The 60,948-nt window shown below is 37.0% G+C and overlaps 1 protein-coding gene and 1 pseudogene across 2 annotated transcripts; one reads left to right on the forward strand and one right to left on the reverse strand.

The window, feature by feature from the left end:
• Positions 1-31,767: 31,767 nt before the first annotated feature.
• On the reverse strand, positions 31,768-37,811 carry LOC124827207 (aspartic proteinase-like protein 1; annotated as a pseudogene). The gene is made up of 10 exons (XR_015783217.1): positions 37,151-37,811; positions 36,195-36,333; positions 35,436-35,677; positions 35,081-35,308; positions 34,859-34,997; positions 34,711-34,781; positions 34,530-34,629; positions 32,664-32,730; positions 32,304-32,375; positions 31,768-32,142 (listed from the first exon to the last, which is right to left on the reverse strand). The product of XR_015783217.1 is annotated as an aspartic proteinase-like protein 1 (transcript).
• A 13,453-nt stretch (positions 37,812-51,264) lies between these two features.
• On the forward strand, positions 51,265-59,847 carry LOC148205232 (uncharacterized). Its single transcript, XM_088103959.1, has 2 exons — positions 51,265-51,493; positions 57,947-59,847. The coding sequence occupies exons 1-2, from the start codon at positions 51,265-51,267 to the stop codon at positions 59,845-59,847; spliced, it is 2,130 nt and encodes a 709-aa protein (XP_087960085.1).
• The last annotated feature ends 1,101 nt before the right edge of the window (positions 59,848-60,948 follow it).

Here is a 60,948-nt window from a genome sequence, read left to right on the forward strand (position 1 = left end):
CTCTTCATCAAAGCGCGCCAGAAGGGTTCCTCCATCTAAAAGAAATGCAAGTCCTTCAGGATAGATCAGTGACAACACTAGAAGAGAAAGATTTATGGGTTGGAAAAGAGTTAAAGAAGTCGTTCCACACAAATCACTTGAGTTATCTCTATTCAGAAGAGAAGGATTTATATTTCCAAAAAAATTTGCTCATCAAGGTCTATCCACTTTTGTTCAGATGAAAGGTGACTACTATCCGGATTTAGTTGGAGTATTCTATAACAATATCAAGGTTGATAACGGTGACATTCATTCACGTGTAAAAGGTACGAACATCGTTATCAATAATGATACATGGCTACAAATTGCTAGACTAAACGATGAAGGATGCATGTCATAGTTACCCAATTCTCTGCATAACAGATGGACTACAAAAAGACAAATATATAAGAATTGAATGAGATATCCTGGAAGATACAAGAAATAAAAAGGATTTCTACATAGAGGATTGGATAAAGAAGAAAAGATAATTGCATACATCCTTGATTGGGTATTTTTACCTGCAAGATTTCACTATGACAAGTTAACATCAAAAGATCTGTATTTGTTGAACGCAATGCTATTCAGAATACCAACAAACTGGGTAGTTGCATTCAAGAAAGATATTATTGACACAGGTGTAAATGACTGGTGTAATCTGCCCTATGATGTGTTTATCAGTAAAATTTTGTCACTCAGCCAAATTGTTCTTATTGGTGAAACTAAGGCCACATGTAACAGAACCAATGAAATTGGAAAGGTAACACTAACATGCATGGGTTTGAAGAAAACTGCCTTGGGATGGGTATTTAGTGATGTACAAACTCCAACCAAAGACAAAGATGAAGTATTTGATTTTGAAAATGACTCGATCTCTTTCTCTCTGAAGTCTGAGTTTGAGAAATTTGTAATAAACAAATTTGAGAAAAATTCAAAGAGAGCTAGCAAGATGAGAAATCTATCATGCGAATGAACGAGAAGATGGATGAAATTATCAAAAATTACGCTGAAAGCTCTACATCAACAAAGGAATCAACAGATGAAGATGATGAGTCCAGTGAAGCGGGTTCTATGGAAATATCTGAATCAGAATAGGACTATAGGATCATATATTTTGAGTCCAACGTTGTTATGTTTCTACTTTTTTGTGATTTTATGTTTTATTTTGTAATGTTTAGCATTATGTGCCATTGTCTTTTATTTCTATCTGATTGTACTCAATGATTGATTATCAATGAAATCAGATTTTATACTAATTTAATTTGTGAATGGTTGATTACATCTGTGATTGAGTGAAACTGAGTAACAAAGTCAATTACACTTTGTATGTATGCAATTGAATATGTTTTACTGTCACATTTACATCATTGCATACTTATACATTATCTGTGATAATTCCTATAATACATTGATTCTAAAATGCTTGATCTGGAAAACCTAGAAAGGTTATGCAGGAAATATGTTTGCTGACTGAGATTAAATGGAAGATCAACATTTTGAACAACAAGAAGTCGATTATGATTATGATCAAATCGATTGGTTTTTGACATTGGGTTTGAAGATTCCAAACTGGGAATATCTGTCATCTTTAAAACCTTGATAAATATTTGTTTAATGTTTATACATCTTATATCTCTATGTTTATCCGTTGTGAATATGTTTATGACATATTACGTGTTTAAACTGTATTGGTGATTCAAATTGTATCATTTATGCTCTGAAATTACTACTGTGGTATATTTGTTCTGATACAATGCTTGAATATGATTTTATATGCTATGAGATATACTCCGATTGTACTGCATTATGCATCTGTGATTTGAGATTGAAACATGCATAATGACAGGGGGAACATTACATATTGCTGATAATTTACATGTGAATATCATTGATAGGGGGAACATCATATTATTTCTATTATCTTATCTCATGCATCTCTATATGTGTGATTATCAATGTCTCAATTACTCTGAATATCTTTCTTGATAATGCCGAAAGTGGAAGAATTTGATGTAATTGAATATTGAGATAATCTCTATGATTTGTGCAACATGGTTATTTATTAATCATGGTTGTGCATCATAAATAAAGGGGAAGATTGTTGAGATTGTTGATAGGGGAACACTGGTTTAGCTGAACCCACAATCTCAGTGATATCTGTGTTTCTGATGATGACAACACATAATTAATAACACATGAGTATTCTGTGTTACATGTTTTGTGCTTACATGTTATATGTTTTTACTTATTGTGATAAATCTGTATATTCATATTTGTGAATATGATTGTGTTGTTCATTGCATATCATTGTGTTTAATATGTGATTTTATATGTGTATGCATGACATAAGTTTTTGGAAATGGAAAACCATAAGAACTTTGGTTGAACTTTAATGTGTAGCAAAACAACAATTTTAAGTCGATTACATTATGAGATGAATCGATTAAAACTTGTGTGTTTGCACAAACTTTTATCAAGTGTGTTGTGAGTTATTTTGAAGAGAAAAGCTTTCAAAATTGTGCTAAGTGATTTTTCTTAATCGACTACATGCAATTTGTATTCGACTAAGTTGGTGGTTATTTTGAAAACTGGTTGAATGCTTGACATAACTATTTTAACAGTCATATTTTTAAATATATTGACCAAGCATTTATTGTGAGTCGAATGTATTAAATGTGCATTCAATTAATGAGCTTGACTAATGTTAGTTTGTTATAACTACAAGATGTATTCGACTACATTAGTAGCTAAATCGATTAAAATGCGTATGATGTGTGTATTACTATAAATTGATGCTGATTTGAATTCTGTAAGAACTTTTGTGCATTTGACACTTTCATATATTTTACAGAACGTTGTTTGATCTTACAGAGAAAGCAAAAGCTCCAAGAACCAACATTGATCGTGGTGATCAAAGACTTGAGGTTTCTTGAGAAGAAAGGCTTATTGATTTGAACATCTGATCAATATACACAACTGAGTGTATTCTCCGCGATCAGGATTTGCAATCTTTGAAGATTGGCTTGGATTCCCTACGGTGTTTGTAGGAAGAAGAACGATGTTCTTGACTTTGAGGGTGCCTCAAAGGGATAGACAACAGAAGAGGGTTAGAGAGGTGTTTTACACTTTTGACGTCAGGTCTCTATAAAAACCTTGTTGTAAAAATCTTGATCTTTATAGTGCATTTGGTTACCGTGGTTGGAAGGACACTATGTAGGCAGGTTGGCATAACTAGTATAAAAATCAGGGTTTGAATTCTCTGATCCCTACACTCTTTTATTAAGTCGATTAAGCTATCAGTATATTTGATTAAGTTTACTGCTGCATTGCATGTCTTTTAACTTGCGATTCAAGAAAAGTGTAAAAGCGTCTTATTTTGTGAAATAGATTTTGAAAGCTTATATTTTTGCACTACATCAATTCACCTCCCCCCCCTCTTGGTGTGAGAAACTAAGCCATTCTATTTTAACAATTCTGAGGCTAATTTGAATTAATGCAATTGTTTCTTTTGATTATTGAATTGAGTTACTCGCTTTCTGTGTCTTTCATCTCTCAATCATACTAAAACACTAGTCCAGAAAAGGCCTTTAATGTCACCCTTTAGACATCCGACCCGTGAATATCCAATGTAAAAAATGACCGGTGGCATTTTCTGTAAATAAAACAACTATTTAGACGTTTGTTATGGGAGACTCCGACTTCTAAAGCAGTTTAGATGTCTGTTATCCGGGAACCGACTTCTAAATACTAAGCCCATAAATTTAAAAAGTCACTTTTTGACTCCATTTAAACGTCTGATCCCACCACTCCGACTTCTAAAATCATTTAGACATCTGTTATGGGGGAACTGACTTCTAAATACTCAGCCTAGAAATTTAAAAAGTCACTTTTGGACTCCATTTAGATGACTGATCCCGCCACTCCGACTTTTAAAGCCATTTAGACGTCTGTTATGGCGGGAACCGACTTCTAATTACTCAGCCCAAAAATTTAAAAAGTCACTTTTACACTCCATTTAGACGACTAATCCCGCCACTCCGACTTCTAAAGCCATTTAGACGTCAGTTATGGCGGGAACCAACTTCTAATTACTCAACCCAGAAATTTAAAAAGTCACTTTTTGACTCCATTTAAACGTCTGATCCCACCACTCCGACTTCTAAAGTCATTTAGACGTTTGTTATGGGAGAACCAACTTCTAAATACTTAGCCCAGAAATTTAAAAAGTCACTTTTTAACTCCATTTAGACGTCTCATCCCGCCACTCCGACTTCTAAAGCCATTTAGACGTCTGTTAGAGGGGAACTGACTTCTAAATGTCTACATTAAAACACCAGGAACGCGAAGCAACCGTTACGCGCAACTCGCTGTTCATTATCTTCCTCGCGTTTTCTCTCCATGGGCTACGTTTTTCAGGTTTGTTTTCTCAATTTTGTACCGTTTTCAATTAATTTTACTTTAATTACCTTACTCTTTGATGAATTATCTTTCATTTGAACCGATTAAAATGCATTTTCGTTGGGTTTTGGTGCAGTTTTGCTCGTGTCCTTGGACGACGTTCTTGGGTGGCGATTTCTTGCGTTTTGCACTCCTCCAATTCCCTCCACTACGTTTTTAAAACCATCCAATAAAAAAATGTACAATCCATTTTGTTCAACTAAAATATAAAGTTGTAAACTCGAATCACCATGAGCCAGGAGGAATCCGAGAGGCCTCAAGCAGAGAAATATCCAATCAAATACGGCGATGTTTTAGATGTCTGATCTGTTCAGGTCTGACGTCTATATATATACGTTTGATCTGTACAGGTCAGACGTCTATATAGACGTCTGACTAGGGTCCGACGTCCCCCGAATAGACGTCAGGTCGGGATCAGACCTAAAAAGCCGAAAATAACAAACGTCTAAAGCCTTTTCTGCACTAGTCAAAGTAATGATTTTTGCATCATATGGTGTTTGAATCTACATGCATATTGATCATATGAGTTCAAGGGTTTCTAGGTTTGGTTGAGAATCTACTTTGATTAAATTTAGGAACTTTCATATGATTAAATGAGTTTTTGCTACTAATTGAGAATGTACTTTGATTGGTAGTAATAATTTCAACTATAATTCATTGAGAATTTACTTTGATTAATTAGTTTTTAATTTGGTTAGGAGATTTAAGAATAGACATGATTAAATACAATAGAATTTGATTGAGAATGCACTTTGGTTGAATTCATTGTGAGTAATCTAGAAAGGTCTTGCATTTGATTGAGAATCTACTTTGGTTAACTGCATGATCGCCCTCAAATTAGTTAAGAATGTACTTTAATTAATTTGAAACTTGAACAATAATCAATTGAACAATGATCTATGGATAACCGATGATGAATCTATCTTGGAAAAGTAGTGGAACTAACCTATTCCATCATAATTGTTTCTAAGTTTCCTCTTTGTTCTTCAAACATTAATTCCATTAGCATAGTTTCTCACTTTTATTCTTGAGCATTGCATTGCATTCATAAGATTCAAATATTGAAAAGCAATTTTGTATTCGTTGGGAGACAACTCAGGGTTACTTTAACCTTATCTACTTTATTTACTACTGACTTGGCAATACTGAATTGAAAAGTAGTATTAATTTGATAGCTTCAACAACATCGTATCATCCCTCTATCATTATGCAGTAACTCTAGTTTCTCTAGATTTAAAAAGGAATTTGAGCTATATGCAACATATGATATATGTTTCATGCCAAACATGTATATAAAATGCAAATATAAGCATATAAAACCAGATTTTATAACTTAATTGATTACACTATTAATGTAACAGATTTAGAAAATTGTAGTTCGAATTCTTTAATAGATTATGAAAATGTTTAATTTGTTAAATTTTGTATATATGATCATAATTACATTGTTTGACCATTTAACCTGTCAAGACATTCATTCATTCTCAAATTTAAGTCAATCACTCCATTCAAACATAGAACTTAATTCAACCATCCAGATTGCATTCAAAAAGTCAGATATAGGATATTGTTCTTAAAACCAGAATATATCAAACTAGATATTCATTCAAACAGTTTGGTTAAACAAACGAGAAACAAATTGTTCAGAGACAAAGCCTTATGGGTTGACTACAACTTGCCAAAACAGATTAAAACTTTAAATAAATTCTTAATCATATCTCTAAGAAAAATTTTGTGATCACTTTCTTCCACTTCACTCTCTTCTTTGTTATCATCTCCTTCACCATCTTCTTTCATGGCTTCTTCTTCATCCTCATCATTCTCCTCTTTCTCATCATTGTCATTCAAACTCTAAATCCCCAATTTCTCTTGAATAACAACAATGTCCTTGTCTATCTTGTTAAAATGAGATTGGTAAAGAATTGACATAGAATGCATTTACCTAACCATGAATTTCACAAATTCTATTTTCGGTCTAAAAGGGAAAGCAACAGATAACGCATGTTGATGGATCGACAAGTGTACCGAATCGCACAACTAATATAAAATGGTAAGACCAAGTATCGTTTCCCAAGAGACTCAAGGCACTAAATAGTTATGTGATTACTCAACTAATTAAGACTTTAAAGAACATATTTTTGGGGTTTTTGAATGCAAATGCAATAAAATAAACATGAATGCAATTTGATCAATTGAGGCTAAACACAAGAATGAATGGATGAAGTTGATAATATGAGATGAATATGTTGTTGGGATTTAGATTTCACCTAATTTACTCTCATGTATATAAGAATTCTAATTCTTTCATTAATGTCAACATCACTCGCTAAATTACTTAAAACCCGATCCCTAGGCGAAGAAAGCCTATCCTTAATTACTAAGTCATAATCCCTTGCATCCCTAATAATTAATTCTGCATTAAGATTAAGAGCTTAAGACGACCAAAACTCATACTCTCATCCCTGAGAAATACTGCTTTTGGGAGAATTCCCTATATCGTGATTTGTAAGATATCTCTCGATAACAATCCTAGCAAGAGAAGAGGAGATTTGTCACTTCCCCAAAACGTACAACCCTAGGAGTACGAAATCTCCTAATACTTAGACAAATCATAAGATTTATGCCATACATGAAGAAGAATATTCCTAACAATTAATGAAAGAAGCATGTATCAATACTAAGAATAAATTCAAATACATAAGAGTTTAAAAGGTTACATCATCCCCCAATCAACAAATAAAATTACAATGGAATGAAAGAATGAAAGAGATAGAAAAACCCTAGAAAGAGAATAGGAGAGCTGTCACCATCCCCTAATCTACCCCCAAGGAGTGAAAAGTGTGTTTCTGTGTTCAAACCATCAAAAGATACAAAACCTAGGACGTGGAAGTCCTTAAATAGAACATAAAAATAACAGAAAATAGGTCCAAGCCCACGAAACTGGCGCTCCAGTGCCCTAAATGAGGCGCCCGGGCGTCGAACGATACTTTCTGGCGCTCAAGCGCCCCTGGAAGGGCGCCTGGGTGCGAAACGACACTAAATTATGCACTCTAGTTGACTTTTTGGCATTCTGGTTGACTTTTCTACATTCCAACTATTTGGTACTTTAACTCTTCTTTCAAATCATTCCAATATCCTAAAAAATCCAGGGAATTTTGTAATAAAATTATTAAGTATAACCTCCACTCTCTTATTCACAAAACTAAAGCAAAAACATGAATTCAAGCAAGTTTCTAAGTAGAAAAGGGTGCATTTAGTGTCAAAATTACATCATAGATAACGGTATTTTCAACTGTTATCGAAGCACCAGTAGAATGAGTCTCTTCTTCATTCAGATTTTCATTCTCTAAGACCCAGCCATTTTCTACATGCCTTAAACCCATGTGATGTAAGGCAAACCAAACTTTTTTGTCTAGATGAGTCAGTGGCCTCTTCAGCAAGATCAACATTATAAAATTGAATGACTTTCGAGATGAACACAACATAAAGCAGACAAGTAGTATCCATCGTGGTCACTTTTACCATGTTAGCTATAATGGCAACAACCTAGTTTGTTTGTATGTTCTCTTTCAATGCATGGATGATGCAGATGTCTTCAATAGTTAGTTGAGCATGATTGCTCCCCCTCGAAAGCAGAATCCAAGCAATAACGAATGCACACAGGTGATCATCCTTTTGCATTCCACCTGTTCTGTACAGTGAGTAGTCACACAGTTGATTAAAGTGTCTTAGACACTCTTAATAGACAAAGAATTTATGTAGAACTTCAATTCCGAGATGGGTCTTTCCATCCCCTGGGTGAAATCCAGCACTAGAGGACTAAACCTCTTCTGTTAATTTTATTTCAACCCCTTAAACCTTGGAACAGAGTGTTCCTTCACTAATCTTCATATTTGAATAGAATACCCTTACTAGGTAAGGTACCTTTCTCCCGTGAGTTCAACGAATGTCTTCAGCCCTTGATTATCCAATTAGTCATAGAAGCTAAAACCTTCTCTTCTGATGACTTAGGTTCAAGCCCCTCAATTAGTCAAGGAACCATTTACTTGAAGAATAAAGAAGGCTTCACAATGAACTTGAAAACAAGCCAACACCTCTTTGCACACTCCAAATGGAAACTAGAAGAGGGTCCAACAAGAGTCATCCCAACCCATGAAGAAGGAGAAGCTTTGAAGAAGCAACTGGGTGGTGCTGAGCGCCCACCCCCTACTGCTAAGCGGGAGCAAATCTGCCACATTTTTTTAAAAGCACATTTTTAAAGTGCTTCTTCTAGATAGCCTTCACACTTTCCACACACTACTACATGGCTGGAGATCCACACTTATAGGAATATGATTTGCACCGTACAAAGCAAGGTGGATCCATTATAAATTCACCGTTGGTCATCTTGTAAAAGCACTTTTGAAGAATATTGAGTTTTACTCCGCTGATGCATTTCCAGCACCCTAAACTCTGCCCAAAAGTCAATCCAATGAGCTTCCCTTCTCCATCTAGCTTCCTTCCAGAGGAAGGCCGCCTGAGCTAGTTTCCACCCACACAAAACAACTCTTCAAGCATCACCTGCACCACTGATTTCATCCTTGCACCTTTGCTACCAAACCCCAAGCAATCTCTTCCGCTACATCTGGTTCAAATGACTACCTGGAGCAACTCATCATCTTCCGAAGAAACTTACATTCATGTACTTATGAGGAATAATCTTCCTTATTCTTCAATGATCAACAATGTTTATCTGTGCTTGTAATCACTAATCCATCCTTCCAAAGTAGGAGCATGAGATTTGTGTGCCATTCTTTTTGTACGTTTTGGTTGGGAAGATGAAGCCATGTGAGTAGATTAGTCAAAGGGCTTGATAGAGAGGTTGGGCAAGAGGTGAAGATTGAAGGACGGTCTCAGAAGATAGTGGATGAGAAATTTAGCATATTACGATTCCATTCTAATAGATTTTGTCTAGAGGAAAGTCCATTTGAAAACTTGAAAAGCCCAAACATAACCTGATCTAATTGATTATCCTCTTTATTTAACAGATTAAGTTCATTTCATATCACAGTTTCAGCATACAAAGAAAACAATGAAAAATTCTAATTGATTACATTAGTTTCATAACAAATTAAATCATTGCAGAACCCAGATTCAGGTAAACAGAGAAAGCATTGAGAAAAAGCTAATCGATTATATTATTTATATAATCGGTTAAAACATGCAAATATGGATTTCCACACAATGCTTTCATTTCAATCAATCAACATACATTACACACATTCAAATGATTGCACAGAATGTGATTGATGAACGTTTTGTCAAAAATTAAGGTTTGTTACCACACTTGATGATCTCAAGGAGTATATGATTCACTTTTGAGCTTTCCTTGAGCAACTATGTCTCCACTTTATTTCAATTTCCTACCAAACAATTGAAAGGTTTGGTTGCAGGTACCCAAATGAATTTGGGGCATTTATTGTTAGTTGCCTGTTGAATTTCCTTTGGGATCCATTTAAGGTTCCCTTTAGGAACACCAACCTTCTTATAGTAGCAAGCTTTAGATAAATGTCTAACATTGTTGCAATAGAAACAGGATATAGAAGAAGGTTTCCAAGATCAGAAAACTTCTTAACATTGGATTTATTACTCTTGCTAGTATACCCTATTCCTTGCTTACTGATCACTCTTCTTTGGGAACCTAACACAACTTCAAGGTTTAATCTACCTAGAGTGAATTTTGCTAAAGTACTCATCAAGTATTCAATTCTTTATAGGTGATCAGGACAATTTAAGCATTCTTCAACCTTTATTTTACTCTCACCTTTAGCCTTCCTAGATGATTGTATAACAGTTTCTAGTTTTGTTTTCAAGCATTCATTTTCATTTACAAGGTTTTCATTTCTCTTCTCTAGATCTCTCTTTTCAATCTTCAATCTATTTACTTGATACTGCATTTTTATAGCCTCACCGTGTAGCTCTTGAAAAGCATCAAGCAACTAATAATACCTATCCTCTATAGAGTCATCACCAAAATTGTTGGCACTACAATCTGAACAGACTAAACCAACCATCAAGCACAGATTGGGCTCCTCTTCCAAGCTTTCATCAGAGTCACTTGAAGAGCAGTTTGAGTCACTATCTTCCCGGGCTATATAGGCCTACATTTGCTTGTGCTTTCCGTTGTCTTGAATAGTCCTGTCATCTAGCTTAGGTTTGGAATGGCCTACTTTACCACATTCATAACATGTTGGAGCAGCAACAACTTTTCCTTTCTTCTTGTTTACTCTAGAGTTTCCTGCAAAATCAGAATTGAATTTATTTCTAGATTTCATGAACTTTGAAAACCTTTTTACCATTAACTACATTGCATCCAACTCTTGATTTTCTGATTCTGAACCAGCCTCTTCAAAGTGTTTCCTTGAAGTTGTTTTACTTGAAGTCTTTAGGGAAATTGTGTGTTTTTGTTCACTTTCTTCCTCTTTTTTTAATATGTCAAGTTGAAGCTCATGTCCCCTCAATTTTCCAAACATTGTAGCCATATTCATAGTTGTCAAGTCTCTTGATTCTGAAATGGCAGTGACCTTTAGTTTCCAACTTCTTTAAACTCTTCAAGATCTTGATATTGATTTCTTCTTTGTCAAAAGTCTTTCCCAAGGTAAGAAGGTGGTTAACAATATGCGTGAACCTTTTCTGTACATCATAGATAGTTTTACCAGCCTTCATTCTAAACTTTTCATAATCTTGGATGAGAGAATTCTTTTTTTCACTCTTAATGTCATTTGTTCCTTCATGGGTGACCTCTAGAACATCCCACATTTCTTTTGTTGTTGGCACATAAAGATCCTGTAGAATTCATCAATAATGAGTGTTGAGGAGATGATGTTCTCATTTATAGTCCACTCAAAAAATTCCTTGACCTTTGTATTACCATTCTCTATTTTTGTTGGTCCAAAGGGACCATTGATAATAGCATCCCATACACCTTTGTCCACTGATTTCAAGAAAATCTCCATCCTAATTTTCCAAAAAGGGTAATTCTCACCCGCAAATAGTGGTGGTCTATTTATGGATACCCCTTCTCCAAATGTCTAAGATATATTGGTTATTAGGAACATTTTAATCTATTAAACAAAAAAGGTAATCGATTAAAATTCGAATAATTTTTGAATTCCCAACTCTAGTGCCAGTTGTTAGAAAAGAGATGTCTTATTTCTCAAATCAAGAGGAGGGGTGAATTGGATTTTTCCTTAAAAAATTGATTTTTTCAAAAGATTTTGTAAATCTTTGGTTTTCTTGAAATCATTAAAACAAGAATGATGAATCAACAATAAAAGAGAAAAGGATAGAGAAAGATAAAACAAGAAATTTATTCTGGTTTGGCCAAGCCTACATCCAATCTTCCTTCAACAACCTGAGTTGAAGGGATTCCACTATAATGATAGAGTTACAAGAATACAGAGATATCGCCTCTCAATTTACTTCTCACCCCACTCAAACTCACTATAGCAAACAAGAGGTGAACATCCTCACACTCTTACCAAACAAAGAACAATACATCTCTCTCAACACCTTGAGAACAATCCCAACTCTTAATGAAAACACACACGAACCTCTCCCCTAGCACACCTACAAAGGAACGCAATCCTCAGATTGTAGATGATAAAATTGATCTTGTAAGTACACTCGAAGGGTGCAGATCTAATAAGAACAATTTAGCCCAGTTTCTTGATAAAATCTTGATGTGTAAAACCCAATGAAACAGTTAGTTATGAAATTGATTGCAATTTAATTCGTTTGAAATAATGCGCAAGATTATATAATAGATTACAAACAAGTGATACGGAGAAATCTAACAGATTATATACTTTGCTTAACCGATTATTTCTTCCAGAAATGAAATGTTCAATCTATTTTAGAGCATGATTCATCAACAAATAATGAAACACATATATGAAGCACATCAAGCACAAACACAATAAAGATAAAGCAATTGTTATTCCATTTGTTGTGCAAGAAACAATAAAACCATTTTCTTGTTCATCATCAAAAACATAAATATGTAGGATAGGTACAACTCCCCCTATCAACAAAATAAATCTCTAATACATTACATTATTAAAACTTTAATACATTTTGCTTCTTTGAACTATTTAAGTCTCTGATATGATCTTATACATTTGCTTTTATTGGATTCATATGTCTAAATGTTTGCTTTGATAATGTGATGACTTACATTCATATATCTAAATGATTATGACTTATGGAAGTCATATATCATCATAACATACTTATTTAATAATGGATTTATCAATTTATATTGTGTCATAATATATTGCATATATTGCTCTAATAAACTTACAATGTCAAACATTATTCAGGACATCTAATTCAAGGGAGGTATACCCTTATTATTATGCTAAACAATCTAAACTATTTGCTCTGATATATAATCTATTGACACTTACACTTGATTTGATATTCAATCATCATCTTTCTTATCTTGGATTAATGAATTTGCTCTGATACACATTTGCAACATTCACTCCAATACACATATGCATTGGATAAATGGTTTATGACTTATGGAAGTCGTATATCATTCCTATCATTATTGCTTTGATATTATCGCTTGATCGACTAGATCAAATTACTACTCCTAAAATTGCTCTGATCTATATCAAATTTGATCCTGTTAAAGGATTTTAAATTATTGCTTTGATTAATATCATGCTTGATTTGCTTAAACGCTAGGATATATTTCTTAAGCTATGAAATATCTCATTAAACACTCTGAATCTTGTCAAGACTCCAGCAAGTGTACCGAATCGTATCAAGTAATATAAAATGGTAAGACCAAGTATCATATCCCAAAGGACTCACGACACTAAACAGTTATGTGATTACTCAACTAATTAAGACTTAAGAAAAACAATTTTTGGGGTTTTGAATGCAAATGCAATAAAAATAAACATGAATGCAATTTGATCAATTGAGGCTAAACACTATAATGGATGAATGAAGTTGATAATTGTTAAGACTCCGGCAAGTGTACCGAATCGTATCAAGTAATATAAAATGGTAAGACCAAGTATCGTATCCAAAGGACGCACGACACTAAATAGTTATGTGATTAATCAACTAATTAAGACTTAAGAAGAACAATTTTTGGGGGGTTTCAATGCAAATGCAATAAAAATAAACATGAGTGCAATTTGATCAATTGAGGCTAAACACAAGAATGAATGGATGATGTTGATAATATGAGATGAGTATGTTGTTGGGGTTAGATTTCACCAAGTTTACTCTTATGTATATACGAATTCTACTTCTTCATTAATAACAATGTCACTCTCTAAAATACTTAAAACCTGATTCCTCGGCGAAGAAAGCATATCCTTAACTATTAGTTCATATAATTCCTAGTATTTCTAATAATTCATTCTGAAGAACAGAAGCTTAAGACAACCAAAACACATACCCCCATTCCTGAGCAATACTGCTTTTGGGAATAATTCTCCATATCATGAATTGTAATCTACCTTCAAGTACTCATGCAAATCAAACATCATGCTAAAGAATGAGTTAAACGAAGCAAGCATTACGCAAAGAAGAATTATCCTAGCAATTAATGAAAGAAGTATATAATATCAAGAATCAATTCAATACATGAGAGTTTACAAAGGTTACATCATCCCCCAACAACAAATAGAGTTTAGTAACAAATAGAGTTTAGTTCACCATTGACATGGTGAAACTAGATGAACAATGAAAGAATGAAAGAGATAGAAAAACCTTAGAAGGAGAAGAGGGAAGCTGTCACATCCCCAAATTTACCCTCAAGGAAGAGGACAGCTGCCACATCCCCAAAATCTACCCCCAAGGGGTAAAATGTGTGTTTTTGTGCTCAAGCCATCAAAAGATACACTCCCTAAGACGTCCAAGTCCTTAAATAGAACATAAAAATAACAAAAAACAGGTCCAAGACCACGAAACTAGCACTCAACGACCCTGAAAGGGCGCCCGGGCGCATGACGACACTCAATCTGGCGCTCAGCGACCTTGGAAGGGCACCCACGCCCGAAACAACAATAAATTCTGCACTCTCGTTGACTTTTTTAAACTTTGGTTGACTTTTATACATTCTGGTTGACTTGTATACACTCTGGTTGACTTTTCAAATCATTCCAATAGCCTACAAAATCAAGGGAATTTAGTGATAAAATCATCAAGTATAAATAATATGAGATTAATATGTTGTTGGGGTTTAAATTTCACCAAGTTTACTCTCATGTATATACGAATTCTACTTCTTCATTAATGTCAATGTCACTCTCTAAAATACTTAAAACCCGATTCCTTGACGAAGAAAGTTTATCCTTAACTATTAGTTCATACGATTTCTAACATTCCTAATAATTAATTCTAAAGAACTCATACCCCCATTCCTGAGCAATACTGCTTCTGGGAATAATTCTCCAGATCATTAGTTCTAAGATACCTTTCGGTACTCATGCAAATCACACATCATGCTAAAGAATGAGTTAAACGAAGCAAGCATTACGAGAAGAAGAATTACCCTAATAATTAATGAATGAAGCATATATAATTAAGAATCAATTCAAAATACATGAGAGTTCAAGAGGTTACATCTTTCCCCGTGATAGGTGATGGCTTGAGCTGAATCAGGAGACAACGTGAAATCTGGACTTGATCGAGCTGAAGAACCGGGAAGCAGCGGAAGAAACGGATTGACTCGAGAACCCTTGGTTTTGGAGTCGAAGAGGAACAGTGATGAACAAACCATTCAAGGATTGTTCGGTTGAAAATATAAGGTTTGATGCGGAAGCGGGTTTGAGCGATGGAGAAGTGATTTTAGTCAATGAGAAAGGATCTAATCGGTGGAGAATGGTCGTGAGGCAGAGACGCATATGTGGTTCGGTGGAACTGGCAGACGTGAGGAGTTTGAGATTCTGAGGTGAAGAATCTCATGAGAAAAATGACTCGGAGGCTTCGTTCAGGAGGAAATTGTGAGAGCGAGATATGAGGTTTGGGGTTCACATGTGAGGAAAGGCGAGAATGAAATGTGGCTGCTAAGGTTGATGACGCGAAGAGAAGAGATGTGTCTGCAAGGAGAGCTGACGCGTGCCAAGCGCATCCGCTCGATGGAGGAAAGGTGATTATACAGATGAGCGAGAAACTGATGATGGGAAATGAGAAAACGGATGGTGTGAATGGAAGGTGGCTAGAGGAGATCCTTTTGGATTCTCTAGCCTTGACTTTCAAGGGAATTAAATTCTAGAGTTCTCTCTACAGAAAGTTTAATTCATTATTCTCAAAAGTGTCTTACAAGAGGTGGTGACATGTCTATATATAGGACTAAAAGTCCCTCCTTTCTAGCACATGCCTAACACCTTTTACACATGCTTTAATAAAAGTAAAAGAAATACTACACTAAACTAATTGGGCTTGGGCCCCGTCTATCATCACCTCCCTCTTGAAAAGGATTTGTCCTCAAATCTGATGGTGCTTCTGAAGACTTATTTTCGTTGGCTTCACAAAGGTTCCTCCTGGGTCAAATATCCATCTGCAATAAGCATCAAACATATCTCTAATTAGTTTTCTTTGACCAAGTAAGATATATAAAAGAATATGTGTAGAAGAAGGTTTCCTAATTTTGAAATTTTTAATTTTAATATAACAAAGAAACCTTTCTTCATTTGAAATTTTATTTGTATCTTGAGTTATTGGTAACCACAAAGGTAACCATAACCCAAGTTGTGACTTTGCATGTGTTGAAAGTGATAACATTTTTAATGATTGAGTGGCAAATTCTTTAAAAGAAAAGTGAAATTTTGGAGATTCAAATATAAATGGATAGAAGTGAGAGGATAGAAAACCTTCCCTTAAGAATCTAACTTCTAGGGTAGGAGGAGATGTTGCCCTTAATTGCTTTTTCTTTTCTTCCATTTCTATTCTTTCAACTTCTTCCTTTTCTCTTCTCTGTGCTTATTTTCTCTCTTTCTCTCTTCTTTTCTCTTCTGTTCTTCTTTCTCTTTCTTCCTCGTCTCTTCGCTCTCTTTATTCCTCTTTTCTTATCTTGTTTTCTTCCTCTTCTATTCTTTCTTGCTCTCTTCTTTTCTCTTCTTCTCTTCTCTCTCTTTCTTCCTCTTCTCTTCTATTTCGTTCTTCATCTTCTCTTCTTTCTTTTTCTCTTCTCTCTTTTTCGCTTTTCTCTCTTACTTCTTGCTTTTGTTTTTCTCTTTTTAATCTCTCAATTCTATATTTGCTTGTCTCTTCCCATAACCTCTTAAGTTTTTCTAGAAACTCACTTTCCCTACGAGAGAACCCACTTAAATTTTGAATGAATGACTCACCTTCTCTAATAAGCTCTTTCATAAGTTCTAAGGTTCTTTCAATTTCTCGAGGCACAAACTTTCTTCTCATACAAGCTTTCAATTCATTCCAATTATGAATGGGATATTTTATACCTATCTTGATGCATCAAGGAGGATGCATAGAAGCAGATCCGTGAGATTGGAGGAAGCAACCAGCTCTGCTGCACCCAAAGAATCAATGCAACAGTAACGGAAAGCATTGTTCAGTGCTGGAGAAATTATAGCAGAGAAGGCTATCGGTTTTGGCTGGATTGTATGAGATGTTGGCAGCGGATTGAAGTGATTAGGGTGAGGTGAAGTGGAAGTTGGCTTGAGGGAATGGTAGGCTATCTCAGGCGGCTTCCACAATGGAAGAAGATAGCAATGGAAGAGCAAGCAAATAGAGAGGACTTTCGGATGAGAGGAAAATGCAAAGTGCAAAATTCATCTTCTATAAATTTCCAAAAGTGAAATACATGCTTATCCCAGGAGATTATATAGCTAAATCTCAAGTCAAATGCAATGCAATGCATGTGAGGTAAGGAGATCCACAAAATACGGATCAAGTGCCACCTCACCCACATGTGCAAAGTGTGATGGCTTTCTAGAAGCCATATTATTCACGTGGCTTATTACATAGGCGCATAAGTGGAATTAAAATAAGCTAATACTACCCCTTAGGCTACTATGCGCACACCCCCCCCCCATGTGCCAAAGTCCACTTTTACCCTTCTCCATGTTTTGGCATCTTAAAAGCATCTTCTAGGTCTCCAATCTTCCATCCAAAGATAGCAAAGAGGGTTTGGCCTTTGGGAGAGTACTCATCTTGTAGCTTCTTGATCATCCCTCTTGTGATAGGTGATGGACAAATTTATGAACACCAAAATATGATGTCACAAACTTGTTTTTCAATCGGCAAGTGTGACCGAATCGTTCAAGTAATAAACTTGGTAAGACCAAGTATCGTTCTTCCCAAAGGACTCACGGCCTAGTTTAGTTGTATGGTTTCTTGATTAGCTAAGACTTAAAGACGAAATATTTGGATTTTATATGCAAAAGACGAAAATTAAATATGTATGCATGAAGTTTTGATCAATGGCAAAAAGCAAAAGATAAACACTTTCAATGAAATTTATGTATGAATATGTTGTTGGGGGTCAATTTCATCTTATCCACTCTCATATATTTTAGGAATTCAACAATCAAATCATCATTGTTAATGCCACTCTCTCAAGTACCTTTCCAGAAGGCTTCTCCCTAATCACGAGTTCATACAATTCCTAGCATTCCTAATGATCAGTTCATAAGTGCAGGAGCTTAACGACAACCAATATAAAATTGGGAGAAATTCCCCGGATCTAGACTTCCCCGTACGTGCCCGTATCGACAAAACCAATAATCATGCATCGAATGAGTTAAACCATGCAAGCATTAAGCAAAGAGGAAAAACCCTAACTAATGATGAAAGAAAGCATAAGTCTTAATTAAAAGATGTAAAAACAGATTCCATATATGAGAGTTTCACAAGACTACATTGATTCCCCAACAAACATAAAGAGGTTAGTTCACCATATTCATGGTGAACCTAGATGAATTACAATGAAAGAATGAAAGAATAAACCCTAAAAAGGTGAAGCGGAAGCCTCAGCATCCAAGATCCTCCTTCAAAGGGGTGGAAGAGAGAGTGTTTGCTTCGTTCCAGCCAGAGATGCCTAACCCTAGGAAACCCTAAAGTTTATATATCATTCGTAAATTACAAAAAGTCAAGTCCAAGCCCATTAAAGTGCCGCTCAGCGGTAAAATACCGCTCAGCGGTGAGTGCGTGACTTGTTTTCTCCCCTCAGCGGCCATTTTGCCCCTCAGCGGACCTCCCGCAAGCTCCTGAGTGCCGCTCAGCGGTAAACTGCCGCTCAGCGGTGACTTCGGCTTCTCCTTTTGCACTTTTTATTGTCTTTTCTGATTTCATCTCTCTCCTTCTTCACTTTTTTCACCAAATTCACCTTAAAACCTGCACAAAAACACTGAAATTAAGCATAAACCTGTCCAGCTCTCTTATTTCTAAAAATATAAAGAAAAACATGATTTCAAGCTAATTTCTAAGTGTGAAGGTTGCTTTTAGTGTCAATTTTAATCATAAAAATAACAGTTTTTCAACTGTTATCAACGCTATCATTCACCACCCTCATCATAGCAGCATCCATCAGAAGATGCTGTCATCTGAGTCCTCCTAGCATCCCTCAGTAGATGTTGACCAGCATCCATCAGTAGATGTTGTCATTCCTGCAAAACAAAATCAAATCCAAAAGAAAAAATCAGAAATTGGGTTGCCTCCCAATAAGCGCTTCTTTAACGTCACGAGCCTGATACCATTAAGCACAATCTGCATCTATGTTGTTGGTGTTCCTTTTGCTTTCATCACACCAACTCATCTGCAACATCTTCCTATTCACCATCTTTACCCTCCTTGAATAAGGAGCCTCAATCTCAATAACTCCATTCTCTTTGATATCTTTAACCACTTCACGCATAGAGTCTTGATGAACATAGCACTTGAAAGTTGGCGCTCAGCGTCCTCAATGGGACGCCCAGGCATGCCCTGCGACCTTCTTCAACTTTCTTCTCTTGATGATCTTGTACTCCTAGTACAGATTTTTGGATTTTATCCTGCAGACACTAAAGAACAATGCACTAGAGCACCCAATTAGCACAAAAAGATAAAAAGAAAAAGATAAAAAGATAAAAAAGATAAAAAGATAAAAAGATAAAAAGTAAATATAAATAGATAAAAAGATAAAAAAGTGAAAAGATTAAAAGATGAAAAGATAAAAAGATGAAAAGATAAAACAAAATTAAAGATAAAGTCTAATCAGTTAAGAATCACACAAATAGAATGGTTCCACGAGTCCCCGACAAGTGTACCAAATCATATCAAGTAATATAAAATGGTAAGACCACGTATCGTATCCCAAAGGACCCACGACACTAAACAACTATGTGATTACTCAACTAATTAAGACTTAAGAAGAACAATTTTTGGGGTTTTGAATGCAAATGCAATAAAAAAAAACATGAATGCAATTTGATCAATTGAGGCTAAACACAAGAATGGATTAATGAAATTGATAATATGAGATGAATATGTTATTGGAATTTAGATTTCACCAAGTTTACTCTCATGTATATACGAATTCTACTTCTTCATTAATGTCAATGTCACTCTCTAAAATACTAAAACCCGATTCCTCGGCGAAGAAAGTATACCCTTAACTATTAGTTCATACGATTTCTAGCATTCCTCATAATTAACTCTGAAAAACAGAAGCTTAAGAGAACTAGAACTCATACCCCCATTCCTGAGCAATACTGCTTCTGGGAATAATTCTCCGAATCATGAGTTCTAAGATACCTTCCGGTACTCATGCAAATCATACATCATGCTAAAGAATGAGTTAAACGAAGCAAGCATTACGCGAAGAAGAATTACCCTAACAATTAATGAATGAAGTATATATAATTAAAAATCAATTCAAAATACATGAGAGTTTAAGAGGTTACAACTTTCCCCGACAACGAATAAGGTTTAGTTCCCCATCATCATGGAGAAACTAGATGAACAATGAAAGAATGAAAGAGATAGAAAAACCCTAGAAAGAGAAGAGGAGAGTTGTCACATCCCCAAATCTACCCTCAAGGAAGAGGAGAGCTGCCACATCCCCAAAATCTACCCCCAAGGTCTGTTTCTATGCTCAAGTCATCAAAAGGTTCAATCCCTATGACGTCCAAGTCCTTAAATAGAACATAAAAATAATAGAAAAGAGGTCCAATCCAACGGAACTAGTGCTCAGCGCCCCTATAAGGGCGCCCGGGCGTGATACGAGAAGAAAACTAGCACTCTGGTTGACTTTTATGCCTTCTAGTTGACTTTTCTGCACTCTGGTTGACTTTTTTGCCTTCTCTGCATTCTGATTGACATTTCTGCATTCCAACTATTTGGTACTTTAACTCTTCTTTCAAATCATTCTAATAGCCTACAAAAACAAGGGAATTTAGTGATAAAATCATCAAGTATAACCTCAATTCTCTTATTCACAAAACTAAAGCAAAAGCATGAGTTAAAGCAAGTTTCTAAGTCAAAAAGAATGCATTTAGTAGCAAAATTACACCACAAATAACGGTATTTTCAACCGTTATTAAATCTATATCGTTTAAACCTATCTAAATAATATAGATCAATATCATTCAATCCTCTAAAATGTATTTTATTTAGCATGTGTATTTGTTAAACATCAAAAAAGGGGAGATTGTTAAAACAAGATTGTGTAGAGAAACTAAATTGTCTAACAACTCATGTTTTGAAGTTTAATAAACAATACTTAACGAAATATCATTTAATGAATGAAGCATCTAAAGGATGTGTTTCACTAAAGACAACCTTGAAATGTGTAAGCAAATTATCCATGATGTATCCAAAGATGAAGTTATAAATGTTGAAAACAGTGTTTGATAAAAAGTGCGCCTAAGACAAAGAGTATTAAACATTGTATATTTTATTATCGAAAGATTGAAAAAACATCAAAATGTGCCTAAGACAAAGAGTATTAAATGTTATATATTTTATTATCAAAAGATTTACTATTCAAAAGAACATACTTATGTTAAACGCTTAGTAGAACAAGACATGTCTAAACGTTATCTAACGTTAGAATGTTTAATGTATGTACGTATTATACCTCTTTGTCTATTGTGCTTTATTCTCTTCATTTGTGCAAATAACGACAATGTCAAGCTTTTTTTCAAAATCTCTGCATAAGATCAGAAAGACATTAAGAGATAGGAAGACATTTTGGAAATGTTTCCTTAAAGCTTTATGCTCTAACCAAGCCATACACATTATCACTGTTAAAGCAATGTTGCTCTTCTCAAGATGTAGAATAGTACATATCTTGGTACCTAAAGTCACCTACTCTCAAGGAAGTCAACTCTCTAAGTAATGTATCTTCTTTAAAGATAGTTATATAAAAAGGACTCACTGAGTAGAAGAAAAAACAACAATTCTTTGAATCCTTACGTTGTTATTCTTCTTCTAAGCTTATATTGTCTAAGTTTTTCTTTGCAAAAGGAAAAATATTTTCAAATGTCAGATTTTGTTGTATTGAATATTATCCTCTCTTTGAGAGTTATTTCAATATGTACTTGTATTCAAAAACATTTTGATGTTTTTTATAAATTCAAGATTGAATCAAAATACTTGTTTGTTTAATTTAGGTGAACTAAACGATCTAGTCAGGTTGACTAGTGTTGAACTAGAAAGGGTTGATAATACTCATTGATACCAGGAATTGTTGAGTATAATCGTTATAAACCAGGAGTGGTTAATATTCGTTGTAATATTTGTTAAACATTAATGGAACTCCTTAAGTGGTCTTAAGGAAGAGTGTAATGTATCTTAGGTTAGAACAAACCAATATACAAATTGTATGTTATTGTTTTGCTTTATAAACATTTTCCAAAACACCGTTTTAAATCACATAAAAGTCTAATAACTATTGTAAACCACTTAACCGTTGAAAAAATTCATTAAACATTGTTTTTCAAAAAATCTTTAAAACATTATTCAAACCTCCCATTCTATTGTTTCTATTTGTCACTTTGTGTGCCTTTGATTGAGAGATGGTTGTTGATGGATTGGCAAGTGTACCAAATCGCACAAGTAATATAAAATGGTAAGACCAAGTATCGTATCCTAGAAGACTCTCGACACTAGACAGTTGTGTGATAACTCGATTAATTAAGACTTAAATAAAACGAGATCATTGGTTTAAGATGCAAGAACAGAAAACTAAATATGAATGCAGTTTGATCAATAGCAAAAGATCACAATAATAAACGGATGTTGTTTGTGATGAGATGAGTATGTTGTTGGGGTTAGATTTCACCAAGTTCCCTCTCATGTATGTAAGAATTCTTCTTTATGCATTAATGTTAACGTCACTCACTAAATTACCTAAAATCGATCCCTCGGCGAATAAGCCTGTCCTTAACCACCAGTTCATGTAATTCCTAGCAATCCTAGTAATTAAATGTGAAGATCAAGAGCTTAAGACAACCAAGACTCATAACCCCCATCCTTGAGAAATATTACTCTTGGGAGAATTCAACAAGAACCTGAATTGTAAGGAACCCCCCGACACTCATGTAATTCATAAATCATGTGATGAATGAGTTAAACAAAGCATGTAATATACACAGATGAATTACTCTAACAATTAATGAAAAAGCATATGGAATTAAGAATCAATTCAAATACATGAGAGTTCACAAGGTTACATCATCCCCCAACAACAAATAGAGTTTAGTTCCCCATAGACATGGAGAAACTAGATGAATAATGGAAAAACATGAGATAGAAAAACCCTAAAAGTAGAGGAACGACGCTTTCGCATCCAAATTCGCCTTCAGAGAGTGGAAGAGTGTGCTGTTGTGCTGCTCCAACCAGATATACAAAACCTAGGACGCCTGGGTCCTTTAAATAGAACATAAAAATAATAGAAAACAGGTCCAAGCCCACGAGGGGCGCCCGAGCGCGGCTTCTGGCGCTCAAGCGCCTCTAGAAGGGCGCCTGGGCGGTGTGCAGCACCTTTTGGCGCTCAAGCCCCCTTGAGGGGCGCCCAAGCCTCGCGGAATTTTTCAGCACTGCATTTTTTTCACTTTTTCTACAGTTTTGCTCGCTCGTTGAGTTTTGACTCCTTCATACTTTGACTCCTCTTCCAAATTACTTCATTAACCTACTAAAACAAGGGAATTTAGTCATAAAATCATTAAGTTCAACCTCTACTCTCTTATTCACAAAAACTAAAGCAAAAACATGATTCCAAGCAAGTTTATAAGCAGAAAAGGGTGCATTTAGTGTCAAAATTACATCATAGATAACAGGTATTTTCAATCGTTATCAATGGTTATATGGACTTGCTTAAGTGAATTGACACATTGAAGATCGATCGGTTAACGAAATCAAAACTAGGTCACTGATAACAGTTGAAAAACTGTTATTTTCATGCTTAAAAGTGATACTAAAAGCAACCTTTAGACTTAGAAACTAGTTGGAAATCATGCATTTTGTTTATATTTTCAGAAATAAGAGAGCTGGACAGGTTTATGCTTGATTTGAGTGTTTTTGTGCAGGTTTTGAGGTGAATTTGGTGAAAGAAGTGAAGAATGAGAGAGAGGACATTAGAAAAGACAAGAAAGAGTGCAAAAAGGAGAAGTCGAAGGCACCGCTCAGCGGCAAACTACCGCTGAGCGGCACTCAAGAGGTGGCGTTGGAACCGCTGAGGGGCAAATGGCCGCTGAGGGGAAGAAAGAAGACGCGTAACCACCGCTGAGCGGTAAATGGCGCTGAGCGGCACTTTTTGGGCTTGGACTTTTATAATCTTTTGTAACTCTAGATTAGTATTTAAGGGCTTGCACGTCCTTTAGTTAGTATCTTTGGCAGAAACGAGGCAAACACTCTCTCTTTCACCCCTTTGAAGGAGGATCTTGGATGCTCAGGCTACCTCTTCACCTTTATTGGGTTTATTCTTTCATACTTTCATTGTTATTCATCTAGGTTCACCATGAATATGGTGAACTAAACCTTGTATGTTTGTTGGGGAATCAATGTAATCTCTTGAAGCTCTCATATATGGATTTGTTGAATACATCTTTGAATTAAGACATATGCTTTCTTTTCATCATTAGTTAGGGTTTTTCCTCTTTGCTCAATGCTTGCATTGTTTAACTCATTCTAATGCATGATTATTGGTTTTGTTGATACGGACACGTACGGGGAAATCTAGATCCGGGGAATTTCTCCCAATATTTTACTGACAATATTATATTGGTTGCCTTAAGCTCCTGCGGTAATGAACTAATCATTAGGAATGCTAGGAATTGTATGAACTATTTGATTAGGGAGAAGCCATCTAGAATGGTACATTAGTGAGTGGCATTAACAATGATGATTTGAATGTTGAATTCCTAAAATATATGAGAGTGGATGAGATGAAATTGACCCCCAACAACATATTCATTCATATATTCCATTGAAAGTGTTTATCTTTTGTCTTTGCCATTGATCAAAATTCATGCATACATGTTTATTTTCTGTCTTGCATTTTAAACTCAAATATTTCGTTTGTAAGTCTTAGTTAATCAAGAAACCACATAACTAAACTAGGCCGTGAGTCCTTTGGGAAGAACGATACTTGGTCTTACCAAGTTTTATTACTTGAACGATTCGGTCATACTTGCCGATTGTGAAACAAGTTTGTGACATCATATTTTGGTGCTTACAAATTTGTCCATCAGTCACTAGTAGATCAAACTAAACTACTTTTCAATCTCATTATAGTTCAACTCAGGTATATTTAAGAGCAACAATACAAGATTGAAAACGAAACTACAAGAACAATTTATTTATTTGAAATAATTATTTGTTATATGTAGTGTTATTAAACTCGCGAGTTAACTTGGTCGAGTTTACGAGATCATACAGTGATTCCGAGTTAACTCGTAGGCGAACTCGGTTCTGGTGTAGGATCAGTGGAATCGGTGGTGGACTCGATAAACTCGCCTAAAATCACGAGCATGATCCCGATTTTGCAAGTTTGGGAAGAAATTTCACAAACATAAAACGACTTTGTTTTTAGGGCTCACTGTCGCAACCGGAATCGCGACGGGACGACGATCCAAAAAGAAACGGGTTTTGAAAAGAGATTTGGAGTCGCCACCATAGTTTATTATGGAAAACTATGGAAAAACCTCAAAACGATAAAGCACGGTCCACGAAAACCAGATTCTGGGTTCGGGAGTCGGTTACGTGTAGGGAAGGTATTAGCACCCTACAACGCCTGCCCTAAGGCAGTACCTTTAACTAAATACGCTAATTTGATGTGGGTTTCAAAATGTTTAACTATCCCTAAAATAAAAATAAAAATAAACAAAATATATTTTTTAGTTTTTTTGGGCCCGACAAGGATTGACCTTGCTCCTACGTATTCTCATTCAAAATGAGAAATCAGGGTTACGTAGTTCTAGCTAAAAGATTGTTTGTTGTTTGGAAAAGCATATGTTTTTAATTTTTGGAGATTTTTATGTTTTTAATATTTTCGAGAAGGTAATGAGTACTAGGCTGACGCGAACGGTCGCACGAGTACTCATACCTTTAAAATGATATTTAAATATTTTTAATTATTTTTGAAAAGAGAGATAACGATATTAAGCACTAGGACGATGCGAACGATCACACGAGCACTCATACTGTTATCTGCTTATTTAGGAAGACTTGAGAGCAATGAATGCTAGGCTGATGCGGACGATCGCACGAGCACTCATACCCTCGTTTAATATTACGTAAATAAGAGAGAAAAGTATTGAACACTAGGACGATGCGAACGATCACACGAGTGTTCAACCTTTAAACGTATTTTTGAAATTTTATTTAAGAAAAGAAGAAAAAGGTTTTTAGCACAAGGACGACGCGAGCGGTCACACGTGTGCTTAAACCTTTAAAATGTATTTTTGAAATTTTATTTAAGAAAAGAAGAAAAGGTTTTTAGCACAAGGACGACGCGAGCGGTCACACGTGTGCTTAAAACTTTAAAACATATTTTTGTATATTTATTTAAGGAAGAAGAAGAGGTTTTTAGCACAAGGCCTACGCGAGCGGTCGCACGTGTGCTTAAAACCTTTTTCAAAATATTTTTATTTGATTTTTAACTTTTTGTAAAAGAAAGGAAAAAGATTTTCAGCACAAGGCCTACGCGAGCGGTCGTACGTGTGCTTAAACCTTTTCAAAATATTTTTATTTGATTTTTAACTTTTGTAAAAGAAAGGGAAAAGATTTTCAGCACAAGGCCTACGCGAGCGGTCGCACGTGTGCTTAAACCTTTTCAAAATATTTTTTGTAATTTTTATGGAGAATAAAACAAACAAGTCTAACCGATATAAATAAAAACAAAAGCGCGTGGACTATCATAAAGGGGTTACATGCAATAAAAAACTAACTAATAAAAAGAAAACAAAAGCATAAAAATAAAGCAAGAGAAAAGCCCAACATGAATAGGGGTACAGAAATAAAAACCAGAGGTGTGGAGTGAAATTGAGGCTCTTTTGGTTTGGGTCAAAGTTCTTTTTCTCCAACTTTGAATCTGCCAAGGTGTAAAGATGAAAATGGTGGTGCATCCCGAAATAGTGTGCACAGGCCCAATTCTTCTTTTATTTTTGTTTGCAGAAACAGAATGGGTTTCAGCCCAAATGGAAGGGGGTGTGAATAGAATTGTGCATGTGGTAGGAGGAAAAGGGAAGCAAACCACACCAGGCCCAAGGCCTCTTGACCCCAATCAGAAACCCATTAGGGGTTCCTCAACTTCATCTCATTTTTCATTCAGAGACCTTGCACACTTAGGGCTTTCCTCTTCCGCATAGGACCAAAGAGGCTCACGGGCGTCACCTCCGCAAGCACACTGCGGCCTCCACCAGACCGGCCGTCGCCAGCCGCAAACCGGGGCGCCACCTGTGCGCTGATCGCCGCCACAGACCCACTGGTTGTCGCGCCAAGCTTCTCCGAACCAGCCACCGCGCCACCTCTTGACTCCTCTCCCGGCCCAGAAATCCGATGAAGGGGCGTCTTCCTTGCGTGCCGCCAAACCGGCCCCCACGCCACCACCTTCCACCAGTCTTATTCTCGCACGGCCCAGATTCGCTACCGGTGCACGCGACCCACACCGGCAACCGCCTCAGCTCCACCACTAAACAAACTAGGATGCCACCATTGTCAGCGCCGATGCTCCCTTCCGGAGGGATTGCTAGCCGCCGTATTGGGTCTTCCTCCCTGCTTCTCCCCTTTACGCGCGAGGAGATGATTATCTTCTTCCCTTCCACTGAAATCAAACACTGCAAGTAGTAGCCCAAGGTGTTGCGAGCGCAGTCGTCCACCGCCGAGACCATCACTAGCCCAGCTGCTCACCGTCAAGACCATCACCGGCCGTCACTGGAGCTCTTTCCCTCTTCATCATCTTTTTTCGTTTGATATTTTGTCTACTGGGAAACAGTAAGCCCGTGGTGTGCGCATAGGAGTGTGGGGAGGCTGGATTTGTTATGTGTATTGACTGAATGCTTGGATTGATTCTCTTTTCTTTGCAGGAAAAAGGTATTTGGGGGATTTTGGTATTAGAAGTCAGGATTGATGATGATAATGGGATTGGAAGTGATAAGGGGTTCTTTCGGTGTCGACAGAGTATGGAGAAGGGTAGAGAGAGATTTGAAATTAGGCCATGGTTGAGGAATTTCTTGTAGCCGTGAGTGATGAAAAATGAAGATGGATATGGGCTGTGAGCGTGAGTATGGAGGATGGGTGTTTGGCCGTGGAAGTGTTGATGATGTTGGAGATGGTGTTTTAGATGGAAATGAAGAGAAAATGGATAAAAATGGTAGATTCTGATCCCCCGGTGTCCCTATGGCTATGGTAATAGGTGTATATGAGTTGCCATCATTGACAGAGAATGGAGGAGGATTGAGTGTTGTGTGATGCGGAGAGCCCTCCCCCTTGGAGGTAATGGAGTTGGGAGTGAAAAAGGAAAAGTTGTTGGGGTGGTTACGGGTGTGTGTGGAGCAGAGGGGTGGTGGAGAGCCAAAAGGGCAGTGCATGTGTCCGTGTGCGTGAGGGAGTAACCGCTTTTTCCTTTTCTCTTCTTTTTTTTTTTCTTTTTGCTTTCTCTTTAAAATACTTATATGAAAAATCAAATGAAATAAAAAAACAAAATAAAGTAATAAAATTCATAAAAAACATAAAATAAAATAAGATGCAATAAAAAAAGAAAGACCTATATTATTTATCATCCGGACGAAATTGGGTGTTGACACTCACCATATTAGGTTTTTTGAGCTTTCGTTCAAGCGATTCACTCACATCTTTCGTTCTCACTGTTCATCTCTGTTCTCGTACTCTCGTCGTCGATCTCACCCTCCTTCGCACCCTTGGTCATCAGTTTCGCCCTTCGTCGTCGTTTGATCTCGCCCTCTGTCACGCCTTCATTCATCATATTCGCCTTTCGTCGCGCCTTCATTCTCGTTGTTCGCATCGTCGTTGTCGATCTCGTCGTTCATCGCCGTTCTCGCGCTATTATCGTCGATTTCATCGTTAATGTCGTCGTGGATCACGTCTTCAAACTCTTGGGTTGTGTAAGTGTAAACCCTATGCCACTGAAATTATTTGTACTGTGTAAATTGATTTTAAGTTTTAACAACAAAGTATTAATGGGTTACATTTTACAACACTACACCATTCTTTTTATTTTTCAAAAAATATAGTATTGCACACTACACTATTGAAAAAGCTATGTTGCTACAATATTTTAAACTCTTGTGAATTTTATTATGTTTGTAGTGAAAAGGCTTATCTCATTATGTCCAGAAACACATCAAATTCAGTGGAAGTTAATCCAAGTGCATCTTCATTAGTTAAAAGTAGAAGTAAAAGTGTACCGGGAAATTGATCTGGAAACATGGATTTCATATTAATGGTAATGGAAGAAAAGTTAAATGTAATTATTGCTTAAAGATTGTGAGTGGAAGCATATTTAGATTTAAGCATCATCTTGTGGAATTAGGGAGAATTTTGAACTTTGTGCTTCTGTTTGGGATGAAATAATATATTTTATGATAAAAATAGTTATAGAAGCTATAATGCTTCATCAAAGAAAAGAAAGTTAAATATCATTGATGAAGATGATGAAGAAAGTGAGAGTGTTAAAGGAGGACACAAGGTATTCAGTTTTAAAGGAAAACAAAAAGTTGTTACTACTACCAAGGGGGTAGTTCAAGAACCTATAAATCAAATGATGAAAAAAGGATACAAAGAAGTTGATGCTCAAGTGGCCGAGTTCTTTTACACTAGTGTCATTCCTTTTCATGTAATTAGAAATCTAGCATTTGCAAAGATGTTTGAAATGATTGGTAAGTATGGAGTTGGATACAAACCACCATCTTATCATGATATTATAGAGAAGCTCTTGAAACAAACTGTGAACAAAATAGATGCAATCCTTGAGGATTATAAGGAGGAATGGAAGAGAATTGGATATACAATTATGTTTAATGGTTGCACAAATAGAAAAAGACATTTTATTTGCAACTTCTTGGTGAATAGTCCTAAAGGGACGGTTTTTCTTTATTCACTTGACACTTTAAAAATTTTAAAAATAAATGATAAAGTTTTCAAAATGTTAGATGATGTTGTCGAGTTTGTTTGAGAAGAAAATGTTATTCAAGTTGTCACTGATAATACTGCAAATTTCAATGCAACTAGAGAGTTGTTGATGCAAAAGAGGGAAAAATGTATTGAACTCCACGTGCAACACATTGCATTGATTTGATATTTGAAGATTTTGAAAAAAAATTAAAGGTCAATGAATTGACCATTAAGAAGGGAAGAAAGATTACCACTTACATTTATGGAAGATCAATGTTGATTTCCTTGTTGAAAAAGTTCACTAAAGATAGAGACTTGATAAGACCAAGTGTGACTAGATTTTCCATGGCTTATTTAACTCTTGTTTGTCTTCGTGAATTGAAGGCATCATTGTTGATCATGTTTAGCTCTGAGGATTGGAAGACAAGCAAGTTGGAAACTTCACAAGAGGGGAGAAAAGTATAACATGTGGTATTGGATAGCCGATTTTGAAGAATGTCTCCACATGCTTGAAAGTTGCTACCCCTCTTATGGTGGTCTTAAGATTAGTGGAATCATATTTAAAACTTGCTATGGGTTTCATTTATGAAGAGATGGATTGTGCAAAGAGAAGATTAGGTCCAACTATAACAATATCAAAAAGAGGTCAATTTTCAAACTTTTACTCATTCAAAGTTTAATTACTTATGTGTGAAATTATTATATAGCATGATTGATGTAGTTATGAAGAAGTTTGGAGAATAATTGATGCTCGATGGGATAATCAACTTCATAGGCCTTTGCATGCAACTGGCTATTTTCTCAACCTCTATTTCCACTATGAAGCTAACTTTAGATGTGATGATGGTGATACCAGAAATGACAAAAAGAAGAAAAATTAATTTACAAATTGTTGAATTTCATTGTGCTAGAGGACTTTTTGGAATGGAAGATGCAAAGGAGTGGAAGAAAGAGTTAAATCTGGGTGAATGGTGTGGAATAAGTTTGGTAATGGAACTTCAAAGTTAAAGAGATTTGTTATTCGAATTCTAAGCTTAACTTGTAGTTCTTCTATATGTGAGCGTAATTGAAACTCATTTGAAATGATAATTTAAATTATTTATAGTTTATAATTTTTATTATTATGTTTATATCTTCACTAAAAATATTATATTTCATTTTAAGTTCATACAAAGATAAGGAATCGTTTGCATAAAAAGAATGATTGATTTAGTTTGTGATATATAACTACAAGTTGAAAAGTAGACAAATTAAAAAATTGTTATTTAATGACATTGAATCAAATGATGATTGGATAACTTTAAAAACCAATGTTGAGATTAAACAAGTTGAAGGTGAAATGTTCACTGAGATGGAATACAACAAATCGTGCTCTGAATGCTCTTGATCTTAATAACATAACATTTAAAAACAATAAAAAAACACAACATTCATAAGAGAGAATTGGATGAGGATGATAAAGAGAGATAATGTCATTATTAGAAGATTAAACATAAAATCTGACATGTGTATTTAAATTTATATAACTTTGGTAACTTATTTGAATTAAGTTGTTATTTATGTTTGAGAATCTTGATTCTATGCAATTAAGTGCAATAGTTCCAGTTTGGTTCACTTCAATTCTATCATTATTTCCTAGAATTGGCATAATAGGAACACTCGAGAATATGGGTGTGTACTCGCAGAAAAAAAATGATGCACAAGAAAGAGAACAAAGAAGGGCTACAACTGAGAATTTACCAAAATAAATAAAAGTTCCCCACTAAACCCAATAGATACAACACCCTACAAAATTGAAAAACTAAACCCCATAAAATTTGCGTCTGATCAGGAGGGAAATTTACAAGCAAATTAGATAGACTTCACAACATGACAAAAGCCAAAGGTGACATATCAGTAACATTGAAACTAAGGAATGTTTAGAGATGAGCCCAGCTGTGGCAGCAGAGGGTTTTGCAGAGGCGTGGCCGGCAATGGCAGGTGGTACAGCACGAGCATTAGGGACACTCTGCTGCTGATTTGCCGGTAAAGGGTTTGGTGATCCACCATTGGAAGGTGATGCCAAACTTGCTTTATCTTGGCCTGCAAATTCTGAGTGATTAGCATAAAGTACAAGTTCATGAAAAGACAACATTTTGTAGTTATGCTGGTAAAGAGATTACCAATGAAAGAGAATCCAAATTGAACAAGCAGGAGATTTTTTTCAGGAAGATTTGGGAAAAATTGTGTTAGGAAATACTCACAATTCCATCTAGACCAGCCAAACCGCAGATTCTCCCTATCAAAGACCATGCGATAACCCATCAGGTAGTTCTCTGAACAAAAGCGTCAAATGAAAGACTAAACCATGTCAGCCAGAATAAGTGTGCATGTTTCATACAAATATACGATCGAAATAACTAACATAACTACTAACTGGCCAATCAGTATACATGTGTGAACAGTTACATGCATATGCTGTTAAAACTTGATTGAGATACCAGAAAACAAATGGAAATAGAAATATTTGAAAAACTGAACAGAAAAACACATAAAGGCACTGCTGACATAAAAGAAATGCTATGTGATTATGTTTCACATATGGTAGGCAGCGATATACTCACGTCCAATGGTAGCATATTCGTAATCAGTAGGAGCTATGGGCAAACAAAAGAGGGTGTATTCCTTTTCCTGCACCAGAAGTTTGTGTTTTATCAGAATTATTATAGCCAAGATAGGAATACTTGATATTGAAAAGAAATAATTCTTGAGAGCTTGATTGATCATTCTCTTAATCTTCCTATTTATAAAATTAAATTGATACAAGAGTACATGATAATTAGGGTAACCTTAGACACAATATAATCATGATAGGGTAACCTAGACACAATATAATCATGATAAATAAGGTAACATAGACACAATATAATCATGATAAATATGGGCATAAATGCTTTGGGCTTTTTTCCAAAAGGAGTGACAAGTTTTGAAAGCCCTCAAAGATACAAGAAGTTTGGGTTCCACCGATTGCCATAACAGGACACACAACTGAAAATCTGCTTGTTTCCAATAATAAACTTTTTCAGTAGGCACATGGCTTCCATCTGCTCAAGGTGGTCATAATGCCCTTGGCCAAGGAACCACATTTTAACTGCAGCAGACCATGATAGATAATTTTTTCCATTTAGCTTCTCGGAGGTAATTGATGAACTTCCGGAGAAAAAAGAGTACTGTCAGACGCCATTTCTAGAGAAGACGAATAGTTCCAGTGAGGAACAAGAAAACCCTAAGGGTTTAGACAAACAAAACTGTGACAGCGATGGACAACGGTGGCCGGCGACGGACAGCGACGGACTGTGGCGGGCGACGACGGACTGTGACATTGGATAGATATTACGAGACAGAAACCAAAGCGGAATCGAATACCAACTTCAGATTGAAAAGAAATAATTCTTGAGGGCTTGATTGATCCTCTCACAATCTTCTATTTATAAAAATAAATTAATACAAGAGTACATGATAATTAGGGTAACCTTAGACACAATATAATTATGATAGGTAACCTAAACACAATATAATCATGATAAATAGGGTAACCTAGACACAATATAATCATGATAAATAGGATAACCTAGACACAATATAATCATGATAAATAGGATAACCCTAGTCATAATATATAATCATGATAAATAGGATAAATATTCTAACAGGAATTATTTTGGGAGGGGAGAGATTCTGCAAGGAAAGTTTAATAAATTTAGAATTATAAGCCGCAAAAACATCCTGGTTGATTAGAGAAGAAATTTTACAACCTGAGAATTACTTGTATGATATCATGTTTACTTGTTCAGCACAATAACAAAAGTTTATCCTCTAGCAGTCAGAAGAAATCATGAACAGGTTGACATAAAATGTTTCAAGAATCCACTTCAATTTCTATACAACATGCTGGAATTTGGAAGTCAACTTTTGGCCACAGAACATACTTGTACCATCAAAGATTGGCATTTTTATTCATGAATGAGCAATGTTTATATAATATCAGATCATTCAAAATCACTTCTTTATGCGTCTTAAACTCTCGTCCACACCGTAATTATTCGCTCTCAAATTCAATAGAAGAGATTTTCTTCCATATTCAATTTTTAGGCAGTTTAGGAATCGTTGTAAGATGGTTTTGTTTTGGGGTTGATTTTTCTTGAGAATTCAGTAAAGCATGGAACTTTATTCAACACAATCACTTTTCCGACATTATTTTTTAGCTACATCCAAACTCAGCCTCATCATAAGATTCATTTTCTGTCAGTGGCAATCTCTAGACACCAAAGTACCACTCATCAAAAGACAAAACTGTCACAGCCCTAGATCCACATGGATGGTTATCTTTTGTACATCACATCTTTTACCGATATCTAAAGATTAACTCAATTTCAACCAAATAAACACAGCCCCAGGAGAGAAAAGAGGGAATTGGAGGTTTAGCTTACCGGACTGGCAAAACCAGTAAAAATAGGATTTTGAAATAATAAGGTTTGATTCCTAGAAAAAGCGAGTTTCAATGGGGGAATGTTAATCAACTCCTGAGAACTGTCACATGGAAAAAGCCAATCCGTTAAAATGAAACTAAGATGATTGAACACCTAAATGCTTAATCATTTAGTAACTGACCTGGCATTATAGCAGTAATCCCATGATGTTTGTGAGAGAATAATCCTTGTTGCACTTACTTGTTTGTCAAACTGTATCAAGTGAAGATTACTTTCAGCCCGATTTATGCATGACCATACACCACTATATTTATGGTAAAAGGAATTACCTCCATCACAACTTTTTGATAAACTTCATTGGGAAGAAATGTGAAAGAAGATCCACTGTCAATAAGTAGTTGAAACCTAGTTTCCTTGAGACATAAGTTCCCAACACAAAAGCTCTCTGCTCCAACCATATAGGCAGTACTGCAACAGCTCAAACAATTAACACGCAACACAAATGGCATCTCAATGAAGCAGCAATTCAAGGGATTATATACAATACTTACAACTCTCCATTTATGGGCAAGAATGGTGTAGAATGTTGGGTCACGTAACCTTGGTCACCAAAGATAATTCTCCCAGATTCATTCTCACCAAGACAAATTGAAAAAGAATTCTGAGTAAGTCCCGCCTTTGCCAGTAAACTTGGGACTGAAATGTTTCCAGGTCCTAGCCCCAGAACACCATCAGGACTAGCTCCTTCTAAATACTCACCAGTTTGTTTCCTTCCACAACTGCACTTATATAAATCAATTGTCAATAGCACTAACACAAGTCAAACTTGCAGCTTATAATCTTGCCCAACACATCAAACTTCAAAGAACAAAGCAGTACAAAACTATTAAACAGTTTTAAGCATACCCTAAAATAATAGAGGCTTGCACAGAATTTTGTTCGGTATGTCTTCCATCAGATGCCAAATGTAGTTTGTCTTCAAATAAGAATCCAGAACTTGTGGTATTATCAGAGGCATACTGAACACTGTAAGGGCAAGGATCCTTAGGGCCTTTGCAAGAGGATTGTTCACCACATAGCTTATGACCACAAGGTATATGCCTGCTGGTGTTAGATAATGATGGTGTATATAGATTCATATCCCTATCCTGCATCAGAGATGCTCCCATATAAAAGGGAGCATCTACCAATCAATCATTGAAATTAACAGCTAAATTTCTTACTTCATTTGGGAGAACTGTTGTAGAAGTCCAAATATGAACTCAAAGTGTATTATTATTTACTCAAAAAAGAATTGCCTACACTTGAAGGACTAATGTTATTAACAGATAGTTAAGTAGTATGGATGCAGTGACACAGAGCATAGCACAGATACTTGTACTATGATAGTTGTAGATTGGGCTTCTTCTGTTATCCCCTACCATAGCCCTCAACACTCTACTTCACATGTGTCCATAAACACAAAAAAAAAAGGCTCTTTACGAAAGAATCTTATATGCTTACAAGATGAATGATTCTCGAAATGAATATTTCAACACGAACAAAAGACTTTAAATGATAAATGGAGCAAACAGTAAGTTCCTTATAGCAACAACAAGACAATATTGAGAGATGAAAAAGTATTAAAGGAAATAAAGGAAAACGGAAGTCATTTCAGAGACCTACCAACACATTGTAATTACCAGCAGACAAGGAAGCACATTCAATGCAGTCACAGGGAACCCAAAGCATGTCACTTCCAGCATCCAATGCAACTAGAAATGAAACGTTTGGAGTCCCTATGTCGATCCATGCATAATGCAACCTGAAATCCAACAATGATGAGGTTCATAGACACCATTGACAACATTCTATAGCATCCACTACAACTCCCTTTTATCTTTTATTTCTATTCATTTAACCAAAAGGAAATCCATCAAATTAAACCATTTCAAATTTAACCCCTGAGCGTGCACCTCAATAACAACTCGTAGTCCTAGTAAAAGGTCAGTGAATTTCAACCAAAGTTCCATTTTTAAATAAAAAGAAAAAAAAATTACACAGACAAATCTGCAGTTCCTGATGTTTCTGTCCTTTTAACCCCTACGTTAACTTGCATAATAGTGTTAAATACATGATATCTCCACCCCCAATACCCAAGTCATCAAACCATTTAGCCCTGTAAGGGGTCATTGTAAGCATTACAGAAAAGCCAGAGGTATTGTGTGTACTCTAAACAAAAGAGCCCTTTAAGTAAAACCACAGGGATGTCAGAATAATTTGCAATAAGAAAAAGTGTTCATAAAAAAATGTATGTCAAATCATTAATTAGATCCTTAAAGTAACTTCTATTTTAAGGTTTAGTCCATAAACACTCTTCTGTAACGATTTTACACCTCCAGAAATTGTTCTCTAGGGTTAGAAATGACTAAAACTAAAAGATTTATCGTTTTCTCAGGTAAAGACTAAAACTTAGAATGAGGACAACTTCATGTAACAAATGAATAGTTCATCCATAACAATGAAACGAAGCTTGTTAACTCACAGTACTCCAGACCTTCATAGGGTCACGCAAGAATCAGAAAGTACAGAACAAAAAACTCGAACTTTATTTTCCTGATAACTTTCCCAGACTTACTCACCAATAAAGCACATTGCCAAAGGAGAAGGTCTGGCCACCTTCAGAAGGGTAAAGAGTTTCATACTGCGAGCCAAGCCTCATCCTCTGCCGTGTCACGTCACTTCTAAGAAGCAACCTCAAATACTCAGAGCTGTTTCTCTCAGGCCACGATTGAAGTGCAGAACCGTTGCCTCTTGAAGCCAGATGAACCTTAGCCTCTTCAGAGAAGCGGTGAACAAGCCTAGAAGAAAATGTGACCCCCAGAGAACCCTCCGAGGTAAGACCCTTGGCCAGTAACAGCCAAAGAAGAAGGCCAATCGCCATAAACATGAAAAAATGTTAAACGCAAAGAATCCAACTAAGAAAAAAAGCTCAACTTTAGTTCCTGGAGTAACCGTCACACGAACCAAAAGCCCAATGGGTATGCGAGAAAGGGGTTAAATTTCAACAAAACGAGTTCTGATCCTGATATTTGGAGGTGGGGTGGTGTAAAGTTTGAAGCTTTTTTGTTTTTCAGGGGAGAGAGGGTGGTGGGGTGGGGTGCGCAGTGTACACCTTTGTGGGTTCCAATAATGTTTTCCCGTGAACGTGGCGAAGGGGTAGAGGGGGAGGCATGTGTCTAATCTAGTGTATGTACTCTGCTGCATAGAGTTTTTTTATTATTATACTACTTGCAATCGATGCCTATGTCTCAGCGATGATTATCTAATATTTAAATTTATAACAGTGGTCCATAATGGAGAAAATCCAAGATACTGAAAAGCAGAGTAGCTGGTTGCAAGACAAATGAGTAGAGTTTCACCATAGATCATCCCAGAGAACATATGTGTTAGTTTAGTTTATTCCACGTTAGTTAGACTTGGACGAATGTTGGTACTTTCATTATGAACATAAAATTCATCTAAGGTTGTCGATAGACAAACAAATTGTAATGAAGCTTCAATGCCAGTGAAAGAGTGTGAAACTTATGCCATTCTTCAAATCTTCGTTTTTGTTGGCTCAACTTCACTTATATTTAGTAATTATTGAACTATTTATTACTTATATTACAGAAGAGAAATTACAGTAATAATTATATGTTAAAACATTTAAATGATTCTTACTATGTCACTTATATTTAAACAAACTTATATGTAAAGTTTTTTTAATGATAAAAATGTTAAGCAACCAACACTTTTTTTTTAAAGATATCATTTTTTATAAGCTACGAAAATTAATTTTGAAATGTGGGAAGAACTATTAGATGGGTATACAAAGTAGCAATAAAATTGTTTTGGAAACGATAAATTTCATAGGATTTCGCTATAAAAAATAATATTATTTTTGTTTTGGTGCAGAAACATGACAATCTTAAAAAACGTAAATAAAATAGATACTGTAAAGTTATTTTAATTTTAAATATGTCACTGTTTTAATATACGCATAGTAATAACTCTTTAGTCCAAATTTGTTAAAACATATTGTATGGAACTTCCATAACCAATCCTTTTCGTTCCTATAGTTTTCAAAATTTTAATTCTTAAAACTAATATCTTTCAATACTAAAGCAAAATGGAGGCATTTCAACGAATATGAGAATTAAAAGTAATGTTGTGAAAGTAGAAAACTTAAACTAAAAATTAGAATACTTTGAAGACGAAAATAGGAATAGAGAGTGATTTGCGTGTGGACAATGGAGAGCGGAAAAGCGGTTGTTAAGGAGATTGAAAGCACGCGGAACGAGGAGGGACCTTAAAACACGTAATTCATATCGCCACGTGTCTCTCTGAGAAACGAAGGTGGTGTAGTTGGTGGGATTCCCCTTCATTTTTCAATTGAGAAGAGGAAAAGAGTGGAACTACCAACTTTTTGAATTTCGTTTTCTGAGGGCAAAAGAAAAGCATAAACAATCATGACGCGAGAGGGAACAGACCAAAAGTTCTTTTCATTCAAAGTAATAGCCACCATGCTCCTAATCTCCCACCCATCCAATGCTTACGAGGGGCTACTCGTGATCTATCATCGGAGGATAAAATATAAGTGAAAGTGACCCCTTATGAAGTTTAATTTTTCTATATTTTTAGCATCAAAAGATTATGTTTTTATTTATTTTTTAAATCAAATCACTTACGTTATAGAAGATTTTAAAATAGATAATGTGAAAAACGTTTTTTTTTTCTATCTATTTTACAATAATGTGAAAAACGTCTTTTTTTCTATCTATTTTACAAGAATTGAAATATCATACTTACACTAAAGCTAACAACATTATTGAAATAAATGGGAGGAGGAGATATGAGATATAAACACGAATAATAAATAATTTTGTATTAGTTTATCTCAATAAAAGACTATGTTTAAAGTTTTGTTAACATTAGGTGTGCTTATCGCATATTCTAAAAATTAATTCTTTTGTTGGAATTGATAGTCTTTCAATATACATTCAACACAAGACAAATAAAAGTTTCAAAGATGCTCCTACTCTCTAAGACATTCATCATTCATTTGATTTAAGGTGTATTATTATTGGGAACAATATTCTTCATTTACTCACTATTATAACATTGGCTCTAACTTGTGTTATAAAATGGGTATTTGATCATAGTGGAGAAGCACATAAAACTCCAAAGAAGATAAGGAAGTTTTCTTTGTTCCATGTTGAAGATTTGAGGGCAAATCATTTTCAAGAGGTAAGGAATGATAACAAATCTCCTAGCCATAGTCAAACACTTTCAAGAGAGTCATTCATGAAGATGACATCAACTTTGTCTTGTGGGGCACCTTTGGAGCCATCATGGAGAATGAATTATAGAGTAGTGTAGGATATCTAGGCCATTGTATTTGGCCATGTAGTATAGGTTTGTTTAAGGATTGTATTAAGGCCTAAGTAGATTTTTCTTAAGTTAGACATCCAAACCTAGTGGAAAGTGTGTGTCATGTGTCATGCTTCCATTTGAGAGGATTTGCTTTTTAGAAGTGGTCACATGACACCCTAAGAGTGAAAAGGCCCCTCTAGTCACCTTTCTCCTTGAATAGACCTCACCTCTCTTGGAGCCACCAAACATTACATCATCACCATCATATCTCCTAGAGGTCTTGAGCTTCTACACCATCCATACCTTAGCTCATCATCCTTGGACCATTCACCACCATATTTCCAAACCATCCATCGAAGGAAACACCCCTCCATGCATATCTCCTAGCTTTGGCCCAACCTAGCCAAGGAAGTTACCATCATGTGGTATCAGAAGCCTCGATTCTTCGAGCTAAGTTTCCTTGTGATGAGTGCATATTTATGCCCACATCTATGTTTTAAAATTCAAATTTTTGATAAGATTCTTGTGCTTAAATGATTGATTTAAAGTGAATTTGTAACGATTGGATTTATTGGGTTTGCGAATTAAAGATGCTTAAAATGTGATTCTTAATTGCATAAATTATTTTGGATGTTCTAATGTTTATTTGTGCAGCTGAAGTTAGAATTTTATTCATTTAAAGCATGAAGTTGAATGGTCAAAGCCGGTCCAATCTGGTCAACGCAAGGCTCCTATGCAATTTTGAAAAGAAAGATATGACTAAAGTGTAATTAAAGGAAAATTCTAGACTCATGTGAAATTTTGAATAAAATAAAAAGGGTTGAAATGTAATTTTGGGCAAGTTTAAATCTGTTAGATATTTTAAAAGATAATTTGAAGAAAATATATCTGAAGATATTTTATTTCATATTGTTAAATAATTACCTTATTTAACTATATCAATAAATATCAAAAGATAATATTTGTCAAATCTTTTTGAATCTAGAAAAGATATTATCAAATATTCTCAAAAACTGATTGAATATGTTGAATATTTGGAAGTTATTGGATATAAGATAAAAGATTTTATCAACAAAAGATTCAGAGTACAAGCCCAACAAGCCTATTTAAAGAAACCCAGGGGAGGTAGAAATCATAACTCATTCATTCTCAAACTCCTCCACTTTAATTTGATTATGGATTTTGAGGTTAAGTTGAATTAATGCAATTGTTTCTTTTGATTATTGATTTGAGTTGCTCTTTTTTTATGTCTTTCATCTCTCAATCATATTAAAAGTAATGATTTTTGCATCATAAGGTGTTTGAATCTACATGCATATTAATCATATGAGTTCAAGGGTTTCTAGGTTTGATTGAGAATCTACTTTGATTAAATTTAAGAACTTTCATATGATTAAACAAGTTTTTGCTATCAATTGAGAATGTACTTTGATTGGTAGTAATAATTTCAACTATAATTAATTGAGAATTTACTTTGATTAATTAGCTTTTAATTTGGTTAAGAGATTTAAGAATAGACATGATTAAACACAATAGAATTTGATTGAGAATGTACTTTGGTTGAATTTATTGTGAATAATCTAGAAAGGTCTTGCATTTGATTGAGAATTTACTTTGGTCAACTGCATGATCGGCCTCAAATTAATTTGTGGGGAAATAATTAACTGTGTTCCCTATTTTGTTTCTTTTTTATAAATATTTGCAATGGATGTGAGAGTTTGAATAATTAACTGGGATGATCATGAAAAAAAAAGAGTCATGTTGATATGAGTGGATTTCTTTTATGATTTGTTGATTGAGTTGACTTGAGCATTTCCTGATTAAATCTTTTGTGAAAGGAATGTGAACCATGTGAATTTTGGGCCTAATGATAAGGATGGACCACCTTGTGCCATATATATTTTTCTTGAGTGATTTGCCCATGTTTTGTTGATACTCTAATATTTTGCTTGATTTTGTGTTGTGCAACTAAGGTGAATATTGATGATTTGATATGATTGAGGCACTTCTTGTTTTAGCTACTTGACCAAATAAAATTGTCCTAACATTAATTCATTGGAAACCCCTTTAAGCCTTAAGTTTATTTTTCTTGTTTTCACCTTGGTTTTTGATAACGGTTGAAAATATCGTTATTTGTGATGTAATTTTGATACTAAATGCACCCTTTTCTGCTTAGAAACTTGCTTGAAATCATGATTTTCTGTTAAGTTGTGTGAATAAGAGAGTTGAGGTTGAACTTAATGATTTTATGACTAAATTCCCTTGTTTTAGTAGGTTAATGAAGGGATTTGGAAGAGGAGTCAAAGTATGATGGAGTCGGAACTGAAGGAGCGAGCAGAACTGCAGAAAAAGAGAAAAAAACGCAGTACTGAAAAAATTCGCGAGGCTTGGGCACCCCTCAAGGGAGGTTGAGCGCCAAAAGTGTACCGCACACCGTCTGGGGGGCCCTTTGGGCGCTTAAGCGCCAAAAAGTATCGTTCGACGCCCGGGCGCCCCACTTCGGGCGCTTGAGCGCCAGCAACATGGGCCAGACTTCGTTTTTGTTCTATTTTCGCTCTATTTAAAGGACCCAAACGTCCTAGGTTTTGTATCTTTGGCAGGAGGAGCGCAGCAGCACACTCTTTCACTCTCTCGAGGCGGATTTGGATGTGGGAGCTCCCGCCTTCAATTTTTAGGGTTTTCTTATCTCATTCTTCTCCATTATTCATCTAGTTTCACCATGTCTATGGTGAACTAACTTCTATTTGTTGTTGGGGGATGATGTAACCTTGTGAACTCTCATGTATTTGAATTGATTCTTAATAATATATGCTTTTTCATTAATTGTCAGAGTAATTAATCTGTTACAATGCTTGCTTTTTTTTAACTCATTCAATAACATGATTTCTGAATTACATGAGTGCTGGGAGGTTTCTTACAATTCAGGTTCTTGTTGAATTACTCCCAAGAGTAATATTTCTCAAGGATGAGGGTATGAGTCTTGGTCGTCTTAAAGCTCTTGATCTTCACATTTAATTACTAGGAAGGCTAGAAATTGCATGAACTAGTGATTAAGGACAGGCTTATTTCGCCAAGGGATCGGGTTTAAGTGATTTAGTGAGTGATGTTAACATTAATGCATAAAGAAGAATTCTTACATACATGAGAGGGAACTTGGCGAAATCTAACCCCAACAACATACTCATCTCATATTAAACAACATTTGTTCATCATTGTGCTACTCTGCTATCGATGAACTTGCATTCATATTTAATTTTCTGTTTTTGCATTTGAAACCAATGATGTCGTTTTCTTTAAGTCTTAATTAATCAAGTTATCACACGAATGTTTAGTGTCGAGAGTCTCTTGGGACACGATACTTGGTCTTACCATTTTATATTACTTGTGCGATTCAGTACACTAGTCGATCTATCAACAAGTTTTTGGTGCCATTGTCGGAGACTCACGGTTTAAACTATTCTATTTGTATGATTCTTGATTAACTTTGACTTGATTTTTATTTTTATTTTTTTATCTTATTTTTAATTTGTGTTTTGTGTCGTTTGTTTTTGTTTTTGTGCTAACAGTGTTTTCTAGGGTTTTGTGTCTAGTTTATGCAGGATACAGTCAGGACTAGGAGCAACAAAAGTTCTGAACCTCTTCTTGAAGGACTTGAGACTAGTAGAAGGCTAATAAGAAATAGATTATCTAGAGAACCTTCTCTAGAGAAAATTTCACAGGCCTCACAATCTGATAAGGAAAGCATGGACAACAATGGTGGTAAACGTACTTTGGCAGATTATGCAACAATTGTTGGCCCTCACCATTTTAAAAACATTGCAAAGCCGAGGGTCAATGCCACAAGTATGGAGATGAAGCCTACGTTGATCCATCTAGTGAAGAGCAACCAATTCAATGGACTGTCACATGAAAGTCCAAATGAGCATCTGACCACTTTTAATGAGATCTGTAATACTGTGAAGCTGAATGGAGTGTCAGATGATGCTACTAGACTAACCTTGTTTCCTTTCTCTCTGGGAGGCAATGCTAAACTGTGGTTTAACTCTTTTCCTGAAAATAGCTTGACTGAGTGGGAAGATGTGGTTGCAAAATTCTTGAACAAATACTTCCCACAATCAAAGATCAACAAAGGGAAGCATGAAATCTCTTCTTTCAGGCAAGGCATGGAGGAGACATTAGGGCAAGGATGGGATAGGTACAAGAGCTTGCTGAGAAAGACGCCTACTCATGGTTTTGATGAAGCAACAATAGTCATTCTTTTCCTTGGAGGTCTTGGTTCACAAACTAAATTGATGTTGGATGCCTTAGTTGGAGGCAATATCAAGTGCAAGACTCTAGAGGAAGCCTATGAATTAATTGACAACATGGCTATGATGGACAAATTTATGAACACCAAATTATGATGTCACAAACTTGTTTTCAATCGGCAAGTATGACCGAATCGTTCAAGTAATAAAACTTGGTAAGACCAAGTATCGTTCTTCCCAAAGGACTCACGGCCTAGTTTAGTTATGTGATTTCTTAATTAATTAAGACTTACAAACGAATTAATTGAGGTTTAAAATGCAAGACAGAAAATAAACATGTATGCATGATTTGTGATCAATGGCAAAAAGCAAAAGATAAACACTTTCAATGAAATTTATGTATGGATATGTTGTTGGGGTTCAATTTCATCTTATCCACTCTCATATATTTTAGGAATTCAACGATCAAATCATCATTGTTAATGCCACTCTCTAATGTACCTTTCCAGAAGGCTTCTCCCTAATCACGAGTTCATACAATTCCTAGCATTCCTAATGATCAGTTCATAAGTGCAGGAGCTTAACGACAACCAATATAAAATTGGGAGAAATTCCCCGGATCTAGACTTCCCCGTACGTGCCCGTATCGACAAAACCAATAATCATGCATCGAATGAGTTAAACCATGCAAGCATTAAACAAAGAGGAAAAACCCTAACTAATGATGAAAGAAAGCATAAGTCTTAATTAAAAGATGTAAAAACAGATTCCATATATGAGAGTTTCACAAGACTACATTGATTCCCCAACAAACATAAAGAGGTTAGTTCACCATATTCATGGTGAACCTAGATGAATTACAATGAAAGAATGAAAGAATAAACCCTAAAAAGGTGAAGCGGAAGCCTCAGCATCCAAGATCCTCCTTCAAAGGGGTGGTAGAGAGAGTGTTTGCCTCGTTCCAGCCAGAGATACCTAACCCTAGGAAACCCTAAAGCTTATGTATCATTCGTAAATTACAAAAAGTCAAGTCCAAGCCCATTAAAGTGCCGCTCAGCGGTAAACTACCGCTCAGCGGTGATTGCGTGACTTGTTTTCTCCCCTCAGCGGCCATTTTGCCCCTCAGCGGATCTCCCGTGACTTCCAGAGTACCGCTCAGCGGTAAAATACCGCTCAGCGGTGAGTGCGTGACTTGTTTTCTCCCCTCAGCGGCCATTTTGCCCCTCAGCGGACCTCCCGCAAACTCCTGAGTGCCGCTCAGCGGTAAACTGCCGCTGAGCGGTGACTTCGGCTTCTCCTTTTGCACTTTTTGTTGTCTTTTCTGATTTCATCTCTCTCCTTCTTCACTTCTTTTACCAAATTCACCTTAAAACCTGCACAAAAACACTGAAATCAAGCATAAACCTGTCCAGCTCTCTTATTTCTAAAAATATAAAGAAAAACATGATTTCAAGCTAATTTCTAAGTGTGAAGGTTGCTTTTAGTGTCAATTTTAATCATAAAAATAACAGTTTTTCAACTGTTATCACAACCCCAAACTTAAAACTTTGCTTGTCCTCAAGCAAATAAGATGTAACTCTATCTTTAAACCAATTCATATGATGATTCACTTCATTCAAAAATCTTCTTTTCAAGATAAGCAAAAACTTCACTCAAACTTATGACCAAGAGTTCAATCAAGATGTGCACATGCTTTAGTGTTCACAAAGTCATTTAAATTCCAACAAATGCTATTTTCATTAATGATCAATCAATTAAACATGGATGTTCATGTGTTCATGTGATATTTCCTCACTAAGTCAAGTGTTTCACTCACACTCAAGTGTATAAGAGATGATCACTCATTCACTCTACTATCACAATGTTACATGAATTAGCTTTGCCTTTCATTTTACCACAATCAAAAACATTCACAAGCATGCATCATCACAAGGACTTTTCTATGGCTTATAATGTGGCTGGGCTAACAAGAAAATTGGTTTTTCTGGATCACAAAATCCTTGAGTTAAGAGAATCATAACAACACAATCATCTTATTCATTCCCAACTTTCTTTTGCCTTTGCATTGAGCTTTACTTCTTTTTCTTTTCTTTTCTTTTTCTTTGCATATTCTTACTTTTTTAGCTCTTAGCTCAATGCTTTTCATAATTTCCCAACAACCCCAAACTTGAACATTTAACAATACCACACAAGATTTTCTACTTAACTCAAGGTAAAGATTTTTCAATCAAAGGGTTTTCAATGTATATTCAAGGCTAAGGGTTCAAAGGATAGAACACACAGTGTTCTCTTTTAGTGGGCTAATTTTATGAATTTGGCCAATAAAAAGGTTTTCAACAAATGGCCTTGATCACATGATGCAAAACAAGCAATTGATTCAATCATAGAAAACCTGGGCAAAACCATTCATGCTTTCAAAGTAATAGCATTCAACAATAACAACTCTGGAGCTCAAAATCTCACATATAAGCTCATTCACATTTGACATACACATCCTGCTTAATTTCACAATCACAATCATAATATCATGCATTTGTTCACAAAGCTTGTGAATCACCTGTTTAAGCATTTTAATGTGCACATCATCTCAACATCAATCAATCATAAGCATCATTCCACATTACTTATCACACAATCACGGTTAATAGCAAACCATCACAAGAAACCAGGTTTCAACATAGAGTACATCAAACCCTAATCTAAAAACAAAAACAAATAAGTTCAGAAAACTTAAACCACAAAGCATAAGCACATGATAGCATTCATCAGTAAATTCTATCTCAGCTCCTCATCAATCTGAGCTGTCCTCTGTATCTTCCTCTTCCTCCTCATCTGCATCATCTTCAAATGCATCATCCTCATCAGCTTCATCTTCTTCCATATCTCTAGCTGAAGCTTCAGCTGCTCCAGCTCCTCCTCCATGCACTGGCTCCTCTGGCCAAGCTACCACATTATGGAATTCATCCATAGTCCACCTGTGGGCTGGAGGTGTATCATACATCCCCACAATCATCTCAGCAGTGGCCACCTGCCCTCTGTGAATGGACTGCAACTGAGCCCCTATAAGAGACATATACATGTCCCTCATCTGGAATGGCTCTGCTTCATGTGTCTCAGCAGATGTCTGGCTCTGTGCTGGCCCTCTCTCTCTACAAGCACGGCGTGGTGGAACTGGCTGAGCTTCATCATCACCTCCACAGTACTGTCTATAGTAGGCCTCATCAATAGCTTTTCTTGGCCTCTCAAAAGGTGGAGCAGAAGTGTCCACCCCAGCTATCTTGCAAAGGTGCGTGATCAAAGAAGGATGTCCTAGTGGTGCTTTGTTGTTTGAAGTATTAGCGCACACACTAATCTCATCAACTATCACCTGCCCAATATTAACATTCAAATTTCTGATAGCACAATAAATGAAAAATGCCCTGCTGAGAGTAATATCTGACACATGTGAACATGGTTGAATGTTGGCATGAGAAAACGCCATCCAATACTTTGCAAGAGGAGTCAAATCCGTCCTCCTAATGTTAACCACTAAGCCAGATCTATTCCTTTGGAAGTGTCCTCCAGGTATACACAGTACTCTCTCCACATCCTCATAATCAACACCTTCCTCCATGCAAAGAGCAAACTGGCACTGCTCACCAGCCCATACAGTGTCCAGAAAGTTATTAATTGAATCAGGATCATACCTGATAGCATGGCCTCTAACATAGCCCAAATAATTCTCAGCTGGATAATCACCAATCTTCTTTGCATTGGTGTAAAATTCCTTAACCACAGCTATGTTGGCAGGTGCAGGATAAGTGGCTAGCTTTCCCCAGTCATTCCCTAAAATTTGCTCTCCAAATTGAGGAGCAAGGTTAGGTATCATTCCAACCTTTCTCTCCATCAGAAGTCTCCTGTCCTGAACCACTTTAAAGTGCTTCTCATGTTTCCTAGAGAGGAACCTGCTAGAATGGGGTTGCTCTGGTTCCTTTTCCTTTCTCTTGGTTGCCATGGTTTTCAATCTTTTTCCTGATGAGGATGCCATTCCTACATTCAAAACACACACAAAACCACAGAACATGATGTTAATCATTAGTAAAACACAAAACACAACTCCTTTCGAAGCTAAACCACCGTTGAGGGCCAGAATTCCCCTCAGCGCCACCAGTACCACATTCCAGATCACACAAAACCAGAAAAATCAAATCTGGCAGAGTGCCGCTCAGCGGCAGTTTACCCCTCAGCGGTAACTCTGCAGATTTTTGAAAAACCTGTTTTAAAGCTTTCCTAACTCCACCCAAATGCAATTTTCAGTTTTCCAGTTCATAATCATGCAGTTTAATCGGTTCAAACATCAAATATATCATCAAATCATGCAAAGAAATCAAAACCCCTAAATCTTCATGCTTTGACAATCATATTCAAAATCAAAAACCCTAGAATGAACGAAATGCATTTTACTTACTTGGGTGGAGATACTAGATGCAATGAGAATGCTTCCAAGCTAGAATGCTCTCTTCCAACCCCAAACTTTGATGGCACACTAGTGAAAAAGTGAGTGGAAGAGAAATTTTCTTAAGAGGGAAGAGTGAAAAGATGTGGAAAACCTTGGAGAAGGTATGTGGGAGTGTTTGTGCAAAGAAAAGTCTGAAAGTGTGAAAGAATGCGCAGCTTAGGGTTTAAAAATACCCTAATGGGCTCGGGTCCCGCTAAGGGGAACTAAAACCCCATTCTGCGAGAGTACCGCTCAGCGGCACTTTCGTGAAGTGCTCTTCTCCTTCTTTTCTTAACTTACGTGCCTCCTAGACATGCCCCTCACTGGCTCCCTGCAATTCAATGTTCAAAATGCTTATGCAAACCCTAACTAAAACAAACAAACAGAAATATTCAATCAACTGGGTTGCCTCCCAGGTAGCGCTTGTTTAACGTCACGAGCCTGACCCAAAATCCACCAACACCCATCAGTAGGTGTTACTGCCATTGTATCCTTCAGGAGATACTTAACCACCTAGCATCCTTCAGTAGATGCTATATCCAACAAAATAAATACAGAAATAATGTTCACAAATTAAAAAAAATTACAAAACCAAATCAAAAGTTTTTAAATTCACTGGGTTGCCTCCCAGCAAGCGCTCTTTTAATGTCATTAGCTTGACCCAATAAAGTTCAAGTTCCATCTTCTTTGTAGTTGATGTTGTCATTCCACCAACTCCTCAGCTGTTTCCTTTGAACTGTTTTGGTTCTTCTATAACATGGAGACTCTATCTCTATCATCTCCTTCTCTTTAAAGCCCTTCACAACCCACAACTTGTTCTTGATTCTAACAGGTGTGCCAAGTTGGAGTCTTCTTTTCTTCCAGTCTCTAGGAATTTCTTCTCCTTGATAACGGTTGAAAAACTGTTATTTTTATGCTTAAATTTGATACCAAAAGCAACCTTTAAGACTTAGAAACTAGCTTGAACTCATATTTTTGCTTTAGTTTTGAGAATAAGAGAGTTGAAAGTGCATTTAATGGTTTTGTGCAAGATTCCCTTCATTTTGTAGGCTAATTGAATGATTTGAAAGAAGAATTGAAATACCGAATGATTGGAGTGCTGAAAAGTCAACCAGAAACCAGAAAAGTCAACCAGTCAACCAGAAAAGTCAACCAGTCAACCAGAAAAGTCAACCAGTCAACCAGAATGCTGAAAAACCAACCAGAACGCAGAAAAAGTCTGACCGAGTGGCGCTGAGCGGAAATTTGGCGCTGAGCGGCAGTTTTCAGGTGCCGAAATCACCGCTGAGGGGCAAAACAGCAGCTGGGGGGCAAAATGGATCAACCGCTAGTACCGCTGAGCGCCATTCTAAATGGGCTTGGACTGTTTTTTTGGCACTTTTATGGGCTTGGGCCTAATTTTTTTGTATTTTTGGAATAGTATATAAGCTGTAGGACGTCCTAGAGTTTGTATCTTTGGCAGAAACGAAGCAAACACTCTCTCTTCCACCCCTTGGGGTAGATTGTGAGATGGTGACAGCTCTCCTCTTCTCTTTCTCGGGTTTTTCTATCTCTTTCATTCTTTCATTATTGTTCATCTAGGTTCACCATGAATATGGTGAACTAAACCTTGTATGTTTGTTGGGGAATCAATGTAATCTTTTGAAGCTCTCATATATGGAATTTGTGCTTGCATCTTAATCTAAGATTTATGCTTTCTTTCATCATTAGTTAGGGTTTTTCCGCTTTGCTTAATGCTTGCTTTGTTTAACTCATTCAATGCATGATTATTGATTTTTTCGATACGGGAACGTACGGGGAAGTCTAGATCCGGGGAATTTCTCCCAATAGTATATTGGTTGCCTTAAGCTCCTGTGCTAAAAAAACTAATTATTAGGAATGCTAGGAATTGTATGAACTCGTAATCAGGGAGAAGCCTTCTTGAAAGGTAATTTAGAGAGTGGCATTAACAATGATGACTTGAATGTTGAATTCCTAAAATATATGAGAGTGGATAAGATGAAATTGACCCCCAACAACATATTCATCAATATATTTCATTGAAAGTGCTTGTCTTTTGTTTTAGCCATTGATCAACCTCATGCATACATGTTTATTTTCGTCTTTTGCATATTAAACTCCAATTATTTTGTTCTTAAGTCTTAGCTAATCAACAAATCACATAACTAAACTAGGCCGTGAGTCCTTTGGGAGAACGATACTTGGTCTTACCGAGTTTATTACTTGAAACGATTCGGTCATACTTGCCGATTGTTAAACAAGTTTGTGACATCATATTTTGGTGATCATAAATTTGTCCATCAAGTTTTTGGCGCCTGTCAACACTCAATTTTGTCCGGGTTGTAAATAAATGTTTTTATTATTTTTCTTTTATTTTATTTCACCTTTTTGTTTTATTCTATTTTTATGTATTTAGATTTTTGCTTTTAATTCAATTTCTGTTTTTCTTATCTGCAATTCGTTTTAATAAAGTCAATTAATCAAAATAGTAAAAAAAATTTGAGAAATAAACTTAAAATTAAAAATAATTAAAAAATAAAATAAAATTGAAAAAATAATAATAATAATAAATAAAAAAGTAAAAAAAATAGAAAAAGAGGAAAACGTGGGAAATGGTATGGGATGCGTGTCTGAAGGAGGGGGGCAGGTTGTTAGAAAAGAATATTTTTCCAAGATTTTGGGAGCAGAGGATTTGGTTGGATCAGAGAGAGAAAAAAAGGAAAAAGAGCACACGAGGACCATCATTGGGGAATCATCATTCAGACTCACCATTGGCACAGGCAGAGAAGACGAAAAGCTAGAGAAGGTCATCGGATACAGAGCGATAGCGACGGCCATAACTACAGGTAAGTCTCTGTTTCACCTGTGCATCCAGATTCATCATGTATGCTTACTGCATAAACTCCATGCACCCCTGTCTCGCCAGCCCATATACCATTGTCACAGAATCATCTATCCCACTCATGCTCATATGCACACTACGCACTCATCGTTTCCGATACCAAATGGACAAGATTCAATCAACATTAAAATCAATCAATAAACAATAAAGATTAGGAGAGGCAGAGAAGAAAAGTGGTGTTGCGGGGAGCATTTGGCATTCGAGAAAATCCTCGAATGGGGAAGAAGAAGAGTGGCGTTGATGGCACCGGTGAGGTTAGGGGCGCGACGGCGTTGAGTCCCGGCAGCCCGGGCTGTTGAAAGGGAATCTGGTGGCCGTGGAGATGAACGCGGAGGAGGACCCTCCCTGAGAATTGCTGTTGTCGAAAAGAGAAAGGCGGAGACGGTGACGTCGTGGCTGGTGGTGGTTCTGGTGGCGCGAGGTGTCGCCGGCGAGGCTAAGGCGCGTTCTGTTTGAAGTGACGGTGGCCGGTTATGGTAGAGGCGGTGGTGAGTTCGTGGTGCAGAGCTGGGGACCTTGGGTCAGAGAAGACGTGAGCTGGGGAGTGGGAATGAGGATGAACCTCCTGAACCCCTAGAAAATTCTAGGTTAGAAAGCATTGGACTGGGCCAAGCCCAGAAATGGGCGTACGTCTGGTGCATTGGGCCTTTTTTGGAGCGCTCGTTAGTTGGCGTCCGTTCACCATTCCCCCACAACGAACGCTCGTTATCCAAACAAACGAGCGTTCGTTAAAACTTAAGCTTTTTTGACCGTTCGCTCAGCTTCTACCTAACGAGCGTTCGTTATACAAACGAACGACCGTTCGTCCTTAAGCTTCCACATTTGAACGTCCGTTCGTCATGACAATAACGAACGTTCGTCCTTAAGCATCCATTTTTGAACGTCCGTTCGCCATTTCAATAACGAACGTTCGTTCTTAAGCTTCAATTTTTGAACGTCCGTTCGTCTTTTCATACAACGAGCGTTCGTCCTTAAGCTTGCATTTTTGAACGTCCGTTCACTATCTTTACCAATGAGCGCTCGTTATTTTGCTTTCGATCCAAGCGCTCGTTATTTTGCTTTCGTTCAAAACGTCCGTTCGCCACATTTCTTGAATGAGCGCTCGTTATCAAGCTTTCGTTCCAAGCGTTCGTTCGCCATTTCCACAACGAGCGCTCGTCATTCAGCCTTCGTTCCCAATGTCCGTTTGTAATTTCAACAACGTCCGTTCGTTTTGTCTCTTAACGAACGCTCGTCATTTCAACAATGTTCGTTCGTCCTCTCCTTGCGAACGCTCGTCATTTTGTGCCCTTTACAACGTCCGATATCTTCCCCAACGAACGTTCGTTTCTTGCAACGAACGTTCGTCGTTTCAGTGCACATTTTTAAACGTCCGTCCGTTATGTTCCCCAATGGACGTTCGTCCTCTCCCCCAACGAACGTTCGTTCTTTACCTAACGAACGCTCGTTATTCTGATACTGTCCCCAATGTTCGTTCAACCTCTCCCATTTCTTTTTTTGTTTGTTTATTTTATTTTTCTTTATTGTCTTATTTTATTCTATTTATTTATTTTAAATATCTACTTATTTTAAAATATATATTTAATAATACAATATTTATAGTTTAATTAAAAAGAATTTACAAAAATATATAAAGGTTTAAGCGCACGTGTGACCGCTTGCGTCGTCCTTGTGCTAAAAACCTTTTCTTCTTCTTTAAATAATATTACAAAAATATATAAAGGTTTAAGCGCACGTGTGACCGCTCGCGTCGTCCTTGTGCTAAAAACCTTTTCTTCTTCTTTAAATAAAATTTACAAAAATATGTTTTAAAGGGTTAAGCACACGTGTGACCGCTCGCGTCTTCCTTGTGCTAAAAACCTTTTTCTTCTTCTTTAAATAAAATTTACAAAAATATGTTTTAAAGGTTTAAGCACACGTGTGACCGCTCGCGTCTTCCTTGTGCTAAAAACCTTTTTCTTCTTCCTTAAATAAATTTACATAAAAATTAGGTTTTGAAGGTTAAGTACACGTGTGACCGCTCGCGTCGTCCTTGTGCTAAAAACCTTTTTCTTCTTTTCTTAAATAAAATTTCAAAAATACGTTTAAAGGTTGAACACTCGTGTGATCGTTCGCATCGTCCTAGTGTTCAATACTTTTCGCTCTTATTTACGTAATATTAAACGAGGGTATGAGTGCTCGTGCGATCGTCCGCATCAGCCTAGCACTCAATACTCTCAAGTTTTCCTAAATAAGTAAATAATGGTATGTGTGCTCGTGCGATCGTCCGCATCAGCCTAGCACTCAATACCCTTAAGTTTTCCTAAATAAGTAGATAACGGTATGAGTGCTCGTGTGATCGTTCGCATCGGCCTAGTGCTTAATATCGTTATCTCTCTTTTCAAAAATAATTAAAAGTATTTAAATATCATTTTAAAGGAATGAGTACTCGTGCGACCGTTCGCGTCGGCCTAGTACTCGTTACCTTCTTTTTCTCGAAAATATTAAAAATATAAAATCTCCAAAAATTAAAAACATCTGCTTTTCCAAACAACAAACAATCTTTTAGCTAGAACTACGTAACCCTGATTTCTCATTTTGAATGAGAATACGTAGGAGCAAGGTCAATCCTTGTCGGGCCCAAAAAAAACTAAAAAATATATTTTGTTTATTTTTATTTTTATTTTAGGGATAGTTAAACATTTTGAAACCCACATCAAATTCGCGTATTTAGTTAAAGGTACTGCCTTAGGGCAGGCGTTGTAGGGTGCTAATACCTTCCCTACACGTAACCGACTCCCGAACCCAGAATCTGGTTTTCGCGGACTGTGTCTTATCGTATTGTGGTTTTTTCCGTAGTTTTCCATAATAAACTATGGTGGCGACTCCAAATCTCTTTTCAAAACCCGTTTCTTATTTGGATAGTCGTCCCGTCGCGATTCCGGTTGCGACAGATGGCGACTTCACTGGGGATGTTAGAGAGTCGAGCCATTTAATTAAATGCGCGAATTCGATGTGGTTTTGCTTTGTGTTTTTCTTTCCCTTTTCTCTATTTGTGCTGGATATTTGGAATAACTGCAATAACTGTGGAATATTGAACCCTAGGGTAGACAATATGTTTATATCTGCCTGGGAATTTTTTCTGGTTGTTTTGCAGGTGAGGGTTTGGGTGTGCATAATTTCCTCCCTTCACACACACACTTTTGGCATATCATGAGTGAGGCCCTATACCCGGGTCTGAGCGTAGCTTAGAATTAGAGGAGTTGTGTAGCGGTGTCACTCTGGGATGTACTTCCTGTTTGGCTATCGTGAGAACTCCAGCTAGAGTCTGTTCTCTTCATATGTGTTTTCACACCTAGTTGATTACTCGACTGTTGTGGAAATGCTATGAAGGGGGCCATAGCTCTAGTAACCTTTGACCTTTAGGTTCAGGGAACCATCCTTGTGAGATTGCATATACTTGACCTTGAACTCAAAGCAGTGAACCTTTGTTAGGGCACGATGGGAGGAATATATGCTTCTGTAACCCTCACGCTGTTCGTTTTTTTATGATATTACATTTCATACCATGCATGTGTTTTGTTTTGTCATGTTATTTTATTATCATGCATCATATTCATACATCATTTAGTAACATGTTAATTTTAAGGGAAATCACAGGTACCTACTTGACTTCATACGAGATGGATGTTAACACAAGATCCGATGCTACACGGCATACCGACTCTTCCGATTTAAGAAAGAAGTATAGTCTAAGGACCCATGTTGGAAACTTGACCGGGCTGATAAACTTGGGCAAAAGGCTTAAGACTATAAAGAGAGAAACCTTTCAGAGAAGATATAGAAATTTGTTGAATTTAATGGAGGTTGAAGTACAAATACCCGCTATCACAGCCTTGGCACAATATTATGACTCTCCGCTTCGATGTTTCACATTTCAAGACTTTCAGTTGGCGCCAACCATAGAGGAGTTCGAGCATATCTTGGGTTTGCCATTGGAGGGCACCACTCCCTGTCAACATTTAGAGCATCATGCCTCTATACCCACTATTGCTACCATCATGAAATTACATCCCAAGGAGCTTGAAGACAGGATGATGATGAGGAATCAAGTGCATGGGTTATCACAGGGATATCTAGAGCAGTATTTACATCATCTGGCTGATAAAGAGGATTGGGAAACTTTCATGGATGTATTAGCCCTCACCATATATGGCATTGTCTTGTTTCCCAAAATAGAAGAATTTGTGGATTACACCGCGATAGACGTCTTCGTGGCGAGTAAAACCAGATCAGAGAATCTTGTAACAGCAGTTCTTGCAGATGTTTATGGGACTTTAAGTTTTTGCCATGAGAGAAAGGGAAAGAAGATTCTTTGTTGCTTACCGGCGTTGTATACATGGATGACAACACGCGTGTTTAAGGAGATGGTCGACGTCAAGAGTCTATCGGAGACTTTGTCACACCAAGGGCTTAAAGGTAAAGGAGGAAACGATTGGGCCCAATTCCTTGCCGGCTTGAGCGAAAGAAGTATAAAATGGCGCCTTCCTTGGCTTGGAAATAAACTGGCTATACAACATTGTGGTAGTTTTCCTAATGTGCCTCTCATAGGTGCCCGGTACTGTATCAATTACAACCCCCTTTTGGTGCAAAGACAATTTGGGCATCCCATGAAAGGGGCACCTTCATCAGATTACCTTGCTACCCTACTCATTTATTACGAAGACGGGCATTTCATCGAACTGTTAAGAAAGATTAAAAGCGCCTGGGAAAATGTTGTTCGAGCAGAGAAGGACTTGAGGGATGGAGTAGTGGATAGCAGTATTAGTTATCACACCTGGATTCTGGAGAGAGTGAAAGTAGTCAAGCTGCCTTTCAAGCCGATCAAGGATCAATCAGCTAGTGAAGGACCATCCCAAGCTCCAGAAAGTGAAGAGGTGCAACAACTAAAAGCTGAGATGGAGAAATTGAAAATTAGGAATGCTAGGTTGGAAAACGAATTACAAAGGGCGCGTAATGATCTTGTGGATATGAAAAATGATAATGAAGAAAAGTCGCGGGCTTATGAAAACCTTGTCAAAAACCAGAAGGCTGAGAGGGATTACACGTTTCGAGTGAAACAGGATCTAGCTGCCGCGAGTAAGGAGTTATCCATGAGGGTAAATGAGAAGAAGGTGGCTTTAGAAGAGGGAAAGGAGTGGAAGCACCTCTACGAAGAAGCCAAAAGAGATAAACGAGAAGCCCTGAAGAGATTAAGAGAAGCGCAGATTCAGATAGAAAAAGCGGGGCATGAGATGAAAGAGATGGCCATGTCGTTTGAGGCGGATATGAATAGGGAGCGTTGGAAGCTAACAGAAGCAGAGGAAGAGCATCGAACTCTGATAAAACAAATGGAGGAATATATCGAGGAACAGGAGAAGCGATGGAGATCGATAGATTTTGAAGAAAGGCATCAGGCCTTGATAAAGCGAATGGAAGAGCACATCGCCGAGCAAGAAATGGCTGTAAAGCACTGGAAGGAAAGATTCTCTCAGTTGGCTGCTTTGGCAAACGGGGCAATTGAAGACATCCCCAGGATGGTGTCGAATGCTGAAGCAAGCACTCATTTTTGTAACTCACCAGCGGAAATAGAATTGTTTATTAATCATTGTAAATGGTTGGTGGGAGAAATGAAATCTTTCATTGCCCGGGCGCGGGATTGATGTACATCGGAATTATGTGTTTTGTTCCTTAGACTATGTAATGGATCAAATTTCCTTTAAATGAAAGATAAGGGATGTTTGTTGGTATCGGCTTGTGTTAATTTTCCATCAGTATTGTCATCGTTATCCTGTGATTTCCACTTATCACTAGCATGCATCATGTTTTCTTTTGTTTTGCATTTTTCATCCTTATCTAATTTAATTTAATAAAAAAAAAATAATAATCAGCAGTACAAGTGAGAAAACAACGACAAATTTTCCACGACATCCGTACAGGACCAGAGCTAACTCGAAGGTCATGGAGAATTGGGAGCAGTCACACAAATCTATTAAGGCCGATGTCAACCAGTTGAAGGATCAGATGGCCCAGATTTTGGCGGCTCTCGAAGCCCTGAAGACTACGGGAGGGGCGACGCCTGCGCAAGTTGAGGGAAGTACTCAATATTACCCTCCGGTGTTCAGTTTTGGGAGCCAATCTGTTCCGTTCCCAATGTATGGATTACCTCCAGGTTACACCCCACCTGTGGGAGAATACACAGAAGGGGAGCAGGCTTCATTCTCTTTCCCTACCACTGTCAACATACCGCCAATCAGTATTTAGGGACCTGTTGTAATGTCCGCACCCATGATAAATGAAGGAATGCATGCAAGCATGTCTGATGGAATACGAGTAACTCCGGTGCCGCCTGTGATTACCGGAGAGGGCTTTTCTACAGGGGCTGCACCACATACCTCGTTTCAGGGGGTAATTAGTAATGTTGATGGGGCGAAAGATAAACTGGAGAGCCTAGAGGCAAGATTGAGGGCTGTGGAGGGGTATGAAAGTTATGGATTTGGGGATGTTTCTAGATTGAGCTTGGTTCCTGGCGTCAAAATACCACATAAGTTCAAAGCGCCAGATTTTGAGAAGTATAAGGGAAATACATGCCCAAAGAGCCATCTAACCATGTTTTGCAGAAAGATGGCTGCATATGCTTATGACGAGCAGCTGCTCATCCATGTTTTTCAAGATAGTTTGGCTGGAGTAGCATTAAACTGGTATACTCATTTGGAGCCGACTCGTATTCGTTGTTGGGCAGACTTGGCTGATGCTTTTGTGAAGCAGTACATATACAATACACATGTTGCACCAGATCGTTTACAGCTGCAAAATATGTCAAAGAAGGACAACGAAACTTTCAAGGAATATGCCCAACGGTGGAGAGAGTTAGCTGCACAAGTCGAACCACCTTTGTATGATAGAGAAATGGTGGCAATGTTTGTGAACACTCTCCAGCCACCATTTTACGAGCACATGGTCGGGAACGTGTCTGCCAATTTCGCTGATATCATTATAATAGGCGAAAGGATAGAAATTGGGGTTAAAAGTGGGAAAATTGCATACAGTTCGCCCGCAACTGCAAATTACAAAAAAACCAATTTCAATGCGGGAAAGAAGAAGGAAGGGGATGTGCATGCGGCATCAGCAATGCCTGTATGGAGAGGTCAAGCTCCCGCTCATAGCTTCCGACCATACTTGGGGCAACCCCCTCTTGCAGCTAATGCGGCGTTCGCTCATCAAGCCAGGCCTCAACAACAACAAGGGTATTATCAACCGCCATTGCCCCCAACTGATACTTGGAGAGCTGGGGCAATTGCAGGTCCAAATCAGAATGCGGGCCAAAATACTTACCCAAGAAGGAACCAATTTGTTAATTTCACCCCTATCCCTACAACTTACACAGAATTGTTACCCCAACTCGTCCAAAGGGGTTTGGTTGCTATTTGTCCAATGAAGCCCATGCAACCTCCGTATCCCAGGGGTTATGATGCAGAGGCCAAATGTAGTTACCATGGGGGAGGTGTTGGTCACTCAACTGAGAGGTGTCTGGCTTTTAAACACAAAGTACAGACTCTAATCGACTCTGGGTGGTTAAAGTTTCAAGAAGATAAACCCAGCATTGAGACTAACCCACTTTCTGGGCACGGGAGTGCCTCGACGAATGCCATCGAGGATGGAAAACATGAGTTGATAAGGGACGCGGGTGGAATCCGAAGTTCCAGAAAGTTTATCTTCAAGGCGCTGATAAAGGTGGGCCTTTTAAAAGGTGATTATGACGAGGATGTAACATGCGCGCTTCATCCGGATGATGGACACTCTATGGAGGAATGTGGTGAATTTGAGTATGTTCTGCAAGACCTGCTGGATCGGGGTTTGATGCAAGTATGCTACAAGGGTAAGGAGGGGGAAGTGTTTACACAGATTGGTGGAGAATCCGACGTAACTCTGCCTGAGCCGTTGGTGATCTATTTCACTAGAACCACCCTTGCGCCAGAGGCTGAAGAAAAGTCGTCTGTCATCATCCGGGCGCTGTCTCCCTTTCCTTACAAAACGAGAAGGCTGATGGAAGAAAGGAGAGAGCGCGGTCTAGCTCGTGTAGAAAGGCGTGAGCCCAGGGTGGAAAAGATTCGTATTCGTGACATCAAGGAGAAATTTCGTAGTGCTGGTTGGATCAACGCGGGCCATATAACAGCCATGGAGGATGAAGATAGCTTTGAATGCTCAAGTTTCGTGCGGGCCGGCTCCCTAGATGCACCACTCAACAATTGGAACTCTGAGTTTACCCGTGATGCTTAATTTGAATAAAATGTAATAGTTTTAAGTAATCCTATAGCTTCACCCGGGGCTTTAGGATTCATGACTTACGGGTTGACGTTTAGTTTTTGTGCTCAGCGTGATAATCGAATCGTGTTTGTTTTTATCATCATTTCGCATTAGTCATCTTTTTTCCTTTTTTATTTATTCCTTTTTTTTCATAAATTTAAATAATGCAGACGTGACAATGAAAGTTTTGAAAATAACAATGTCGATATTCCTAATTTTGAACACCCTATCGATAATACGGAAGATGATTTCGAAGATGATGTGGAACCCTCTCCAGAACTGTTGAGATTAGTGGAACAAGAATCTAAGGAGATAAAACCCCATCAGGAGGAGATTGAAATACTCAACTTGGGGGAAAATGATGAGATAAAGGAGGTGAAAATCGGTACTAGTATGAAAACGGAGGTGAGGGAAAGATTGCGTGTCCTGTTGAAGGAGTTTAAAGATGTATTCGCGTGGTCTTACAATGACATGCCGGGTCTAGATACCGATATTGTGCAGCATAGACTCCCACTCAAGCCAGAATGCCCTCCAGTCAAGCAAAAATTGAGAAGAATGAAGCCGGAAATGTCCCTAAAAATTAAAGAAGAAGTCCAAAAGCAATTTGACGCAGGATTTTTGGCCGTGGCAAGATACCCACAATGGGTAGCGAATGTTGTACCAGTGCCTAAGAAGGATGGGAAGGTTCGAATGTGTGTTGACTATCGTGATTTGAATCGTGCAAGTTCGAAGGATAATTTCCCGTTACCACACATCGATACTCTGGTTGATAATACGGCCAAATTTTCGTTATTTTCGTTCATGGATGGATTCTCGGGATATAATCAAATTAAAATGGCACCGGAAGATATGGAAAAAACAACCTTTATCACGTTGTGGGGAACATTCTGTTATAAGGTGATGTCTTTCGGACTCAAGAATGCTGGGGCAACATACCAAAGGGCAATGGTGACACTCTTTCATGATATGATGCATAAGGAAATTGAAGTTTATGTGGATGACATGATTGCAAAGTCGGAATCAGAAGAGGAGCATATTTTCAATCTAAGGAAATTATTTGAGAGACTGAGAAAG

This window comes from Vigna umbellata, chromosome 1, assembly GCF_029865625.1.
Source record: "Vigna umbellata cultivar VRB3 chromosome 1, Vumbellata_1.0, whole genome shotgun sequence".
In the NCBI taxonomy this organism is placed as follows: domain Eukaryota; kingdom Viridiplantae; phylum Streptophyta; class Magnoliopsida; order Fabales; family Fabaceae; genus Vigna; species Vigna umbellata.

What these genes read in the sequence shown, in the direction of transcription:
- LOC148205232 (XM_088103959.1), top strand. Translation starts at nt 51,265, where the DNA reads ATGGGATGCGTGTCTGAAGGAGGGGGGCAGGTTGTTAGAAAAGAATAT. An exon ending in AGCGACGGCCATAACTACAG is followed by an intron (nt 51,494 to 57,946) that starts GTAAGTCTCTGT and finishes GCTTTTCTACAG; the next exon opens with GGGCTGCACCACATACCTCG.